Here is a 72,089-nt window from a genome sequence, read left to right on the forward strand (position 1 = left end):
CAAGCATCCCTTTTTTTTTAACCTCCGTTGCAAGATTCCCAGACTAAAAACCAGTACTCAAGAACTGAGTGAACGAATGTTTTGCAAATGACCTCTTCCACGCGTAAACTGCACTATGTTGGGACTCTGTCGGCAAATCTGTCTTCCCATTCCTCTGGTGAGAAGCTTTCAGATGCTTGAACGTATGAGAGTAATTCCAGTCACTGAATGTTGAAGTCAAAGAAGGACGCTGTTTTTTTTTCTTTTTCTGCTTTCCTTACGTTATTTACATTTAAGATCAGCTACAAATCTTGCGCCAGTCGCTAATAATCTTCAACGTTTTCTGCATTTCGTAACTGGTTTCTGACGAAGTCACATCCCGGGCAACTATAAAACTACCATCGTTCCAGACATTAAATGCTTTCAGTGAGGGCAATATGCCATTGGCTACTTAGTCGATACATTCGCGCCGACAGCGGAGAATCTGCTGACGGTGTCTGAAACTAGTGTATCTGGCAGCATACAGAGCGCATGGAGAAGGATCGTCTGATAACGGTAACAATGGAAGGAGCTCTCAATTTAGTGATACGGCCATGTGGCTTTTTCCAGTATCAAGATCGCTGCTGCAAGTGAGGGTCCTGTAGTTAATACTCGTCTGGAAGTCAGAGTACCAACGAAATGGGCACTCTGCAAGGCTATTTGAGGTATATGAAAGTTTTAATTGACTATTTTCAGCAAATGGTGCACTGTTTCTATGAGTCACCTGAACTTCGCGCAATGTTGATGCACCACCCACACAACTGAAAATAAATCTTTTATGAGGGTGAAGATGAAATAACGTTTTCTGCAGTCTCCACAAATGCTGCACTTCACTCTTATCGAGCCATTGTGACTAGTATGGAGTGAAAGACCAGTTACCGCCTCTGTTAGGTATTACCTACGGTACTGGAATAATATCTTTATGAATCCCATTCATCACTATTCAGAAATAACAAAAATCCAGGTTCACTACGACACGAGTAGTTCTTTTCTCTTTCGGTTGCTGCACAGTTATTACACGGATGCTGATATATTAATCTGATATGTGCCATTGAATGTGCAGCAATATAAAGGAGACAATTATTGAACTATATGAAAGGAAAACGTAAATTTTATTCGACATGTAAACGTCACTACAGATGAAACTACCTGGCAGATTAAAACCGTGTGCCGGACCGAAAATAGAACTCGGCGCTTTTGCGTTTCGCAGGCAAGTGTTCTACCGTCTGAGCTACCCAAGAACCACTCACGAGCCGTCCTCACAGCTGTACTTCAGCCATTACCTCCTTCTCCTACCTTCCAAACAGTACAGAAGCTCTCCTGCGAAACTTGCAGAACTAGCACTCCTCCGGGCTGTGGCAAAGCTGTGTCTCCGCAATATCCTTTCTTCCAGGAATGCTAGTTCTGCAAGTTTCACAGAAGAGCTTTTGTAAAGTTTGGAAGGTAGGAGAAGGAGGAAATGGCTGAAGTAAGGCTGTGAGGACGGGTCAGTAGTCATGCTTGGATAGCTCATATGGTAGGGCACTTGCCCGCGCAAGACAAGGGTCCCGAGTTCGAGTTTCGGTCCACCAAACGATTTTAATCTGCCAGGAAGTCTCATATCAGCGCACACTCCGCTGCAGAGTGAAGATTTCATTTTGCTCACTGCAGATATTCGGATTTAGGTTATGACTTGTTCGATATTCCTGCCATCATTGACGATGATGTGGCGAAGACGAGTAGCGAAATTGTGTATGATGCTCTGCAGTACTGTAACATTGATGCTGTCGATGACTTCTTGAATGGCCGGTTTTAGCTTAGCAATATGTCCTTAATATAGCCTCACGAGAAGGAGTCCCATGTGTTCAGATCCGAAGTATGCGGTGGCCAATCGAGGTCCATACCAGTGGCTTCTGGGTACCCCAGAGCGAGAGTGTGCTCTCCAAGGTGCTCCTGCAGAACGTCAAACACTCTCCTGCTTCGATGGGGTCGAGCTCCATCTCGCGTGAACCACATATTGTCTGAATCAGGGTCACTTTGCACAGCGGGGATGAAATCATCTTCCAAAACCTTCACGTACCGTCCGGTAGTCACCGTGCCATCAAGGAATATCGCACCGGATATTCCGTGACTGGACACTGCGTACCACACAGTCACCCGTTGAGGGTGAAGAGACTTCTCGATCGCGAAATGGGCGTTTCAGTCCCCCAAATGCCCCGAGTTTGCCAACTGACGAATCCATCGAAACGAAAGTGGGCTTCGTCGCTAAGGCAAACCGTATAGGGCGTACTAATTCCCATCGTGCCCCGCGGCCAACCATGCGGTTTGAAAGTTCTAACGCAAACCGTTTAGAAATTATGACGATTTTATTTCACATAGTTCAATAATTGTCGTCCTGTAAGTTTAATTTCCTACGAAACGATACACGCTGGGAATGAACCACTTAGTAACATCGAGCTGCTTCACACAGTGGCCATTCGCTTCAGATCCTCGCCCATTCACCCCGTCAACCTCGCCGTAGACTCACTGTAGAAATTTATTTATTGGCTTGGTAAAATGGTTCATTCAGTGTAACAAATATGCCTTCTTCGCCTCATTCCCTTACTTAGCTAGTGATTTTTCCCTAACCACTGCTAAATCGTCGTAGCGTTAGAGCTTAATTTTTTTTTCATTTGCATTTCGAGAGGAAAATATTTCATTTATTTGATTTACTATAGCCTGATCCACATCGTAACAGCTCGCAGTGCATTTCTTCTCAATACCACTTTCTTACTGTCGGAAACATTCCACGAAGTGCATGGCTTTTATGTGGTAAGTTAGATAAGAGATATTGGAGTGGTATGATCTCAAGTGCACTTGTACGCAAGCCTTAATTACTCTCCATCATCAACGAAAAAATGAAACGATCGTATGGCATTTTTGCGCGGGAAATCACATGTGGGGCTGTTCGGCCGCCTAGCCCAAGTCTTTTTAATTCACTCCATTTCGGCGACTTACGTGTCGATGATGATGATGATGAAATGATGAGGACAGCACAACACTTAGGTGGGAACTGAACCCGGTTCCCAGCATACAGTTAGCCGTGCTGAGCACTCAGCTACTGAATTTTTTTAGACAGTCAGTAGTTGAAACAATGTCACTAGCTTATTTATTACAGACGAAAGCGGTTAAAAATTCACTCTCCTGAAAATACCCTGACAGATGAAATCCAACATAGAACCTGTAATATCTAACAATTAATTTAAGTTTTACTGATATCCTTCTCATTTCTTCTGCCTCATAATGTAAATAAGCCCTTTTACGATCCGTACAATACAAAAGGAATGTAATGTAAGCTTATCTTGGTAGTCACACAAAACAAAGAATCCACCGTACTAGAATGAACAACAATATTAAATTCAGTTTACATAGCTTAAAAAAAAGTTTCCTGATCTAAAGATAGCAGATAAAGTTGGAACGAGGGAAATAAAAAAAAAATTAAAGCTTGCTTTTGTTCACAGGATCAACTTAGAATACAGATAATTTTCAAAACAGTAAGTATACAAGTACACTGCTGCCCATTAAAATTGCAACACCACGAAGACGGCATGAAAAAACCGTTCCGTTATCATGAAATGTACTACAAGCTGGGAGAGGCAGAAGATTTGCATTTGAGTGAAACTACGCAGAGATGGTAGAAGTAACGTCATCTACTTTCTGCGTTTTAGGGTTACTTTACGCAGCGGAATCCTCTTTCAAAAACAGCGCTTTAATGTTGCCTGTCTGTGAGAGGATCGTGTTATGCTACGTGTAGGAACAAGAAACAGTTATCAGCTCATGAGGGAATTTGATAGCGCCAGGACTGTGGCCTATTACGGCTGTGGCTTATCATTCTGCTTGCGTTGCTGGGAACCTCATAGCTAGCGTACGAATATGGAATTGATGCGTTCATGGCCTCATCAGCCTTGCACGATCGTACAGCGGCGTTGCGTACTTTCAGTCACAAAATAGGCTCTTTTGTAGCAACAAGAGCACTCACACCGACACGGCTATGACGCCTGGTGCATCGCGGGCTGTGATCCCTCGACGCGGCAGCCGAGAGAGACATCCGTGCGCCCAGCGTCAGCATCACCGCGTGTGAAGCAGAAAGACCATTGCAACATTGCATTCGTAACTTTCACACGAGTCCATGATGATGTAGAGTGTCATTTGACACAAAACACAATTAGCTTTAGTCGATAATTTGGCCAGCAGGACCTACATTTATGAAGTGTTGAGGCTGTAGCTCCGCCTTATCTTCAAGGTACCGGTGACGATATTTTGTAAAATGATAATCGAAGACTGCATGTAGCCTTTGTTGTCCTGACCTAGATCGGTACAGTGGGTGTTCTGTTGTTGCTCTCTATGCACACGTTCTCCACATATACAATCGGAAAACATCTGATCGACAGTCGCCGTCACTCGCCAGCCACCACGACCGATGAACCGCGGCATGGAGTTGAAGCAGCGTGGAACGATGAACCACGAGATGACAAAAGTCATGGGGTAGCTGTTAAGCATACACAGATAGCGTTTGTATCGCATAGCGAAGGCATAAAAGGACAGTGCATTGTCGGAGCTGTCGTTTGTACTCAGGTGGTTCCTGAGCAAAGGTTTCCGCCACGATTATGCCCGCACGATGGGAATTACCAGACTTTGAACGCGGAATGGTAGTTGGAGCTAGACGCATAGGACATTCTACTTCGGAAATCCTTAGGGAATTCAACATTCCGAGATTCGCAGTGTGGAAAGTGTGCCGAAATACCAAGTTTCAGGCATTAACTCTCACCATGTACAAAGCAGCGGCATTTTCGTAGAGCTGTCCGTGCTAACAGGCAAGCAACACTGCGTGAAATAACGGCAGAACAGCGTGGGACGTACGACGAACGTATCAGTTAGAACAGTGCGGCGAAATCTGGCGTTAACGGGCTATGGCAGCAGGCGACCGACTCGAGTATCTTTGCTAACAACACGACATCGCCTGCAGCGCCTCACCTGGGCTCGTGACCACATCGGTTGGATGCTATACGACTGAAAAACCGTCGTTTGGTCAGATGAATCCCGATACCAGGTGGTGAGAGCTGATAGTATCGTTCGAGTATGGCGCAGACCCCACGTAGCCATGGACCCAAGTTGTCAGCAAGGCACCATGCAACTTGATGTTGGCTCTGCAATGGTGTGGGGCTATTTGCAGCCATTCATATACGGCCGACAATGCGCCGTGGCACTGGAAGACAAATGTTTGCGATTTGTTTGAAGAACATTCTGCACAATTGGAGCGAATAATTTGGCCACCTAGATCAATCATTTTTGGGACATACTCTAGTTGTCAGTTCGTTCACGAAATTTTGCACCGGAAAATCTTTCTCAGTTATGGACGGCTGTAGAGGTAACATGGCTCAGTATTTCTGCAGGGGACATCCAATGACTTATTGAGTCCATGCCAACTCGATCTGCTACACTATGCCGTGCGAAAGGATGTCCGACACAATATTACGAGGTATCACGTAGGTTTTGTCACCTCAGTATGCTCTTCTCTGTCATCAGCACGACACGAGGCTCTGTTAATTTGGGGTCGTTGTTGTTCCCATGGCCACAAAAAATGAGTTTGCCCTGAAATCGCCTACAAATTTAACTGTTCTTGTTACTCTAATGTGTAGGCACAATAAGTGAAATTTACTTACATTCCATCCTTTGTGTTGTTGCAAATTTAGTGACCAGCAGTGTACCTTACAAAACTTGAATAAAAGCAAACAATAGCTTTGTCCAACAATGAGATTTTCACTCTGCAGCGGAGTGTGCGCTGATACGAAACTTCCTGGCAGATTAAAACCGTGTTCCCGACCGAGACTCGAACTCGAGACCTTTGCCTTTCGCGGGCAAGTGCTCTACCATCTGAGCTACCTAAGCACGACTCACGCCCGGTACTCACAGCTTTACTTCTGCCAGTATCTCGTCTCCTACCTTCCAAACTTTACAGAAGCTCTCCTGCGAACCTTGCAGAACTAGCATTCCTGAAAGAAAGGATACAGTGGAGACATGGCTTAGCCACAGCCTGGAGCCGAGCGACCGCTACGGTCGCAGGTTCGAATCCTTCCTCGGGCATGGATGTGTGTGATGTCCTTAGGTTAGATAGGTTTAATTATTTCTAAGTTCTAGGCGACTTATGACCTCAGAAGTTAAGACGCATAGTGCTCAGAGCCATTTTCAGACATTTTATTTTCGTGAGTAGATTGTCGAAGTGTCTTATAACTGTCAATTTCACCCATTTCTATGCCAAAGTGTGATTCATGAAAAGGTAGTGCAGATCATTTTTTTCCTTTTACTGTTGTGAATATCTCTGTTATTCTCAAATTTTGATGGATTGTTAATAACAAATTTCGTAATTGAATAAATTAACCGAGAGGCGTTGATATTCCCAGCTGGCTAAAGAGATATTTTCAAGGTGTACATATCTGAATGGCAAACATAATTCTAATTACCATAATCTGGGCAATGAATACTTTTTGCCTTAGCGAGGAGCTACGCCATGATATTACCCAACAAGCCATCAATGAATGACAACATACAAAATACGTTAACTTACTGACTTATACATCTTCGAAGTTGACAATTATTAAGAATTTGAATACACAGTCTTAATGTACCTCAAAAATATTTACTTCGACTTCTTAGCATGTCATCAGATAACTAAGTACTACACTGATAGTCCACTCAGCTTCAACGGGAATTCATAGCTGTACAAAGATTGTAGTACAAAGATATGAGACATCTTATAACTATATCGATACAAAACACAAGCGTAATGTAATACTAAAGAGCCTCAGAACGAATAAGTGATATGTCACAGTAAATTCAAATGCGTATTAAAGCTATATGTCTCTGTAAGTCAAACACTTTGTACAAACGAGTAACGGCACAGGCTACTGAAAAAAGGGGGTGGGAGGAGGCAGGAATAAAGTCAATTGAATATGGGCGTGGAACAGTTATATTAAGCTTATCCAATTTTGAGATAAATAATAACTGGCTTCTGCTACTTTAGTAAGGGTGCGTGATGGAACTTTGGTCATTAAGGAGCAGGTGAGGTTTCTTTGATTGTTTGTTATTGGTCAGATTCCGAGTAATGTTAGTTTTCTGCCTTTAGTTCCTCTGTAGAGAACATCACATTTCACGTTATATGAATGACGTTCGTTCAGAGTATGTTCAGCAAAAACGGGATCTTCCATTTTCAGGCTCAGTCTCCTTTCATGCCCTGTCAGTCTAGTGATTATAGACCTACCTGATTAACCTACATATAATTTGTCACACAGATTGCAGGAAATTATCTTAATTCCACTCTGTTCTAAAGGTGTAATCTTATCTTTACTGTTGAGTAGGAGGTGGGCAACAGTATATATAGCGTCAAAAGCTGGAGTATACATCCTGGATTTTAGTTTCCTGACAAAAACCTGTGAAATTCCTCCATATAAAGCATGTGGTCCATTTGTTATCCTCCATCTCTTCTTTTTATTCACCACAGCATGAGATCACACTGATAACATATGTTATACGTGGGTAGGAGTTCATGGGTTCTTTCCAGCAAACTAAAATCCAGTAGATATACTCCAGTTTTCTACTCTAGAAACACCGTTGCCCGCTTTCTATTCGACAGTAATGATAAGCTTCCATCTTTAGAACAGAATCGAATATAGAGAATTTCCTACAATCTGTGGGGCAAATTGTATCTAGATCAACCAGGTAGGGCTGTAGCTAGTAGACTTACCAAGCATGAAAGGAGGTGCAGATAGAGAAAAAGATTCCGTATTTGCTGAACATGCTCTAAATGAATGGCATTCAAATGATGTGAAATGTTATGTTCTCTGCAGAGTAAATGAATGCAGAAAACTTACATCACTCCAAATTCTGGTCATTAATAAACACCAATCAAGGGATTCTTTCCTGGTCTGGTCCTTAATGAGCACAGTATTATTCTCCCTTACTAAAGGAGTAGCAACCCCAGTTACTATTTATCTCATCATTACTTAATGAACTTCTTATATCTGTTACACACCCACATTCCATAAACTTCTTTCTCCGCCCCCCCCCCTATTTTTTCGGCCTGTTATGACATTGACCAGTTTGTCCAGATGACCGAGTTGCCTGAGTTGTAAATCTTATATCACAGTGTATTCAACATTAAAACTATATGAATGTACTTCTTCAGAGCTCTTTAGGTAATACATTATGCTTATATTTTGTATCGATTTAGGCATAAAATGTCACGTATCCTTGTAAAACACTCTTTGTACAGCTATGAATTGTCACTTAAGTTAAGTGGGAGTCGACTATCTGTTTAGCAATAAGTTATCTGGCGGTGACCTAAGTAGCTGCAAGCCAGTTCTAATGCAACTATAAAATAAATATTATTGTGGGATATTGATACCGTGTATTCAAGTTACTAATATGCCTATGTTTCTCCAAGAACCGACGGAATATTCCATAAATATTGTCGATAATTATTTTTATGACAAAAGTAGCCACACATAAACTCTTTAATAGATCTTGTATGGGGATTTTCCCAACTTAGATTTTCGTCGATGTGCAGACCTAAGAACATACGATTATCTACCCTGTCTGTTACTTCTTGTTGTTAGGGCAGATTAACAGTAGGTACGATGTTTATGGCAGTACAAAACGAATGAACTAAATTTTTACAAAGTTTAAAACTAGGCTATTTGTACGAAACTACTCAGTAATTTTCAAAAAAACGTCATTAAATACTTTTTCAGTTTATGATTATTTTCCCAGCATCAAATTTTTTTATCTGCAGACAAATAAAATGGCACCTCATTAATATAAAGGAAGAACAGTAGTAGTCCAACCATCGTACCGAGATGGATTCCCATTGTAATTCCTCCCTATGCAGATGATGTGGCGTCAGTGTTTACATTACTGAGGCAGCCTAGTGTATCTTTCTGTCTTTTGTTTCTTAAATGAGAGCTAAACCAGGCATTTGCTGAACTAAATCCATACTAATACCAAATGCAGAAGTAACTCTGTCACGTTTGCACGACTAAACCGCTGAACCGATATCCCTGACATTTGGCATAGATACCTTGAACCCTGAGGAAGAAAATAGTATACCTTAAAAGTGCGTAATTCAAGATATTTATTGATTTGAAGAATATTACGCGAAATATAGAACAATAATTACTCTTTGAAAAATGTATTTAGCCGGCCGGAGTGGCCGTGCGGTTCTAGGCACTACAGTCTGGAACCGAGCGACCGCTACGGTCGCAGGTTCGAATCTTGCCTCGGGCATTGATGTGTGTGATGTCCTTAGGTTAGTTAGGTTTAATTATTTCTAAGTTCTAGGCGACTGATGACCTCAGATGTTAAGTCGCATAGTGCTCAGAGCCATTTGAACCAGACAAAAAGGTATTTACTCTTTCACTTTTGAAGTTAATCAAATTTGTGGAAATGCATTTATTGGTTGATATTTTTACGTAACATGATTCAGCGTAATCAGTACAATTCTTATTAAGTACCAATAGTGCTCAGAGCCTCAGAGCTTATTCAGTTCTCAACGTGTTTGGTCCATACTTCCATACCAATAACGCTATTATTAATTGCGAAAGTAACTGTCTAATATGTTTTCGCGACTGTGACGCTGAGCCAATTCCGATAAAATTTGGTGTAGAGATCGCTTGTACCCTCAGAAAGAGCACAGGCTACTTTAAAAAGTTGTATATTTTTTATTATTAACGTTTTCAAATGTGGTATTGAGAATGGCACGCGGACGACGCTGGCGTGATCAGTGACTCGCAGTGTCTGTAGATTATTCCGTGACAGTGCATATCCAATGTCATTGTGTGGGTGGTTTATGATATTGAGTTGCTAAACCATCAGGCTTTGCTGAAGAGTTTTGGTGTAGTTATGACAATAAAATCGGACCGTAAGCTAAAAAACTCTCTTTCTGACTATTACCACCAGCCTCGCAAACATTAAGTCTGATTTGGCACATAGTTCAAGCTGCGAAAGTTACTCGAATACAGCAAACCTCAGAGCAATCGCATGTCCACTGGACTTCGGGTGCGTACCGTAAGAGCTACAAAGACATTATAACAATTACAAGCTCGTCGCATTTTAGACGCTGAGCGTCATGCGTCACTTATAACTTCCAAGATACTTGAAGACTTACAACAATAGCACAGCACTATTTAAAGACTGTACGAGAGAGAGGAGAAAGAAAACTGGCGTTCTACGGATCGGAGCGTGGAATGTCAGATCCCTTAATCGGGCAGGTAGGTTAGAAAATTTGAAAAGGGAAATGGATAGGTTGAAGTTAGATATAGTGGGAATTAGTGAAGTTCGGTGGCAGGAGGAACAAGACTTCTGGTCAGGTGACTACAGGGTTATAAACACAAAATCAAATAGGGGTAATGCAGGAGTAGGTTTAATAATGAATAGGAATATAGGAATGCGGGTAAGCTACTACAAACACCATAGTGAACGCATTATTGTGGCCAAGATAGATACGAAGCCCACGCCTACTACAGTAGTACAAGTTTATATGCCAACTAGCTCTGCAGATGACGAAGAAATTGAAGAAATGTATGATGAAATAAAAGAAATTATTCAGATTGTGAAGGGAGACGAAAATTTAATAATCTTGGGTGACTGGAATTCGAGTGTAGGAAAAGGGAGAGAAGGAAACGTAGTAGGTGAATATGGATTGGGGGACAGAAATGAAAGAGGAAGCCGCCTGGTCGAATTTTGCACAGAGCACAACATAATCATAACTAACACTTGGTTTAAGAATCATGAAAGAAGGTTGTATACATGGAAGAACCCTGGAGATACTAAAAGGTATCAGATAGATTATATAATGGTAAGACAGAGATTTAGGAACCAGGTTTTAAATTGTAAGACATTTCCAGGGGCAGATGTGGGCTCTGACCACAATCTATTGGTTATGACCTGTAGATTAAAACTGAAGAAACTGCAAAAAGGTGGGAATTTAAGGAGATGGGACCTGGATAAACTAAAAGAACCAGAGGTTGTACAGAGATTCAGGGAGAGCATATGGGAGCAATTGACAGGAATGGGGGAAATAAATACAGTAGAAGAAGAATGGGTAGCTTTGAGGGATGAAGTAGTGAAGGCAGCAGAGGATCAAGTAGGTAAAAAGACTAGGGCTAGTAGAAATCCTTGGGTAACAGAAGAAATATTGAATTTAATTGATATAAGGAGAAAATATAAAAATGCAGTAAGTGAAACAGGCAAAAAGGAATACAAACGTCTCAAAAATGAGATCGACAGGAAGTGCAAAATGGCTAAGCAGGGATGGCTAGAGGACAAATGTAAGGATGTAGAGGCCTATCTCACTAGGGGTGAGATAGATACCGCCTACAGGAAAATTAAAGAGGCCTTTGGAGATAAGAGAACGACTTGTATGAATATCAAGAGCTCAGATGGAAACCCAGTTCTAAGCAAAGAAGGGAAAGCAGAAAGGTGGAAGGAGTATATAGAGGGTCTATACAAGGGCGATGTACTTGAGGACAATATTATGGAAATGGAAGAGGATGTAGATGAAGATGAAATGGGAGATATGATACTGCGTGAAGAGTTTGACAGAGCACTGAAAGACCTGAGTCGAAACAAGGCTCCCGGAGTAGACAATATTCCATTGGAACTACTGACGGCCGTGGGAGAGCCAGTCCTGACAAAACTCTACCATCTGGTGAGCAAGATGTATGAAACAGGCGAGATACCCTCAGACTTCAAGAAGAATATAATAATTCCAATCCCAAAGAAAGCAGGTGTTGACAGATGTGAAAATTACCGAACTATCAGCTTAATAAGTCACAGCTGCAAAATACTAACGCGAATTCTTTACAGACGAATGGAAAAACTAGTAGAAGCCAACCTCGGGGAAGATCAGTTTGGATTCCGTAGAAACACTGGAACACGTGAGGCAATACTGACCTTACGACTTATCTTAGAAGAAAGATTAAGGAAAGGCAAACCTACGTTTCTAGCATTTGTAGACTTAGAGAAAGCTTTTGACAATGTTGACTGGAATACTCTCTTTCAAATTCTAAAGGTGGCAGGGGTAAAATCCAGGGAGCGAAAGGCTATTTACAATTTGTACAGAAACCAGATGGCAGTTATAAGAGTCGAGGGACATGAAAGGGAATCAGTGGTTGGGAAGGGAGTAAGACAGGGTTGTAGCCTCTCCCCGATGTTATTCAATCTGTATATTGAGCAAGCAGTAAAGGAAACAAAAGAAAAATTCGGAGTAGGTATTAAAATTCATGGAGAAGAAATAAAAACTTTGAGGTTCGCCGATGACATTGTAATTCTGTCAGAGACAGCAAAGGACTTGGAAGAGCAGTTGAATGGAATGGACAGTGTCTTGAAAGGAGGATATAAGATGAACATCAACAAAAGCAAAACAAGGATAATGGAATGTAGTCTAATTAAGTCGGGTGATGCTGGGGGAATTAGATTAGGAAATGAGGCACTTAAAGTAGTAAAGGAGTTTTGCTATTTGGGGAGCAAAATAACTGATGATGGTCGAAGTAGAGAAGATATAAAATGTAGGCTGGCAATGGCATGGAAAGCGTTTCTGAAGAAGAGAAATTTGTTAACATCGAGTATAGATTTAAGTGTCAGGAAGTCATTTCTGAAAGTATTCGTATGGAGTGTAGCCATGTATGGAAGTGAAACATGGACGATAAATAGTTTGGACAAGAAGAGAATAGAAGCATTCGAAATGTGGTGCTACAGAAGAATGCTGAAGATTAGATGGGTAGATCACATAACTAATGAGGAAGTATTGAATAGGATTGGGGAGAAGAGAAGTTTGTGGCACAACTTGACCAGAAGAAGGGATCGGTTGGTAGGACATGTTCTGAGGCATGAAGGGATCACCAATTTAGTATTGGAGGGCAGCGTGGAGGGTAAAAATCGTAGAGGGAGACCAAGAGATGAATACACTAAGCAGATTCAGAAGGATGTAGGTTGCAGTAGGTACTGGGAGATGAAGAAGCTTGCACAGGATAGAATAGCATGGAGAGCTGCATCAAACCAGTCTCAGGACTGAAGACCACAACAACAACAACAACACGAGAGAGAGAGAGACATCATTACATATCGAAAGTGGGAGGCTTTGGTGCAGCTGAATTTGACTATGAACTATTAATTGACTATGTTAATCATAAAATAGTCATAATAAGGGGATGGACAAAAAATGTAGGCAATATAATGCATTAAAACGGAAGGAAGAAACGGTCGGCATATGATGTTCTGGAGGAAAAATATCACATCCGGTAATAGAGGAACCATAGAAATCCCTAAAAACTCTACTTCTGCACGAGTGTAATGATCAAGGGATTTTAAATATCATTAGAAAATTTAATGCAAGCTTTCATATTCGGCATACAGCAAAATAATAGAAACACCTTCATGATGTACCTAGATATTGGCACTGCATACATTTTTTATACGCTGACATCTTGGAAAATTAATAGCTTATTTACTCACCATCGATAATAACAAAACTACTGATATGTGAGCCAACCACCGGGTTACATCCGGCATTCCACAAAAATTTTGTTTCCTTAATCAAATATTGTGTTTGACACAATGGAATGACTTTGACAACTCGTATAATATCTCAGTTGATGATTTATCATTTTAAATTTTTGTTATGTGCTGAATAAATGTATAAATATCTGACTCAGTATAATGTGTCCATTTGAAATAAAAACAGCTATTGGCTAAGCACCCATTACCACAAAGATGGGTAACAACCCTGGAGTACGTTAACCTCTCAAAAATTATAAAATATGATGAAAGGAGTAACACTGGGCGGTAGTTATACACTACTGGCCATTAAAATTGCTACACCAAGAAGACATGCAGATGATAAACGGGTATTCATTGGACAAATATATTATACTAGAATTGACATGTGATTACATTTTCACGCAATTTTGGTGCGTAGACTCTGAGAAATCAGTACCCAGAACAACCACCTCTGGCCATAATAACGGCCTTGATACGCCTGGGCATTGAGTCAAACAAAGCTTGGATGGCGTGTACAGGTACAGCTACCCATGCAGCTTCAACACGGTACCACAGTTCATCAACAGTAGTGACTGGCGTATTGTGACGAGCCAGTTGCTCGGCCACCATTGACCAGACGTTTTCAATTGGTGAGAGATCTGGAGAATGTGCTGGCCAGGGCAGCAGTCGAATATTTTCTGTATCTAGAAAGGCCCGTACATTACCTGCAACATGTGGTCGTGCACTATCCTGCTGAAATGTAGGGTTTCGCAGGAATCGAATGAAGGGTAGAGCCACGGGTCGTAACACATCTGAAAAGTAACGTCCACTGTTCAAAGTGCTGTCAATGCGAACAAGAGGTGACCGAGAAGTGTAACCAATGGCACCCCATACCGTCACGCCGGGTCATACGCCAGTATGGCTTCCAATGTGCGTTCACCGCGATGTCGCCAAACACGGATGCGACTATCATGATACTGTAAACAGAGCCTGGATTCATCCGAAAAAAATGACGTTTTGCCATTCGTGCACCCAGTTTCATCGTTGAGTACATCATCGCAGGCGCTCCTGTCTGTGATGCAGCGTGAAGGGTAACCGCAGCCATGGTCTCCGAGCTGATAGTCCATGCTGCTGCAAACGTCGTAGAACTGTTCGTGCAGATGGTTGTTGTCTTGCAAACGTCTCCATCTGTTGACTCAGGGATCGAGACGTGGCTGCACGATCCGTTGCAGCCGAGTGGATAAGATGTCTGTCATCTCGACTGCTAGTGATATGAGGCCATTGGGACCTAACACGGCGTTCCGTATTACCCTTCTGAACCCACTGATTCCATATACTGCTAACAGTCATTGGATCTCGACCAACGCGAGCAGCAATGTCGCGATACGATAAACCGCAATCGCGATAGACTGCAATCCGACCTTTATCAAAGTCGGAAACGTGATAAAAGCTAATCATTTGCATATCACAGCATCTTCTTCCTGTCGGTTAAATTTCGCGTCTGTAGCACGTCATCTTCGTGGTGTAGCAATTGTAGTGGCCAGTAGTGTAGAGATCTGGATAATCTGACATTTCATAGAAAGACTTCACAATGGCATATTTCAATCTTGTGGGAAAACACTTGAGTTAATAATGTATAAAATACACTGCTGGCCACCGTAAATGCAACACCCTGAAGGAAGCATCCGAATGAAGTGAAATTTACACCATGGGTTTGCAGCGATGAGATATGCAACTGATTAGAATTTCAGCGCAGACGCACATCACGCGCGCCTGTGGCGCCACCTCATAGCGCCATTTAAGGCTTGGCGATTTCGACGAGTGTACGTTCGGCACGTGTGTTTACCTTGTGGTTGTTTCACAAGACGATCAGTTATGACTCATAGACAACAGCGAACATCGTTTGATCAAGTATCCGAGTTCGACAGAGGAAGGATAGTGGCTTACCGAGATTGTGGATTATCATACAGAGAAATCGCTAGTCGTGCTGGACGAAACCAAACAACTGTAATGCAGATATGTGACCGTTGGATGCAGGAGGGTACGACGGACCGACGTGGTCGATCGCATTCACCTCGGTGCACCACTGCATGTGTTGATAGGCAAATTGTGCGTATGGCAGTGACGGATCGCTCAGTGACATCCCGAAGCATAGCGCAGCACATTGCGTCTGTAACGCATCATCCAGTGTCTGCGCGTACCATTCGGCGCCGTTTACAGCAGAGTGGTCTGTCCGCAAGACGTCCATTGCTTCGTCTACCATTGACGCAGAACCACAGACGTCTCCGTCGCCAATGGTGTGATGACAGACGGATGTGGACGGCAGAATGGAATGACGTTGTCTTTACTGACGAGGCACGCTTCTGTCTGCAGCACCACGATGGTCGCATTCGAGTGTGGAGACACCGTGGAGAGAGGATGCTGGACAGCTGCATTATGCACCGCCACACTGGTCTTGCACCGGGTATTATGGTATGGGGCGGTATTGGATATTACTCTCGCACGCCTCTAGTACGCATGCCGGTACTTTAAATACCCGGCGCTACATATCCGAGGTGCTGGAGCCAGTTGTCCTCCCTTACCTTCAGGGCTCAGCCACAGCCATATTTCAACAGGATAATGCGCGACCACACGTGGCACGCATTGTCCAAAGGTTCTTCGTCAATAACCAGATTGAAGTGCTTCCCTGGCCGGCTCGCTCTCCGTATCTTTCGCCGATAGAAAACATGTGGTCCATGGTTGCTCAACGAGTGATCCAGATTACGTCCCCAGCTGCCACACCAGATGATCTTTGGCAACGTGTGGCAGCTGCTTGGGCTGCTGTACCCCAGGAACACATCCAACGTCTCTTTGACTCAATGCCGAGACGTGTGGCAGCGGTGATCCCCAACAATGGCGGCTACTCTGGTTACCGATTCTGGCAGGAACCACATGTCACAGACGTCTGTAAACGTAATCATTTGATACTTGGTCAACATGTTATCTACAAAATAAATTTTGTTGTGCTACCTCTTGTCTTTCTTGGTGTTGCATTTACGGTGGCCAGCAGTGTAATTGACTGTTACATATTACAGGTCCACAACTTTTCATTATCTTATTGGAGATATTGCCCACCCAATTTAGACTTATGATGATCTTCCATGTTTCAGATGAGTACAGGAGACTAATTTCTAATTCACTAAATATCCTCCGTTTTGCTCCTTCACTATAACATACTGTTTTGGTTTCTCTTCTGAAAGACTTGCACCGATTTTCTCTTCTATTTAAAAAAAGTAATTATTAAAAATATCTGCTACACTTCAGTTGTATGCAACACTTCCATTCCATTTAACATAAATAATGTAATCTTTTATGGCTTTTTTCCCTGTTTCTCTTTTAACAATATTCGATCTCGATTTCAGTTTCTTGACTAATCTGTGAATTTTGCACAAGATTTTCATACTCTCGGATTTTTTACGACTTTTCGCTCCACAAGAATTTGGCTAGGAAACCACTTAGGTATACTGTTTGTGGTCTAAAGATAGTACTAGTAATTTTAAGGCTACTTATAAACCAGCATTGGCCCGCAGAGCTACTCACATGGGGCCTACTTTTCTCTAATTGTATATTTAATCATGTTATTCATATATGTATATATATGTGCGTGTATATATATATATATATATATATATATATATATATATATATATATATATATATATATATGTGTGTATATGTATATATATAGTAAGGTATGGGGTAAGATATATCACAGCATCAAACGCATCAACAAAAAAATCTCTCCAATAACTTCCTCACAGGGGACTCGGAGTGTTATCCCACCTATCCCTGAAGCCAAAACAACGTATAAAAATCAAATTATTGCACCTGTCGTCTCCCAGTCCCATCATACACATTGTCTGCAAACAGTCTGAGCTATGCTTCGTAAGCGTGTGAATTACTACGTAATAAAGGAGAAGCAATAGGTCTACTTTAAGACAAAACACACACACACACACACACACACACACACACACACACACACACACAGCCGATAAACACAGCCAACACACACACAAACAAACAAAAAAGAAAGACAATTGCAGCGTAAAGAAGGAGAACACTCAAATAAACATCACATGCAGTTAAGATATGAGCTCCCACAGTACCTTAAAATGGAAAAATTTTCAGAAGTGTGCCGGGCTATTAATGACGAAACGTAGTTGGTGCAGCACCTAATTATTTAAAGCACTAATGTCATTTTGTTCACTCATTACTTTAACAAAGCATAGTTAACAAGTTTTCCTCTCGACCGCTATTGTAATTGGCATTTTTCTCTAATGATTTGTTAAGATCAAACAGATCTGTACTTTTTTATGGGTAAACTTTACGTATCTGGTTTATGTATTTTATCAGTCGATACTATATCTTTCCGTCTCTTTTCAAGCTCCACGCATCGAATCGGTGCTCTCCATAATACCATGATGCAATCGCTTCTGACGGGGGTTACTTGGAAAAAAAAGGATACTGCAATACAATGTTTCCAATTATACTGGAAATCTAAAGATCAAATTTCCACCTTGGCTCTTCGTACTCTTATTTCGTCGTAAAGCTACACTTGGTTTCCCAAGAAGTATCCAATAATAGGTAGTAAATTTCTATAATGGCAGTGACACAATGTTTCGGGGAATTCTTCAAGAGGGTCACTGTTGACATAAGAGGCTGCTATCGGTATGATTAATCGAAAGCTACGTAAGTACCGCGACGCAGTGACGCAAAGCGCTACCTAGATAAGTGATACTATGAGAGACATCTCTCTCCACAAGTACTCACCGCCTGCAAACCTGCAAAAGACAGTAGAGACGCGCACAACCAACATCACAAGCAGGCTGTGGTCACACGAGACCGAGTAAGCGTGTAGCACGAGCTCATCGCTCCCTCGTAAGCAGGTGAGACAGATGATTAGGCTGTTACGGGTAGTTGGTGTGGTTAGTCCCATCTGAGTTTTCACAATAAAGTGTGGTGCAAATTCTGCGTAACCCGTATAATTTTTTCTGTGTTTTAAATTTGTTTCGTTATAAAGAGAAATATACATAATTTAAATACATACAGGGTGTTTCAAAAAGACCGGTATATTTGAAACGGCAATAAAAACTAAACGAGCAGCGATAGAAATACACCGTTCGTTGCAATATGCTTGGGACAACAGTACATTTTCAGGCGGACAAACTTTCGAAATTACAGTAGTTGCAGTTTTCAACAACAGATGGCGCTGCAAGTGATGTGAAAGATATAGAAGACAACGCAGTCTGTGGGTGCGCCATTCTGTACGTCGTCTTTCTGCTGTAAGCGTGTGTTGTTCACAACGTGCACATGTGCTGTGGACAACATGGTTTATTCCTTAGAACAGAGGATTTTTCTGGTGTTGGAATTCCACCGCCTAGAACACAGTGTTGTTGCAACAAGACGAAGTTTTCAACGCAGGTTTAATGTAACCAAAGGACCGAAAAGCGATACAATAAAGGATCTGTTTGAAAAATTTCAACGGACCGGGAACGTGACGGACGAACGTGCTGGAAAGGTAGGGCGACCGCGTACGGCAACCACAGAGGGCAACGCGCAGCTAGTGCAGCAGGTGATCCAACAGCGGCCTCGGGTTTCCGTTCGCCGTGTTGCAGCTGCGGTCCAAATGACGCCAACGTCCACGTATCGTCTCATACGCCAGAGTTTACACCTCTATCCATACAAAATTCAAACGCAGCAACCCCTCAGCGCCGCTACCATTGCTGCACGAGAGACATTCGCTAACGATATAGTGCACAGTATTGATGACGGCGATATGCATGTGGGCAGCATTTGGTTTACTGACGAAGCTTATTTTTACCTGGACGGCTTCGTCAATAAACAGAATTGGCGCATATGGGGAACCGAAAAGCCCCATGTTGCAGTCCCATCGTCCCTGCATCCTCAAAAAGTACTGGTCTGGGCCGCCATTTCTTCCAAAGGAATCATTGGCCCATTTTTCAGATCCGAAACGATTACTGCATCACGCTATCTGGACATTCTTCGTGAATTTGTGGCGGTACAAACTGCCTTAGACGACACTGCGAACACCTCGTGGTTTATGCAAGGTGGTGCCCGGCCACATCGCACGGCCGACGTCTTTAATTTCCTGAATGAATATTTCGATGATCGTGTGATTGCTTTGGGCTATCCGAAACATACAGGAGGCGGCGTGGATTGGCCTCCCTATTCGCCAGACATGAACCCCTGTGACTTCTTTCTGTGGAGACACTTGAAAGACCTGGTGTACCGCCAGAATCCAGAAACAATTGAACAGCTGAAGCAGTACATCTCATCTTCATGTGAAGCCATTCCGCCAGACACGTTGTCAAAGGTTTCGGGTAATTTCATTCAGAGACTACGCCATATTATTGCTACGCATGGTGGATATGTGGAAAATATCGTACTATGGAGTTTCACAGACCGCAGCGCCATCTGTTGTTGAAAATTGTAACTACTGTAATTTCGAAAGTTTGTCCGCCTGAAAATGTACTGTTGTCCCAAGCATATTGCAACAAACGGTGTACTTCTATCGCTGCTCGTTTAGTTTTTATTGCCGTTTCAAATATACCGGTCATTTTGAAACACCCTGTAGGAAACGGTTTTAACTAAATTTCTATAGCATTTGATGACTCATTAATGGCTGGTACATGGGGGTAGATGATACGCCTGAAGTGATATTCCTGCTCAGTCACTGTTGATTCAGAGCGGAAAGTCGGTTTCGGCGTCTTTTTCGGTTGTAGGAGTTTTGAGTCCAATAACAGTGAAAGAAGACGCTCTGAACTGAAGGTCTTAAGATGCTACAGTTCAGTAATAAAATAGTTGCGTTTTGGAAGGGGTTATCGAAACAATAAAGTGGTTCCTTAACTTAAAACTTAGCGGATTTTATTCAGTGTTTGCTGTCAAACGTAGCTCCTTTGAAATTTATGTTGAACTACATAAGGTTTGATGCTGCTGGTAGAGAAATTAGGATCTGGGCAGTGTTTAGAACTCTGTTTATTATAAAGGCTCCGAACGCTAAAGGCGATAAACCTATATCGCGGTTATCAGCGAGACTGCTGATACCATTCAACTATCAGAGCTTATCTGGCTTGACGGATAGCGTTCGTGCTCTGTCATTCCAAGTGTACCTCCGTCCGCTGTGGCATCAATGAAATGCCACAAATTTGCGTGACGATGCAGTCCCACCAGAGACTTTTGCTGTCGGCCTCAAGGAAGACAGGAACATTGCAAACGGGTTTCTTAAATAATTATTCGTATCTGGAGAACAAATTTTTCTCTGTGACCTTGGTTATATCCCATTAAGAAAATGCTTGAGCATAATATACTACATACTGATGAAATGAAAGATAATATTCTGTCATAGTGTCAGCGTAAGGCCCATGCGAAATCAATGGCCGGCAAAGAGAATGCGAAACAATCCTGGATATAAAAAATCTTATGTGCAATGGAAACTTCATAAAAAACTGTTGTGTGAACTGTTTCGAAATCATGAGTGTTTTGAATCTTCATGAAATGGAAGCTGACTAAAGGTGTGCTTGTTAGATGTGCAACCAGTTCTCTCAGTCAACGCGATGATACGGAAACAAGAACGTACTTAGAAATGCGATCTACTTCTGCCTATTGTCTGTTGTTAGTGTTTACAGGCCCAGCAGCTGAGACAGATGGTAAGATATTTCTGCTGCTTCCATCACACAAGTTCGACAGTGGAACAAGGTTTCACTTTGTGTAGATGCTCAAATGGACACAAACACACCATCCAGGAGAGAGATGAAAGAAGCTGCTATTAACGACAATATAAAAAATTACTATGCAAATGGAGTATGTAATTAGATTGCTGACTGGAGGACTTTGTCCTGTTACGAAATTATGCCAGCTGATGAATGTGATTTATGAACTATCAGCATTGAGTTCAGCTATAGGACTATTGATTATTACTATAATTTTGTGAATGAGAGCGTACCGTGTCAAAAGTGGCTAGATGTTCGAGTAAAGAATACCTATGTAAACGCTGAACAAGTAATAGAACCGTCTGCTCAACACAAACTAAAATCGCTCGCCAAACTGATCATTTTTATAAACGATAAATATTTTCAGTATCCTTAATGGAGACTTGTAATTAACAGTAAAATAAGATTGACATGAAAGTTGGTTACGTTTTGTATCCGGATCTAACAACAATCACTCACTCACTCATTGACGCATCGTAATCAGCGTAAGAAATATGATCAATCACGAGCTGCACTGTGTCCAGAATTGAATTAAGTATCCAGTTTTGGTTCCAAAATCTCTTACCAGTGATATGACACCTCCACGTACTTTAAGCAAACCGCATAAAAGTTAAGAATCACGTACTTATCTTAAAACGACATTCAAATAGGTACTACCTTCACATAACTCACACTTGTACCATGGCCTTTCCATATGTCAGTCGTCGTCTTTCGGAAAACTTTGAAAGCCTACAGAAAAAATGCTTAAATTCAAAATTAAGTGCCTGAAATCAAAGTCCAGTTTAAATGTCAGTACCAGTTATAAGTATCATTTCGTAATAAAATGTAAAGTTTTGTTAACTGACATGTACAATAAGTCTCATATCATATATTCCTCACAAAAAAATCCTTTCTTCCCGAAAATAGTTTTCCTAGAAGACTAACTAAATTGCGTTGTCTTAATATTCTTGACAGGGGAAATGTATCCACGAAAAGTTAAGACAGAGAATATTAATGTCCCTTAAACTGGCCATTTCACTGTTCCATTGTGTTGAGGTTTAGGTCTTACCCCTTAACTGAAAGTCTTACGAACCTGGTTACACAATTAACAGTTTTAAACTAATTAGGTGTAATCAAGCGCTACCTAAGTCTATCGGCATGTACCTCTATTGATTGGCTTTGTATTTGCTACACTTCTTGAAAATTCCAGTGGAGCTCTATGTCTGAGCAGGCATAGAAATTTGTTGTCATACTGAGGAAGGCTGTGACATTTAGCACTCAAAACTATGGTGCCAAGGGTCTCTGCAAGGTTTGTAGATTGTATGATCTTTCCTTTCAGTTAGTAAATAACACCAAGAGCTAGGCCCAAGAAAAGAGTTACGGTGTCTTTAGCCACTGACGTCACACATTCCAATATTTCTTTCTATGACGTGTATTTGGAATGGTCATTAGTGCTGTATATCACTTAAGCTGCGAATTTTCGTAATACGTAAGTATAACTACGGAAAACACAAAATACGATATATTAGATTCAATAACACTTAGATCAACTCGGCTGCTGCTTGGTTACAATGAAAGGGATGCTGTGCTTCTATGAGCCCCAGAAGTAGCAATGTCTCTGGACAAGGTTCCACACAGAGGATCTCTGATGTGGAAGAAAATACGATTTTTGCACCAAAGCAAAATAGCAGTTCAAAGAAACGAAAAATTGTATTATTTTCAAAATAAATATTTTTTTCTATAACAGTACAAAACATAAGCTGGTCTCTCATTGTCACTACTAATCAAAGTTGCAGGTTTAGGTACACCTGGTGTTGACTAGAGTTCAGTCTTTATAGCACAGTGAAGCATCACTTTAAAGACACCTAAATTATTTCTCTAACTGTAGTTCACTTATTGGCCTAAGGTACACTTGGTGATGACTGACTTATGTATTTCACAACTGAAAAATTGTTCAAACGGCTCTGAGCACTATGGGACTAAACTTCTGAGGTCAGCAGTCCCCTAGAACTTAGAACTACTTAAACCTAAGTAACTTAAGGACACCACACACCCGTGCCCGAGGCAGGATAGGAACCTGCGACCGTAGCGGTAGCGTGGTTCCAGACAGAAACGCCTAGAACCGCTCGGCCACACCGTCTGGCTTTACAACTGAATATAATACACATTTATATAGGTAAGAAACAAGGGTTGCTACGTTTTTATCTAGCAGTTTTCAACTATTTCTGAAAGTCACTCATACATTATAGCGACCACATGCTACAGTGTTAATCTTATCTTGCAGTACAGTTAGAATCTTCTACTGATAACGCTTGAAATGCCTGGGCTAGCGGGACAGAGCGGGTTAGGTCGTGGAAAGGGGCCAAAATGGGGTTGTTGCCAGTTGCACTCAACATACAAGCTTTATTTGTCCACACACCATATTACACAACAATGCGAAACACTCAAAACCTTAATCGACCTCCCTTAACTAAGTTTAGATCAGCTGACGGCCACACTCAAAATGCAAGACGCAAAGCCTATGCAAAAACTTAAAATACAAGGTCCTTCTGGAGGTTTGACCCAAAATATTTTCAAAATCTTCAATCTAAACAGGTTGAAGGCCTTAGCACTTTAATTTTAATGGAACTCGGCTGGAGGCCGCCTATTAAGAAATAAGAAGCGTTTCAATCCAATGGTAGAAGGCCTTATCTTAAAACAATGGAAGCAAATTCGGCTGAAGGTCCCATAAAAAACATCACAATCGTATCCCTTAAGGGCAATACAAGAACACTAATTTAAAAGATAATAAATCTCGGCTGAAGGCCACACATCAACACAATAATTTAACCTCTTAAGGCCTTAAAAGATTTGGTGTAAAATTCGGCTGAAGGCCCCTATAAGAACAACAATCTCATGCATTAAGTGCAAGACAAGAACATTAATTCAAGAGATATTAAAACTCGGCTGAAGGCCACACATTAACACAATAATCTAATGGGTTATGGCCTGAAAAGATTTGATGTAAAATTCGGTTGAAGATCCCTATAGCAACACCAATCTCATGCCTTAAGTGCAAGACAAGAACATTAATTCAGGATATATAAAAACTCGGCTGAAGGCCACACATCAACCAAATAACTAAAACTCAAACAGGGAAGTTACCATGTATCAGACACGGAACGGCGCTCAGAAGCTCCAAGGGTCGGCCTAGAATGGTAACACTAACGCCCGTTTAGGCGAGACAGGCATCCTGACCAACAATTTCTTAAGCGGAAGGCAACTCAACTGAGAGACAGGTGACAGACCAATCAACCAAATCAGTTCCGCTCCACGCAGCCAGAAAAACGACCATAAGGTTTCAATAAAACAACACACGGAATCAAACGAAGAAATGTAAACAGTTGAGGCTAAATAGTAAGTTAAGCGAGAACTAAACTTCCATGTCCAAGATCGGTGGGTCACGAACTTCGTAGCACTCGCAAGCAGCACCTCACACTCCAACCGCACGTGCACGCCGCCAGCGGCTCGAGCCCAACTCTGCGCGACGGGGGCTTGCTTGTTGCTCCACGCCAACTGACCAAATGGACTGCTGGTCCATCTGCGGCTGCTGCTCCGTCGCGACTACACTGCTTGTGCGTCTCCAACTCACTGGCTTCCTTCGGATGGACGACGTCCCAGAGACACTGGCTCGGACCCAACCATGCAGAGTGAACACAACCGACATCTCTGCACAGGAAGGAACCGACCCAAATACACGACATCGATGAGACGACCGACCGAACGACCAACCAACGGTCGTCCCCGCTGATACTGGCTGTGCGGACTTCACTGGGACTCCGTGCCCGACTGCACTGGTGCTGCGTCCCAACCGCCCTGCTGGTCCATCTCCAACTGAGCTCCCAACTGAACTCCCGACACACGACGACCCGGAAATACTATCGGTGACTCCAGAGATGGTACGACAGTGCACTTATCGATACGCGCTGCTGCTGCCACTCTTGGGCAAGTACGACAGGAAGATAGTGACCCCAAGTAAATGGAATAAGAAAACGAGACGACAGTACCGTAATTGAAGATGACAAACAATAAATGGCATGAACATGAGCAGTGCACGGCTCAACGCTAATGTATTGTGTTGCACATTGGATAGTTCATAAGACTTCTATCAAATAAAATACTGAATACTAATTTTTAAATCTGAATTTAATAAACATTTATATTAATTGAGAAGTGGGATTGCTATGCTGTCAATTGCAACTACTTTTTAGTGCCACACTAACATTATAGTGACCTCATGCTAGGTTATTAATTTCATCTTGCAATAAAAAACGTTTATCACTTATACTGATAAATCTAACTTATTCTGTCGCACAGTGGATGTTGACATTCAGTACAATTAGACTGTCTTCCACAGGTCAAACACACCATCCATTCTGTAACTATAAATCATAGCTTCTTGTCTAATAGTAGCATGTTCTTTGCCCAAAGAAAACGTAAAAAGTCAAAATCACGTTGTAAAATCGGTAAGATGGTTACCTAGGTCATTGTTGGACCCTGAGTTTGTGATCTGACTTAAAAGTTTGTTAAATATCTTTATGAATTGTCTAGTCCGAGACATTTGCTGTTCATAAACACATTGTTGTTTCGTCTTGGTCTGGTTTAGGGAATCACATCTTCATTTTGTTAAAAATCCGCGCGAAATCTGGTTTACATCCCTTTACATGGAGTTGCTGGAGTACACCCTGCATCTCATCGTGGAAAATTTTCCACACGGGTAACCATGAAATACAGCACACATTTCCTTCTTTTGCATTACAGACTACCCTGTGTGTAATTAGTCTTGGCAGTCCACTAGTTCATAACAGCCACCCTCTGACAGCAACCTGATAAAAGTACAGCTGACAGCTGTGTCATATGAGGAATAACACACATGCTAGTTTGAACGCATCAGCAAGTATCGGTTTGTATGAGACTTACTTGACTGTGCAATACATACCCATCGTGGCACGGTTCCAGTGACATTCATACAACTAGGTGGGGTGGGAGTGGTGGGAGTGTTAGAGAGGGCAGCAAGCATGTGATGAAAGAGAGAATGTGCTAAAATGTGTACAAATACTTATCCAGAAAGACAGCTGAGTCAGACATATTGACATGTTCAAACTAGCATGTGCCTTAGCAAAGGAAGTTTAAGGGAAAGGGAAGTGAGGAAGGGGTTACATGTGAACAATGAACCTTAAGCATATGATTGCCCAACTGCCCTATGATTATATCTAGTACCCATGTCTCTTTTCTCATACGTTGAAATAAGTAACGGTTCATCCTGTCGAAAAAAATATATATTGACTGGTGACAAGGCTTGACACGTGTATGCAAGAGTGGCTTTAAAACTAACGTTAAAATTCAGTTTGATTGTCCATAGAGCTTTTCCCCTGGGGATTGTGTACCTTGAGGAGTCGCACTGTTCTGTGATAGGAGGATCAAAGCATTGTGTTTACTGTGTTGTTGTAACAGCTTCGTCATGTGTGATTTGAAAGATTATATGAATCTTTTAGCGAGTTGTTAGGCTCAGCATGAAACTGGGCAGTCCAGAATTGTGAAGTGCCATTGGTTTCACAAAGTATTTTAAATCCCTGATGGGATGCATCAACGCAGTCACAAGACTGTTGATAAAAAAAATCCCTTTCGCCTACTCCAATCGCTGCCTTTTTTCATTATAGTTGCTTCTATTGTCAATTAAATTCAATAACTCTTGTGTTATCCAATGATTTCTAGGAGGGCATGTCTTACCTATTGGATTCCCTGCTGCCATTATTATTTCGTCTCTGAAAGCCGTCCATTTGTCTCTTATTGCACTCCCTTTCCGTATGTAAGCCAGTTGTTGCCTAACTCAAACTCTCTGGTTCATCTCATTTCTGCAGGTCCCAAACCCTTTATTTCCTCCCTTTATATAGTTTCTTCCATTCAATCTGCAGTTCATGACAGATTATGATCAGAGTCCACATATGCCCCTGAGAACGTCTTACATTTTTGGACCTGGTATCGAAATTCTGTCTTCAATCTGAAACCATCCAGTGTCTCCATATCTGTTCCACGAGTGCAGCTGTCTTACACGATTCCCAGACCAAGTGTTAGCGAATATAAAATTATACTCTGAGGAAAATTCTGATATACAGCTTTCTCATTCATTCTTTCTCCCAATCTATGTGCTCCTCCAGTTTTTCCTTCCATTCCTTTGCCTACTATCGAATCCCAGTCCTCTGGTCCCTCTTAATTTTAAGACCGTTGTTCTTACGCTGTCTTACGTGACTGCGAGCTGCGCACTACTTGATGCAGAGACATTAGAAATTCCTCGTTGATACGCCAGCGAGAGAGAAAATCTTGTTCAGTGTGATGATGGGCATGTTCAAACATAACTCCTTTCTTTTATCTAATCAGGTTTCTACATTGTAACACCCACTTTTAAATTTTGATTGTTAAAATTTGCAGATGAAACTTTGTCCTTTGTTGCCATTAGTAATTAACATGATTAACAATTTACTAAGGGTCAATCCACGGCGATGGCTACGACGTTAACCAATATTATTTCTAATCTGCCCCCATCTGCATTCCATCACAATGACCCACTGCTCATTTAGCAACCACAATCTTACTGACTCTGCACACTCGGTGCTCGACAATCAGTCCTTTACCTCCTTATGACCCATGTAAGTGGATGATTTTCTCTGTTAGGGAACCTCTTACAACAGTGACAAATCTTGTTACATTGATTCTGTACAAAGATACATACCATGATTAATGTCATTCGACAGGGTCACATGAGCACTACTACTGGTTCTATACCATCTATAGCGCTCCAAGTAACCTGTGTGCCTTTTTACGTAAGCTACTTATATTTTGTCACATGAGCTTATTACTTCTTCGTCACTGGTGACGTGCTCTCCACCACCACTAGGAGGTTCCGACCATGAGGACAGCAGTGTTTCTGGCAGCCGCCTGCCTGCTGACGCTGGGTGACAGGTGTCTGGGGGCCAGGATCCTGGCAGTGGTGCCGACCCCATCCATCAGCCACCAGTTGCCATTGAGGACTGTACTGCTGGAACTGGCCAGGCGCGGCCACCAGGTCACGTTCATCACCACCCATCCCATTCAGGTAAGCCAGCTAGCACTCTACGCCTTCATTTTTATGAATATTAAAAAAAGCTTGTGGTTGGGGAAAAGCATCAAATATCCTGTGAGAGAACAATAACTAATTTGATTATTGTAAGGCATTCTGAAACAGATTAAGATTTTTTTTCACGATGATTAATGCTGTGCGACATGAGATGTGGATGATGAGTGAATGGTAGCTACTCATTAGCATTGTATTACATCAATTATATACACTCCTGGAAATTGAAATAAGAACACCGTGAATTCATTGTCCCAGGAAGGGGAAACTTTATTGACACATTCCTGGGGTCAGATACATCACATGATCACACTGACAGAACCACAGGCACATAGACACAGGCAACAGAGCATGCACAATGTCGGCACTAGTACAGTGTATATCCACCTTTCGCAGCAATGCAGGCTGCTATTCTCCCATGGAGACGATCGTAGAGATGCTGGATGTAGTCCTGTGGAACGGCTTGCCATGCCATTTCCACCTGGCGCCTCAGTTGGACCAGCGTTCGTGCTGGACGTGCAGACCGCGTGAGACGACGCTTCATCCAGTCCCAAACATGCTCAATGGGGGACAGATCCGGAGATCTTGCTGGCCAGGGTAGTTGACTTACACCTTCTAGAGCACGTTGGGTGGCACGGGATACATGCGGACGTGCATTGTCCTGTTGAAACAGCAAGTTCCCTTGCCGGTCTAGGAATGGTAGAACGATGGGTTCGATGACGGTTTGGATGTACCGTGCACTATTTAGTGTCCCCTCGACGATCTCCAGTGGTGTACGGCCAGTGTAGGAGATCGCTCCCCACACCATGATGCCGGGTGTTGGCCCTGTGTGCCTCGGTCGTATGCAGTCCTGATTGTGGCGCTCACCTGCACAGCGCCAAACACGCATACGACCATCATTGGCACCAAGGCAGAAGCGACTCTCATCGCTGAAGACGACACGTCTCCATTCGTCCCTCTATTCACGCCTGTCGCGACACCACTGGAGGCGGGCTGCACGATGTTGGGGCGTGAGCGGAAGACGGCCTAACGGTGTGCGGGACCGTAGCCCAGCTTCATGGAGACGGTTGCGAATGGTCCTCGCCGATACCCCAGGAGCAACAGTGTCCCTAATTTGCTGGGAAGTGGCGGTGCGGTCCCCTACGGCACTGTGTAGGATCCTACGGTCTTGGCGTGCATCCGTGCGTCGCTGCGGTCCGGTCCCAGGTCGACGGGCACGTGCACCTTCCGCCGACCACTAGCGACAACATCGATGTACTGTGGAGACCTCACGCCCCACGTGTTGAGCAATTCGGCGGTACGTCCACCCGGCCTCCCGCATGCCCACTATACGCCCTCGCTCAAAGTCCGTCAACTGCACATACGGTTCACGTCCACGCTGTCGCGGCATGCTACCAGTGTTAAAGACTGCGATGGAGCTCCGTATGCCACGGCAAACTGGCTGACACTGACGGCGGCGGTGCACAAATGCTGCGCAGCTAGCGCCATTCGACGGCCAACACCGCGGTTCCTGGTGTGTCCGCTGTGCCGTGCGTGTGATCATTGCTTGTACAGCCCTCTCGCAGTGTCCGGAGCAAGTATGGTGGGTCTGACACACCGGTGTCAATGTGTTCTTTTTTCCATTTCCAGGAGTGTAGGTGCTGTTGATGATTACTGTAACTGAGAATAAACAAACGATCTTCAGGCAACATCACAGGGTGGAATATCAGGGAGTACCAGCATGTGAGTGCATTCGATCAGTGTAGAATGATTCATCTCTGGGAGGCGGGTCTGTCGTTCCATGACATCGCGGCATGATCCTTCAGTAGTGAGGTGTTTGTGGAAACATGGGGAGAAGAGGGCAGTACACAGTGCCGACAGGATGTTGGACGCCTCAAAGTGGCCACAGATCTAGGTGAACGCCATATTGTCCTCTTGGACATAACTGACAGAAGAAATTCATCCTCAGATCTGGCATGACGTAGCATTTCTACGGGGCGGACATGCGCGTGTCGACTGTTGGACGCTGTCTTTTGAGGGATGGACTGGTGGCATGCACGCCATTCTGTCGGCTTTCAATGAGAGTAACCCGTCAGAAGCGCAGACTGCAATGGACAAACGAACGACACTAGCGTGGCGAGTGGCAAAATGTTGTGGTTTTTCGACGTGATCCACTTCATCCTATCCTACAGTGCTGCTTGCCTAAGCGTTCGGCGCCGCTGTAGTGAACGCCATCGGTATTGTGTGCGGCATAGAGGACAAATGCCAAGTGCTTATAACATGCGACCTTCTCTCCTATGTCTTGAGGGCAATCTGAACAGCTACTGCTACATCAGGGATGTTTTACAGCTGAGACCATGCAGCTCCTGCTGACCATACCACATCCCATATTTCAGCAGGACAACGCCCAACCACATTTGGCGAGGAATGTGCAAGACTTTTTCGAAGAATGACGGATACCACTTCCCATTCACGTGATATGTAGACTATCGAACATGTCTTGGAGATGGACGGTCGGTGTTTGTTCAGGTCCTCCTCCAATCAGAGTCGATGCTTTGTGAACACACCTACAATCCGCGTGGTAGAGTATCCAACAGTCCATATTCAGATGCTTATTGATTTCATACCACGACGTCTAGCGGCTCTGCTGCCAGCATTTGGTGGTGATATTCCATATTGAATTTCCAGAGTCACAGTGCATGAGCAGGTCCGTAAATCTTATTAATTTTTTTTGTCATGTCCCTAATGGTGGAATAAATTTCATTGTGATCACATTTCTCGGTCTTGGTGTTTCACTTTCTTCAAAGAGTAGTGTATATAGCAAAAAATATAATTTCATTTGGTAACAATTATCTTTGATCACCAAAACCAGTTTTTACTATAGTAATGTGCTGTAAACAATGTGCACATTCAAGATAGTGGACATAGCACGCATGTTCATACAGTAATAACTATGTTGAATGATTTTGCAAGTACTGCAAATACAGTATCAACATTCATACGCCTTCGCTTTCTTGGATAAATGGACAGTGTGACCCTTTGTCCGAGAATGTTTAATAGTAGAGGTGCTCAGCGCATCACCAAACAGTGGGCGATATTTCTTCATCTGCGCAGTGATACACGATTTACAGTGCAAAGTTATGTGGCAGGTGAAAATCAATGTGCCACTTGTTTTTTTTTTTTTTTTTTTCATAAGTCTTCTGAGCGGTTTGATGCGGCCCGCCACGAATTCCCCTCCTGTGCTAACCTCTTCATCTCACAGCAGCTCTTGCAACTATGTCATCAATTATATACTGGATGTATTTCAAGCTCTGTCATCCTCGACAGTTTTTGCCCTCTACAGCTCCCTCTAGTACCATGGAAGTCATTCCCCCGTGTCTTAACAGATGTCCTATGATACTGTTTCTTCTCCCTATCAGTGTTTTCCACATATTCCTTTCCGCTCCTAATCTGCAAAGAACCTCCTCATTCATTACCTTATCAGTCCACCTATTTCTTCCAAATTTATATCACTGACTCACTTGGTTCGTCAGCGCTCTCTACAGCTCCCTCTAGTACCATGGAAGTCATTCCATCGTGTCTTAACAGATGTCCTATGATACTGTCCCTTCTCCCTATCAGTGTTTTCCACATATTCCTTTCCTCTCCTAATCTGCAAAGAACCTCCTCATTCATTACCTTATCAGTCCACCTATTTCTTCGAAATTTATATCACTGACTCACTTGGTTCGTCAGCGCTCGGCATTTCACGGTGCCCGATTTGAACCAAGCATATTACCAAATTCTCCTAACAGAGGGCCGACCGCGGTGGTCTCGCGGTTCTAGGCGCTCAGTCCGGTGCCGCGCGACTGCTACGGTCGCAGGTTCGAATCCTGTCTCGGGCATGGATGTGTGTGATGTCCTTAGGTTAGTTAGGTTTAAGTAGTTCTAAGTTCTAGGGGACTGATGACCACAGATGTTAAGTCCCATAGTGCTCAGAGCTATTTGAACCAGAGGAAGCCAATGTGACCACTTCATTTACCACGGATTGGAACTTGGAGATTAAGCGGTTGCCTATCAAGTTGTCGACGAGTGCGGCTGTTTTACTTAAGCTCTTGGATTCGGTGTTGGGCGTCATTAAATTCAGATGTGCATAAAATTATATGGATGACTTAGTGGTTTACAGTACATCATTTCCAAATATCACGAACATCATCGTCAGGTCCAGTTGTGTGGCGCATCAGGAGATATCTTTCCTACGGCATCTGCTCTCGGCCAACAGAATGACTTGAACACTCACGAACTCGGGCTATATACCACTTTTAGTCTCCTATAACTAAAAAGGGAATAACGGGGTTCAAGGGAATGGTTAATTTTTTTCTAAAATTCATGCACAAATTCCCAAAACCGACGAGGCTTTTAAATTTGTTACGACGGGAAGGGGAACCGTTGAGACTGACAGAGAGCCAGCAGAGTGCCTTCGATGACTTGAAGACTGCATTAAGTAATGCTCTGGTGTTGACGGGCCTAGATTTAGACAATCCTTTCATCTTTCAAACCAATGCTTCCAATTCAGGGCCAGTGGCAGTATTGTTGCAGGAGCGAGACGGAGAGCACAGGACAGTCACCTGCGGATCCCGTTCGTTGACGCCCACTGAAAGTAAATATTCAGTGTACGAATTGAGGCTCTCGCTATTCTATTTGCCACTGGGAAATTCAAGTTCTATTTAGAGCATCGTGAATTCATTCTTCACACGTAAAGCCATGTCCTCACTTTGGTGTTGGTACAGCTTCATAAAACTGGGTGCATTGCCCATTGGACAGTGCCGTTTTCCAGTTCCAAATTCTCCGTCAGGGATACAAGAGGACAGGGGAACCTGGTGGCGGACGTGGTCGACTGTTTGGGGAAAGAGGGTGAGGGCTCTTGGTGGATTCAGGTGGAGGGGAGGTTGTTAGTTCAGTACTTACCAAGGTGCCAAATTTGTTTGCTGACCCAGGCGAGCAGTAACAGCACGATCTGGAACTGGATTATCAAGCGTGGTTTGGAAACTCGTGAAGATATCCCAGGATATGAGCTGAAAAAAGTGATTTTCTGATCCCACACTAGGAAGGGTGGGCAGTTAGAAGTGCCTCCCCAGGGTGCTGGTACTGGCTCTATCCCAAGATTGAGTTGGTTGTAGGACAGAATGTGGCCATTTACAAAACTATTCACAAGATTAAGCAGTTTTTGACATGGCCATCATTGTATAAGGATATGAGAATAGTTATGGGTCAGTGCAGGGAGTGTAAGGTTGCCAAAATCAATTCTGAAGGATGTACAGGGGTTGCTCCAATCCTCATGGACTGAGCATCCAATGAAGCGTTTATCGATTATGTAGGACCAAAGATGCCTTCACGCAATTTGTCTGGTTCGCACCGAATGGAGAAGTGACTGCAGGTGCTATGACAGGGGGTGCCGGTACTAAACACCTCATAAAAATATTTTCCGTGTTTGAGCTTCCCATCATTGTCATAAGTGACAATGCTCTGGGATCGAAGATTCTCATAAGTGACAATGTTCCAGGATTTGATTAAACACGACAACACCACTCTACTATCACCAGCCATTCTTTGCAGATAGATTTAAAAGGAATGTTACAGATGCACTGAGTATATATCATGCTGAAGACCATGATGATTCCCTGCCATTGTTCAATTTTGCATTTAACTCATCAAGGCATGAAGATCATTAGCCCACCGCAGCATCTCTCAAGTTTCACTATCTGCCGAACTGCCCATTATCTAACCTTTCATCCAATGCCAGCTTGTCGCCTGAGGAGAGCCCCACTGAAGCTATTAGGGGCAACTGGTGTTGGACTAAGGCTTAGATAGAAAGGGCCCACAAAAGAAAAGTGGCATAGTGCAACCATGGCCGACGTCCAGGGAACTTCAAGGTCAACCACTTGCTTTTTGTGAAGAACTTTGGGGAACGAGACAACGGAAGTGAAGCCCCATGTAAGCTGACATCAAGTTTTGTGGGCTCATGGTGCGTCCTCGAGATGATCATCCTTGTCACTCTTTGGATCAGAAATGAGGAGACAGTGCGCTACCAATGGATGCACCTGAGCCAGATGAAAGCTGGTGGTTCCATATAGACTTTTATGGGTGGTGGTGTGGGGGGGGGGGGCGGGGGGTGGGCAGACTGAGCAGTGCTGAGAGCCGATACATTGTGTCCGGCTTACAAGTGGTCTGACCTTTGGCCAGAGAGGGTGCAGATGTGGTACTGAGTCTCTGGTGGCTGCAAACATGCTGTCACTCCATTGTAGTTGAACTGGTGAGCAGGAAAGGAGTGTGCAAGCAAGACGTCAGGTGTGTCTGGTCTCTGATACATGGCCTGGGTCGTGTGTGCTTTGTGTGTTTTAGAAGCAGCTGATTTGGGTGTCTCAGCCAGACTATTGTTGTTGGAAGGTGCTCTGGTCCCCAGTAACACCAGAGCCAAACTTATTCACACTCTTCGGCTCTGAAGTTGATCTGAGGCTTTAGTACCTGTTGATGAGAAATTGTTATGTGTTATTAATGTGTTTTGGTGTTTAACTCAGGGAATTTAAAGTACATTCCTCTCTGTTGAAAATTGACTGCTTATACTGCTGTTCGAAAGCCGATATGAGATTAAAGATTTTAATTGTACTGAAATTTTCCCATTTTATATTTTACAGTTGGTTTAAAGCTAATCTCTGTTCAGTTTAAAGTTTAACTGATCAGTCTTAAGCACGAAATTTGTTTCCTGGTATTTAAATATTCACTATTCAGTTTGAAATGTAACTGGATGTCCTTGTAATTTTAAAGAAAATTACTGATTTGCTTCTTTTCTGAGTTCGTTTTAAAGTTGGCTTCATCTATTAACAAAAGTTGCTCCGTCTTGTAGTATGTAAGGATGATGTTCAATCCCCCACTCGTCCAGTCCTTTAACATCCTATCCTGTATGTGTGCAGGCATCACGCACACTACAATCCCCATGACCTACTGACATGTTTTTACCCACTTGCTCTGATACAACAATTTGCAATCTAAGTGTTACCACAATACAAGTTCTCAGCTTTGTTTGCTTGCATATGACTGCCACAAGAAATTATGGTTGCGTTGTACTGCAAACAGCTTGCAGTCTTCGTCAGCTGCTTGGGCCTTACACCATTCTGTATCAATGGGACCAACTCGAAGCACATTAACTTTCTGACTCAGTGTATCTACATTTATGTGTCCTTCTGGCCAATGAAGCATATTTCAACTGAGATGTATTGGTGATGTATACAACTTGTCAGGTAAATGTGTGCCGCCCCAAACAGCTACCTCACGGAAGGATCCATGCAGGCCTATTTTCGACACGTCACCCTGTGGATGCAGGTAAGACTTGCGGAACATCAACATGCTCTACCGTCAACAGGCACGGCACCTGATGTCCTGGCAGGAATGCTTTGTCGCCACCTGCTGTTCTGGTGGCGGAGCTCCGAAGTTCAGAGTTTCCGCGGCGTCTGTTCCATTCGAGGCCTCAAAAGACGTAGTTGTGCGAGGTGCCGTCGGCAACTGATGTCTTCGGCGCTGTGGCATACTGTTATCGCTCTATTTCCTGGTTCAGTTGAGTGTTCTCGTTAGTGGAAAGATTGTCTAGTTACATTCACGTGGACTTGTAACATACCAACTGTACAGGCTGCCTACCATCTCTTGATTTGTAGTATCTCCTCTCTTGCGAATCTGGTCATTGTTTCAGTGGATTGTAAAAGAGTAACTCATTTTTAGTGATTAATGAGTATTTCACCTAGATTTCTTGTTGAGAAGTTTCCTTCGAGCCTGCTGTGCATATAGGCCTTAGCGGCAAGCCCCACTCAGGATGTTCCTGTTACGAGAAATACGAGGGCGGTTCAGAAAGTAACCTCCGATTGGTCACAGTGCGGGTTGTGGGGGGAGTAGCGACGCCGTCTGTGCGTTCACGCACTCAACAGGTCAGTCGGCATCAAGCCGTGGTCGAGTGAACGTCGTACCTGCGCTAGTTTAGTTTTTGTGGCAGTTTGAAATGTGTGCTGCAATAGAAAACCCCGCCAAATGTGAAGTGCGTGCTGTTATAAGGTTTTTTACAGCCAAAGGATATTCTGCAGCAGCTATTCATCGTGAGCTTTGTGCCGTGTACGGACCAAGAGTTATGAGTGAAGTAGTTGTCCGTGAATGGGTACGTTTATTTAAAAGTGGACGAGAAAACGTTCATGATGAAGAGAGGAGTGGTAGACCATCATTGGTGACTGACGAACTCGTTCTGACAGTTGATGCAAAAGTTCGTAAAAATCGACGTTTCTGAATGTCGGAGTGTTCTACTGGTTTTCCACAGATTTCTAAGACTCTCTTGTACGAGATAGTGACAGCAAGATTGGGTTACCGTAATTTCTGTGCACGATGGGTGCCCAAAATTCTTACCGACCACCACAAAACTCAAAGAATGGCCTCTGCATTAGACTTTCTGTCACATTATGAGGACGAAGGAGAACCATTGTTAAACAGAATCGTGACCGTTGACGAAACCTGGATTAAGTACGTGAACCCTGAGACAAAAGAACACTCAAAGATGTGGGCACATTCAAATTCGCCTACCAAACCAAGAAAAGCCTCGCAAGATTTCTCTGCCAGAAAACTGATGGCAACGGTGTTTTGGGATGCCAAAGGGGTGTTGTTGGTTGAATTCATGGAACGTGGTACGACCATTAATCAAGACGTGTACTGTGAAACAATAAAAAAGTTACGACGGGCTATACAGAACAAACGCCGTGGTATGCTGACTTCCGGTATCGTTTTTTTGCACGATAACGCCCGTCCTCACTCTGCTCGCAGAAAAACGGCGCTTCTTGAGTCCTTCAAGGGGGACGTTATCAACCATCCACCTTACAGCCCAGACCTGGCGCCAAGTGATTATCACCTCTTCATGCATTTGAAGAAATGGCTCAGGTCACAGCGGTTTGATGACGACGAAGAGCTCAAAGATGCAGTCACAGGCTGGCTCCAGGCACAAGCGGGTGATTTTTATGCAGAAGGAATTTCAAAGCTTGTGAAGAGATACGATAAGTGCCTCAATCGCTATGGAGACTATGTAGAAAAATAGTGTAAAGATGTAGTTGTAAGATGTATATATTAAAATATTTTTATTTAACTTGGTGTACTTTTTTAAATCAACCGGAGGTTACTTTCTGAACGGCCCTCGTAGTTCCAAAATTGGTCACAATTATTACAATCGTGTTTACCAAACGAAATTTGATCGCCAGTCGCTAGTATAACTGTGATGTACATGCTCCTCTCTCTCGGTAAGGGACCTCGCTCTAACATGTCTCAAATGAGAGAGCAGCAGGTAGTTGGTTGGTACTCGCTAGGAAATCCAACGTTTTAACTAGGAGAATAGTCTGGCTAGTAAAACTTATTTGGCAGAAAATAAGAGTTGCTTACATTACGCTAAACACTGTGAATAATGGGCCCTTCAGCAACAAATTCAAATGTACCTTTCAGATTAAAGGACCCAGCTTCTTTCTTCCTTCTTAATTATTCTCAGAATTCTCTTGCTGTTAGTAAACAAAGTACTCCGGAATCACCTTATGATTAGAAACCAGATAATCGATTACTCGTCTACATCCCCCCCAAGAAAATGGGAGAGATGTAGAGTAACGACTAATGGCCTCATTCGGCATATTTTATTTTCATTTTAGGAGGCGACATGTAAGGGGACTTCCTACCTGGCACCTCAACCGACGGCAAAAAACGATATTCAGTTTTGTTGGTCACGCATAATCCATCCGTCGCTGTAACACCTTCAGTCACTCTTGAGCTTCTTCCCTGGACAAATGAGTCACATCAGATCCACCGTAATTAGTTGTTGTCGAACAATCACCCGAGAATTTGTAGTGCTGACACAAACGAAACTTTACAGATGGACAATTTGAAATGGAAAACCGCCGTGAATAATTCAAAACTAACGTAGTCCTTTTGACAAAAACAGATCCTAACAACAAGTGAATGAGCAAACCTTTCGCCACCAATACCTGAAAGGGTCAGGGAAAACGCCATTTCTACAGAAAACCCGCAACAACAAAGTCAAATCGAGAGGCTGGACATTAACCGCGATATAAGTTCGCGTGGCGCGGTTATAAGTCAGGGAATTTTCAAACGTACCATTCATAATTTAATAATACTGCTCCCTGAGTCTAATAATGCATAGATGGGCTTGTGATTAAGATTCGCGTACGAAAGGGCAGCGGAATGTCCTTCACCGCTCTGACATTATTGCAAACCTTCGACCGAACGCAGTACAAATTGCTTGCAACCCTTTCGGCACTAGCTGTTCGACTGCACTTCCTCCTCACCGTGAAAATCGCGAGCGAGGTGGCCCGGATCGCCACAGGGATAGCAACATTCCTTTAACGCGACTGGTCGTACGGGATGCGCCACCTTTACCAGCGTCACTGCCGCTAAACTGGACAAATCCCTCCTCGCGCCCATGCCTCATATCAGCATGCGTCACGCCCTCGATGCCAGCCACAAAACGGTCTACGTCGTAAGTGGTGGGCCTCAAAAAATGGTTCAAATGGCTCTGAGCACTATGGGACTTAACATCTGTGGTCTTCAGTCCCTTATAACTTAGACATCACACACGTCTATGCCCGAAGCAGGATTCGAACCCGCGACCGTAGCGGTCTCGCGGTTCCAGGCTGAAACGCCTAGAACCGCTCGGCCACACCTGCCGGCAAAGGAAAGCTTACTCAGAGTGAATCCTGAAACACGTCTGAATGACTTTAAACGTGCAGGAGCCTTTCATAAACGTTCTGGGAGATTTTAGATTGAAAGTCTGCTGATGTTATTCGTTAGCATTCACTGAGTTCTTCTTCGGTTCACTCCTTCTGTAGCACTGCAGACACGAACAAACGGAGACATTCGTATCCAATAATGTTATCAATCTAAAGAAGATACTGAAAATTTATATGGGATGAGAAGTTCCGCCTTATGAAAGACACCTTTTTTTCTTTTGTTTCACCCATACATGTTTCAGCACTTTTGTGCTATCATCAGTGGGTTCTATTTTTATTTTTGACTTACATTATGTTATTGTCCTCTTGTTTTGGTAGCTGTTATGCTACACAATATACAACATGTCATAGTTTTGATGCACGGTAGGTGTGCAGTTCGATTGTCGCTTAGGCACAAAAGTTTGTATCCTTATTTTAGATTCAGACACCTAGCGGCTCGTAAGAAAAACCGATACGTAACATTTGATTTTTCTTAGTTAACAATCGGATTACGTGTTGGGTTCGTATCTCCGTCACAGAACTTCACATCATGCACTTCATCTTTAAATGCATGCACACTTTGTTGCTTCAGAATGGAGGTATATCAAACATCTTTCGTGGTTAGATAACAGGGACGAAAGGGTCTTGATAGGAGTCACGGTTTATTACAAAAATTGTCGTCTTTTATTTTCAAGTTTAGATTTGGTTACTGGTATGGGCCAAAATTTCGGTAATTCATGACTCTTCATGGCTAATCATCAATATGATGTGATTAGATTAGATTAGATTAACTCTTGTTCCATAGATCATGAATACGACATTTCGTAATGATGTGGAACGTGTCATTTTAATGAAAGATTTCTTTAAATACCATGATTCAATTTCTTTACAACAATTTTTTACACTCTCTCTCATTGCTTTTTATTTATCTCTCTCTCTCTCTCTCTCTCTCTCTCTCCCTCTCACAAACACACACACACACACATACACACACACACACACACACACACACACACACACACACACACACACACATTCTTTTTTTTTTTATTTGTATGTTGTGCTCGACTATCGGCGAGGCACGAAAACGCCTGTGAATGACTTTCTTAGTATTGAGTACACTTACGAAAGAAATATAAAAACAACAATGAGAGTTACTGATTTATGATGCTCAGTTTGCAGTCAGTTCTGAGTATTATTAGTAACTTCGCTCCAGTCCCTAAACCTAGTTACAGAAAGCGAATCAGACGCATTACGTATTCCAGGCCGTAGCAGCCGCGACTTGGAGACACCAGCTATGATCACTTCCCAGACCGCTGTAGGATCACATCGGTTCGTCTTCTTCCTGCTGGTACTGTAACTGAGATTTGGCAACAAGGCAACGTATGTTTGGCAACTCTGTGATCGACGAGTTACTTCCTGGTGCGCACGGAATTAAGCCTCAAAGTTCACTTGATTTTACCCGTCATTTCCATTGAATAATCTGATTTATTATCGCTTGAAGGGTAACAAAAGATTGAAAATTTACGGTTTTCAGCCCAGGAAACTCGTTGCAGGTGGAAACCGCAACTAATCTCGACCTTCAAATAGCGGTTTACGAATTCGAGTTCCTATTGCCCTCGTAATAGGAAACTCCACACACCTCCTCGCCAGCTCTGTGGTAACGTGCTGACCTGTGAAAAAGCGTCTGTTACGGTTCGCAGTTCCAGTCTCACTGAGTGTAACGTTTTTATCCCTTCTGTGAAAGAGCTACAAGCAGTCAGATCAAACATCAATAAGGAAATCTCAAGAAAATGCTTTCAGCTCATAGTGCAATGTTGAAAAACTTACAATGCTGCACAACAGGTAAGGCCTCTTTCCGCTGCTGCCAAGCGAATTTTGGGTTTCTAGGGATACGTAACTATATTTATGAATTGCCACATTTGCATACCTCTTGAGTATGACACAGCATACCAATTAAACACAGACCCAATCAAAATCTAAGTGAGTAGTATTTTACTAATTCGTGTCGATAGAGGCATGCTTGTGTACAGATACTTCCGTCGTAAGGTTATCATGGTTAGTTTTATTTCATTTCTTATAATACAGTGCACAATTTTCGTAAGGTTTCCTTTAGTGTTGTTAAAACAATAGTAAACATGAGAGAGAAATTAATCATCAACGATATATGCGAATTCTCTGATGTTACCTATGACAGTCTGACAAAGCACATGCAGTTTATTGATTACATGCATGTAGAAAACTTGTTCTGAGTTAAAACTGTCAAACAAAGTTTGAAGAAGAATGAAATATCACTACCACACGACGGCTAATGTAGAAAATACTTTTCTGACATACTATGGCACGATGCGCTCTCCCTGCACATCTTCGAGATGCATCTGCTGCCTGCTGTCTATTAAACCTGAATACAACAAAATGTCACAGTAGTTAGCCCTTTTTCCACATGCGACTACTTTGGGTTGAGAAGTGAAGGGAATTATGTTCAAAGTTCCATTAGATTGATACCTTCAGCAGAGAGCAGAATTGCGTTTTAAAAAATGTAGCACTGAATGTATTCGAACTCGCGACATCTTATCTATGCTACAAGCTGACACGTAGCTACTTAAGCTCCAGAGCTCGGCAACTATTCCTCCAGAACTTTCGGATTCCACAGCACTGTGAGATTATGCATATGGCCAGGTCTTGACTTCTGAGAGACAAACAGTTACAGCTTTTCTTTTGGACTGAACGACGTTTTCTAGTAACAGATAGCGCAATAGAATAGCTCAAGTGGAAAGGAACACTTCCTATTCAAACTTCTGCATCCTACACTGTTGGCAGTTGTGTGTAGGTGGCAGTTACGTGATTTTATTTCTGTGATTACAAAATAGTCGAATGTATGCACTGCGTAGCCGAGGCAGCTAGTTCATGGCGATTCGGTCAACCAAGTAAATGAATTTACTGAACATGCTGCAAATTACTACAGGGAGCCTGTGTGTCAGAATTCTCATCCAGTGTGGCGCAACTGCGTTACGATAGAAAAATGACTCGCAGAGAAGAGGATTTCGTGGTCTGTTGGACGGATGGTAGGTTGTTATACCTATGGTCTGGGTTCGATTCCCACTTCCGTCAATGATTTTAGATAGGGAGAGACAGATTCCATTCTCTCCTGGCTACACCAAGTGAAGGAGATATAATGCCTGCGTGGTCTGAAAATTCACATTAAAGATGATATTCCTTCTTTACCACGTAGACGGTAGGTTGAACCACACTAAAGTCTGGAGTGGCGACATGTAGAAACTCTATCACCAGTAACCTTTCTTATACTAGTTATTTATTTCAAGTGACGACAAACGCTATGTATGGTCACAGGACACTTATTCCATCTTTTATTTGAGCTTCTGTATGTCGATAAAATTGGTTCTAAACTGGGAATGCAACTCAGACCGCCCTTAACGCGGAGTTTGATCCCTTCGTGGCAATACAGCTCGGCTACAATTTGTTGTTTGTTCAAAACTGCAGATTCCTCAACACCTTCACATATTACGCGTGAATGGGATCGAATCCTGGCCCGGCACTAAAGATTTAATTAGGTATTATCAAGCTCTATCAGGAGAACACCTATCTGCTGGTGGATAACAATTTTGATTTTTAATGTATTTTCATTCGTTGTCAACACTAACGATATCTGACGCTTTTAACTCCCAGTGAGACACAGAACTATTTGCGAGATGACTGTAAGTTCAAGATGCTATTCTGAGCAGCTGGTGGAGAAAAATTCGGTAGCTGACTTCTCTTTGTGTGCAGGCAACAACGATATGTGTGGGGCTCTATTCCCAGTGAGCGCTGAACTCTTCGTCATACACTCCTGGAAATTGAAATAAGAACACCGTGAATTCATTGTCCCAGGAAGGGGAAACTTTATTGACACATTCCTGGGGTCAGATACATCACATGATCACACTGACAGAACCACAGGCACATAGACACAGGCAACAGAGCATGCACAATGTCGCCACTAGTACGGTGTATATCCACCTTCCGCAGCAATGCAGGCTGCTATTCTCCCATGGAGACGATCGTAGAGATGCTGGATGTAGTCCTGTGGAACGGCTTGCCATGCCATTTCCACCTGGCGCCTCAGTTGGACCAGCGTTCGTGCTGGACGTGCAGACCGCGTGAGACGACGCTTCATCCAGTCCCGAACATGCTCAATGGGGGACAGATCCGGAGATCTTGCTGGCCAGGGTAGTTGACTTCCACCTTCTAGAGCACGTTGGGTGGCACGGGATACATGCGGACGTGCATTGTCCTGTTGGAACAGCAAGTTCCCTTGCCGGTCTAGGAATGGTAGAACGATGGGTTCGATGACGGTTTGGATGTACCGTGCACTATTCAGTGTCCCCTCGACGATCACCAGTGATGTACGGCCAGTGTAGGAGATCGCTCCCCACACCATGATGCCGGGTGTTGGCCCTGTGTGCCTCGGTCGTATGCAGTCCTGATTGTGGCGCTCACCTGCACGGCGCCAAACACGCATACGACCATCACTGGCACCAAGGCAGAAGCGACTCTCATCGCTGAAGACGACACGTCTCCATTCGTCCCTCCATTCACGCCTGTCGCGACACCACTGGAGGCGGGCTGCACGATGTTGGGGCGTGAGCGGAAGACGGCCTAACGGTGTGCGGGACCGTAGCCCAACTTCATGAAGACGGTTACGAATGGTCCTCGCCGATACCCCAGGAGCAACAGTGTCCCTAATTTGCTGGGAAGTGGCGGTGCGGTCCCCTACAGCACTGCGTAGGATCCTACGGTCTTGGCGTGCATCCGTGCGTCGCTGCGGTCCGGTCCCAGGTCGACGGGCACGTGCACCTTCCGCCGACCACTGGCGACAACATCGATGTACTGTGGAGACCTCACGCCCCACGTGTTGAGCAATTCGGCGGTACGTCCACCCGGCCTCCCGCATGCCCACTATACGCCCTCGCTCAAAGTCCGTCAACTGCACATACGGTTCACGTCCACGCTGTCGCGGCATGCTACCAGTGTTACAGACTGCGATGGAGCTCCGTATGCCACGGCAAACTGGCTGACACTGACGGCGGCGGTGCACAAATGCTGCGCAGCTAGCGCCATTCGACGGCCAACACCGCGGTTCCTGGTGTGTCCGCTGTGCCGTGCGTGTGATCATTGCTTGTACAGCCCTCTCGCAGTGTCCGGAGCAAGTATGGTGGGTCTGACACACCGGTGTCAATGTGTTCTTTTTTCCATTTCCAGGAGTGTAGGTAGCGCACCGCGCCTAGTACACGTCCAACGTGGCACTATATATAGGCAAAGGGCATGAACAAGGTGCCCCATTCAATCCTCTCAAGCTTCTTAGATTGAAGTTGCATTGGTTCTTGCATTGTGTACAGGTTTGTTAACACACAGATGAACAAAACGTCGGATCGGAAATCTTGTTATTGTATGGGAAGCATGTCGTTACTCAAATCTTTTTCAAAGATACCTGCTTTCAAGATTCTATAAGCCAAAACATAACGAGGGGCTATGCAGTTTATATGTTACGTTATTAAGAAGGAATTAGCAGCCGTGTCGTAATAAGAAACATGCCCTTGAGGAAAAGACATTGTGAACATATTTTGCATCTGTTGGCTGAAAAAGGGAGCTGGCACTGGGACCTCCTCCCCAGGGACGTGTCCATGGCAGCTGGTTTTTTTTTTACAGCCCCAGATTTTCCCATAGTGGCCAAAGTTACAAACAGTTTTTTTCAGAGTAATCGGTTCAGCATTAAAACAAAATTTCGCTTCCATGCGATAATTACAGGGCAGGCCGCTGTTGCCGAGCGGTTCTAGGCGCTTCAGACCGGAACCGCGCTGCTGCTACGGTCGCAGGTTCGAATCCGGCCTCGGCCATGGATGTATGTGATGTCCTTAGGTTACTTAGGTTTAAGTAGTCCTAAGTCTAGGGTACTAATGACCTGAGATGCTAAGTCCCATAGTGCTGAGAGCCATATGATAAGTACAGCTCGCAATCGAAATCTGTGAGCAGCTGGCTTTTAATTGTAGCCACGTGGTACTTTGTTACTGCAGCTGCAACTTTCTTAGGACAGACGCTGATTACATGGAAGTTAATCTCCCTTCAGTGTGAAACTGATTACTGAAGAGAGAGATTGTAGTAACAGTGACATATGCGGTATTAATTAAATGGTTGGCGTTTTTGGAATGTAGATCTGTGTGTTTCTCGAGACTTTTGCACCACATAGTGTAGCTTTATGACTTTCATGTTAAATATTAAAGTCACATGTGAAGCGCATCTGTATATCAGGATGTGAGGGACTTCCTAGGCGGCGCCAGGGACGGCGTGGTTTACTTCAGCCTGGGCTCCAACGTGAGGAGCAGCGCCATTCCTCCAGAGACAGTCCGCGCCTTCCTGGACGCTTTCGCTGGAATCCCGCAGCGCGTGCTCTGGAAATGGGAAGCTGATCGACTGCCGAGTCAACCGAGCAACGTGATGACCGCCAAGTGGCTACCGCAGCAGGACGTGCTGGGTGAGTGTGCGGGAGGACTACAGAGTTGGAACGAGGCAGCTTATTTCTCTGTGCCCGTCATTGGGATTCCTTTCCTAGGAGACCAGGTTTACAATGTTGAAAAGATGGTCGGTTTAGGCGTCGGACGAAGGCTGGATTTAAAAGACGTCACCAAAGACAGCGTTTTCGAAACCGTACAGACAGTTCTGGAAGATAAGAGGTGAGGAAATTTGGTTTTTAGTTCTCCAATATTTTGCAGCATACGAATGTTAATCCCCTTGCAGCTCCATGGTGTCGGCAATGCTAGCACAGTGACCCAATCGCTTGTATGCTCGGAAAAATGGTTCATATTTGTAATGGCAAGGTTCTTCAGACTATTGTAGGTGCTATAATAAAATACAGGAGCAGTTAGTCTCAAATCTTAAATATTGTTAGCGCTGCATGGTGCACAGTGATTTTAATTTGGTATAATCCATGTGACTACAAGTGCCGAATGCAAGAGGTTCTTTATTAGTGAAGACCGCTGTATTTTTTAAAGGAATATTGACACCCTTCCTTTGTGACTGGATTCTAATATATTTGTATTCATTGTACTTCCTGTAATACTGTTAGAAATATCTAGTGAAAGAAAATTTCTGTCGGATTCTTATTTAGATACAAATTTATATTTCCTGATTATTACCAGAAAGTATGGGAAGTCTTTGTCACATTGTTAAAAAAAGGGAAAAGGATGATAACAGTTTAATGTACCAACGAAAACAGTTCATTAAGACAGAGTCCAGGCTCTGTTTGGGGAAGAATGCTAAAGAAAATTCACTGTGACTCTCAAAGGAACCATATCAGCATTCGCCTGGACTCAAAATCTGGATGAGCAGACTGAGATGAACCGTCGTCCTACCGATTGAGAGTGCTAACCACCGGGCCATCACTCTCGATTCGCTTTAATAATAGGATCACCATTTACTTTCAAACATTTACCTTTGGTTAAATTTGTTTCACAGATCCCCCCGTTGTGGCATCCGAGGAACGAGTATGTAACAAAATCCAACAACGAGACGCTGATTTTCCGTTGTGTTACTATTCATCTGAAATTAACTTCTCCTTAACAGCGTTTACATGGAAGCATAAAGGAGCCCTGCTGGCCAGTCCCTAGTGAGAATATTATCAAGTTGCTCTTAGACTCTCTCAGATTGATTGTAGAGTTTGATTGGGATTTGGTATGGTAAATGATCTTAAAGTGTGATTCTACAATGTTAGGGATGTGTCGCACACCGCTATTCATGTGTCCTAATAACAAACTGTTTAAAGCATGTTTTATCATACAAGAACCGATTTCACGTATGAAGTTTAAAACAGAGTACTAAAATAAATGAGTGACTGATTAAAAGAAGATAAATGGTACATTTTTGGGAGCAAATAAATACATATAGGCGACACAATGAGGTATCCAAAATTGTAAAGATTTGAAACTTGCGACTGATATGTCACCCAAAGAATAAGTTCTGTATCTACTGAAAGCTAGAAATCGCTGCCGACTCACTCATCACCGACTGCCGACCGGAATACTGCCGTAAAAGAGCACAGTGGAAAGACCCTCACGTACGTTCTGTCTATTCGAAAGTTTGGAACTCACAGCCCATTACTTATGGTCACAACTTCTTGCAAATTTACGTTAAAGTGACCGCTCTTCAATTGTAAAGATCTTCTGAATATCTACATATACATCGACATGATTACTTTGCAATTCACAATTTAATGGGTGTCTGAGAGTACATCGGACCACCTTCAAGTCACTTCTGTACCGTTCCACTCTCTAAAAGATCGCAGGAAAAAAGAACAGTTAATTCTTTCCGTGCGAGCTTTGATTTCTCTTATTTTATTATGATGAGCATTCCCTGTGTAAGTGGGTGACACAAAAAAAGTTTCAGACTCTGAGAAGAAGGTCGGTGATTTAAATTTCGTGAGAAGGTCATGCCGCTGCGAAAAAAAAAAAACCTTTGTTTTAATGACCGCCGCCACAATTCGTGTATCATATCCGTGGCACTCACTACCCTATTTCCGGACAACACAAAACGAACTGCTCTTATTGAACTTTTTCGATGTCATCCGTCAATCCTATCTGATGCGAATTCCACACCACACAGCAATACTCCAGAAGAGGGCGGACAAACGTAGTGTAAGCAGTCTCTTTAGTAGACCTGTTGCACTTTCTAAGTGTTCTACCAATAAATCCCAGTCTTTGGTTTACTTTATCCACAGCAATATCTATGTAATCGTTCCGGTTTAAGTTATTCGTGATTGTAATTCCTAATTATTTAGGTGAGTTTACTACTTTTAGATCTGTGTGATACATCGTGTAACAGAAATTTAGCGGATTCCTTTTAGTACTCATGTGGATGGGGTTTCAATTTTCACTGTTTGCACTCAACTGCCACTTTTTGCACCGTACAGCTATCTTGTCTAAATCATTTTGCGATTCCTTTTGATCATTTGATTACTTTATAACACGGTAAATGACATCATTTGCAAACAATCTAAAAGGGCCGCACAAATTCTCCCAAATCGCTTATGTGGATCAGGAACAGCAGAGAGATTATAATATTTTCTTGGAGAAAGCCAGATATTACTTCTGTTTCACTCGCTGACTTTCCGTCAGTTAGTACCAACTGTGATCCTTCTGACGGGAAACCCCGAGTCCAGTCCAACAACTGAGGCGATGCCCCATAGAGACGGAATTTAATAAGAAATCGCTTGTGAGGAACGATGTCAAAAGCCTTCTAGAAATCTAAAAATACGGAGTCAGATTGACGTATTCTGTCGATAAGAATCATTCATTCGTGAGCATAAAGAGGTAGTTGTGTTTCAGAAGATCGATATATTCGAAATCCGTGTTGCCTATTTGTCAATAAATCGTTTCTTTCGCTATAATTCATGATATTCGAGCACGGCATATGTTCCAAAACCCTACTACAACTCGACATTAGTAATGAGGGCCTGTAATTCAGCGGATAATTCCTATATTCCTTCTTGGGCATTGGTCTGACTTGTGCTTTTTTTTAGTATTTGTGTACGGATCTTTTTATGAGAGAGCAGATGCACATGGTTACTAAATATGGAGCTATTTTATCAGAATATTCTGAAAGGAACCTGACTGGTATACAGTCTGGACATGAGGGCTGGCCTTTATTCAGTGTTTTAAGCAATTTTACTACAACGAGGATGTTTGCTTCTAAATTATTCATGTTGGCTTCACCGTAGAGCTAAAGCCCTGTCTAGCCATTGTCGAAATGTTGGTTGACAAAAATATAAGCGACAACACAAAAGTAAAGCGCATTAGTAGACCTAGAAGGATGCCACTGTAACGATGGCTGAAAGTTGGTTGCTCCAGTACTTTTTTTTTTTTTTACATTATAATGCGATACGGCACTCAGAAAACGTTTACTGTCACCATTACCATTACAGAAGGTACTGACTGCGTCTTTACGCTGGTGTATTTTACATACGAAAAGAAGTTTTTGGTATTATATTTCAAGAGAGGAAGGTGTCACTCGAATTTGTATCTGACTCTTTTAAATAGAAGTATTATGAGTTCAAATTTTGGTCGGTTTGGATTTTACTATATTCACTCGAGCCACAACAACCTTGTGGTCACTAATCCCTGTATCTGTCATCACGCCCGCTATCAAGGTGGCAGAATTGGAACAGCAAATATTACACTCTTGTTGAGATTTACGAAATGACGTGTGAACTTTAAAAGTGTAACTCACTGCAGAGATGAAATCTGGTATTGCATCCACATGTGAAGACGACACGTGGAGTACTTCCATTGACAAGTAGGCCTACAATTGTAAATTTTCATATACACTGTGTTTAAATGTATCACATATATTGTTCAGGAATGCTTTTTAGAAGAGGATGATAGTTAATAACTAAACTATTATGTAAGTATTACATAAAACCCACAACTTTAGTCAGTGTCATTATTTTTAAATTCTTTATTCCTGTAAGCTATTAACTTACAATCTTCCCTTATTTTATTTTTTAGAAAGTGTATGTAAGTTTTTAATGCAAATACGACTCGAAAGGCAGCATAAGAATCAAAGAAAACATTTTGTATATGTATTACTGAATATCTATCAAGTGCAAGAACCTGAATACCGTTTGGTCTTCAGCTGTCGGACAGTGCCACATATTACTCAAAAAGGTATGAGTAAATGTATGTCCGATTAACTCCATCTATTGAATAGAGGTCCAATTTTCGAAATTCAGTACATTTAATTAGTATGTTTATATTATTCAGTTCAATGTATTTCATCAGGTTCCATAGGATATCGTGACAAAGCTACTTCATCATGAAGCCCCTAGCATGTAGTACAGAAGAAGCTGAAACTATGATTCAGAAATCAAAGAAGATGAATGTAAGAAACCAAGAATAAATATGCACAATAGGACACACAATGAAAAACTGGTGACAAAGCAAAGCTCGAAACTGTTGCAAGGCATACCTGCACAGAATAAGCGGACTGTTGAAAATATGGGTTTGGCACTGAATATCTTGAGTTCCCGTGGAAATACTTTAATGTAGATTCCGCAAAATAGTGCACATCATTCTGTGCATTGGTTAAATAAGTGCTACGCAAATGCCAATCTCTATTACCGTCCAGTTTTTACTGAGTTAGCGTGGCAGTTCCTTCTGATTGAGTCCATGATTATTTATCACAAATTACTTGAGGATGATATGTATATGAAGAGCACAGTTGGATTGTATAATACATTAACCTTATGGCAAGTGCGTCTACTCTTTTCACACAAGCAGGCGCGTGTTGCTAAATTTACAACATGGGCATCTGTCAATAAAAACAAACATGTGCTGAACAAACTATAATATTTGCTAAAAAAAGCAGTTCACAATCACTATCTTCACCATTTATAAGAAAAGATTTGCTCTTTTAGTTCTTCTAATAACAATTCAGCCAGTTATTCTGACGTATGTTCACTTCCATAACACATATCACAGACAGCTTGTTTCTTAGTACGTTGTTTAGAAACAAAGTTATTACATCTATCATTTTAACTGATGTAGATCAATTCTTTTGACATCCACAAAAGATACACCTCCCGCACTTTATTGCTGGAGGTTCAGGTTGCTAAACTTCCGAAAACGATGCATCAGAAAATGATTGAAACGTTCAGTGAGATCGGCTGGCAATGATCCCATCTCAGCTCTAGACACTAGGTGTTCTCTCGTAAGACCTGTTGCTAGCTTCTTGACATAAATAAATCTCCATGAAGTTGTTTCTCGCTTTGCGAAGGAAAATAATATTCGTGAATTTATTCCAGTAATGTTCAAAAAAGGAAACAATCAAAAAAATAGCCAATGTAATTGTTGAAAATGAGTAGAAGGCACACATTTTATCTACGTCAGCTCCACCTTTTGACACATTGTAGTCAGCTGTGATTTCAGGTTTCTGTGCTTCTTCATCAACTGTCGCCGTGTCATGCATTGTAGACAAAAGTAAGACAGCACGATGTTTACAAGGAACGAATGATACTAAGGTCTTATCCTGCATAAATATGAACATCGCACTTCCAATTTCTCTTTTTTGTTTGGGAGAATTTCCGGAGGAATTTCATGTTTGTTCTTCCTCATAGTACAAAAGCAAGTGATTTTCTTCTACAGCAAATATTCGGAAAGGAGGCAGCTTGCGTACCAGTCGTCAGTTATGAGGTTTCTGAAAGAGTTTTCTATAGATGTTAGAAGTCTCTTCACTATATACTCACGAATGTTATACACCCGATATTACCTTTCTAGTTGCATCACGCAGCAAATCTCCAGATTACTGCAATGAAATGTTTTTGCATCAAATATTGCCAACATTGTTATCCCATATTTAACTGGTTTGCTGGGTACGTGCAGAATCCGTCCACAGCGGCCTCTGAAAGGATGAAGCATTTCTTCTATTCTGGTGAATTCACTCAGGCTGTAAGTACTTTGATAGTCAGCTACAAAGGCGTCCGATACTGTACAAACTGCAACCAGCTTACTAGTTTTTCTCCCGTCGTTCCTCGTTTCCATGTCATCAAACCACGCAAGACGTGGAAGAAACAGAAACTCGTCAGCTGTTGAATTTCTGTTCCATCTGCCGCTCAGAGTTCCTGTAAATTAGGATAATGGCCTTTTATTGTCCAAATAAAAAAAAAACTAATCCCAAACACAGGCATTATTTCGTGTCTTTATGTCACTTTATTATCTCTTTTAAGCGAGATTTGATGTTATTGTCGCTCTATTTTTATACGTGTTTGTATTGTTCACGATTTCATCAATAACGTCTACGTCAGTTATTTTCAGAAAAACACTAACTTCATCAGTTATATCTATCACATTTCTCTTTGGAGATGATAGAATTTGCACAATGTTTTTTTTTTTTTTTTTTTTTTTTTTTTTTTTTTTTTTTTTTTTTTTTTTTTTTTTTTAAATTTAACACACTCAGCAAGTGTGTTCCAATAAAGTACTCCCGCACACCTGCTGTCTCTTCGAGATCATCACCATCCTCACCTTCAAGTTCAGATTAATAATCTTTGTCCCCACAAACAATGTTTTCACCATTCAAATCCATTTCGCTTTCCTCCAGGTCTGAAAAGTATGGACTGACGTCATTACCACTTTCTTTGTATAGTGTGAGATCTTTCTCGTCTGATACACCCTTTGAACTGAAATAAAACATCAAAAGAAATCAAATGAATAAATAAATTCAGGTGTCGGTATAACCAAATTAACTTTTACTGTGAACCCATACAAAATAAAAACGAATGAGTGTAGTTAACGTTTTATTACACGTACCTCTACATACTGACTGTTGGAACAAAGCTTGCAAATGTCACACCAGCAGGCAGGAATTGTGTTTTTACATTTGACACCTCGTTGCTGACAATTCAGAAAACAAATTGAGAAAGCTAACCAAGGGAACTGAAGCCGCATTAACAGCGTCGAGGAAACATCACCAGTGGAATATATGCAAGCGGAGGCGCAATGGAGCAAGGTTAAGTAATCTGTTACGCATAAAAACGGCAGTAATTGTAGCTTTTACAACAGCGTGCCAGATGGAGGATCACAGATGGCCTCGGAAGCTCCTGGATTTCACACCTACAGGAAAGAGACCGCCAGGGAGACCCAAGAAGCGCTGGAGGGATGGACTCCTTGAAGATTTAAACCAAGTGTCAATAGATGTGAACGAATGGCGGATAGCAACAATGGGCAGAATACAGTGGAGGAGGAAACTTGTAGATGCGTGCAGTCCACTGGGCCTGATCACGTAGTAGTAGTAGTAGTAGTAGTAGTAGTGCCCGCTCGAGGGATAGCAATGGCCTTCATGAACGTCGTGAGATGCCTCTGAAGATCGTTCTGATCGGACTTTTCTGGTCTCAGAATTTTTGTTGTAACTGCACGGATTTACCGAAAAATGTAATGTAGTGTAAGTGTGCCAAATAAAGAAGCTTTCACGTTTCAGTGTCAGAGGTAGCGTTGACTATAAAGTAAATGTAGCACTAGTCAGTTTTTTATAATATTCTGAAAGCAATACCTTCTAGGAAGTTCATCCTACTATGACTCTATGGAGCAACGTCTCAAAAACCCATTTTTTTGTCGGTATTTTGCGTTTCTGCTCTCTATGAACCATTATATACCCCCAATATCAGTGATAATTTGCTTCACATCACATGTTGATGTTATCATTATGTTATTGACGTAGGCTGACATTACTTGCAAAAAAAAGCAAACATTCACTTAAAAGGATCCACTTGGCAGAACCACTGCTATGGTTATTCGTCCAAATGTGGGGTGTATGCACATGAAGGGGACAGTTGAATCTTATGATTGAATGTCACGAAATGCCTCTGCATATCGTTATGATTGGTCTTTTTGTGGTCTAAGAACATACTTTGCGACTGCACGGATTTGCCGAAAAATGTAATAGTGTAAGTGTGCCAAATAAACAAGCTTTCATGCTTCAGTGTCAGGGCTAGCACTGACTATTTTTAAAATAAATGTAGCACTAGTCACTTTTCGCACAATATCCTTAAAGTAATACATTCAAAAAACTTCTCACCTAACATTGAATCCATTGAGCTACCTCTAAAAAACAATTTTTTTTATGTTTTACATTACCACTCTCTCTGATCCATTTCATATCTGAAATGTCAGTGATCATTCGATTCGAAGCTTGAGTTGATGTCATCATTCTATATGTCGACATTATTTGCAAAAAAAAAAAAAAAAAAAAAAAAAATAGGAATCGTTTTAAACATTCAGTGATTGTATCAGATTAAATATTTTATACAGCTCAGTCTTATTGGGTTATGCTTGTTAGAAGCACTGCTACGATAATTCCTCCAAATGCAACTCCCTTTCCCTGTTGCAGCTACCAGGAGAACATGAAGCACTTCTCTACCATCTATCGGGAGCACCAGAGCACGTCCCTGGAGAGGGCGGTGTGGTGGGTGGAGTACGTGATCCGCCACCAGGGGGCGCCTCACCTGCGCAGCACAGCCCTCGACCTGCACTGGTGGCAGCTGCTGCTGCTCGACGTTATTGCCTTCATACTGGCTGTGGCGGCCGTCGCGGCGTTTCTCCTCTACAAGCTGACTCGATGGCTGATCACGTGGCTCACTCGACCCAGTAAACTAAAGAATCAATGAGACTGTTACAGCCTCATGTGCCTTTATCTTGGCAGTCACCAACACTGTGTGTTTGTCCTGTACAAATTGCCTGAATGTTTATTTGGTGCAATGATGGAAATGTCGAAATCTAGGAATCCTCAGTGCCTTATAATAGTTCATACAGAACATGTTAATTACTTGCATTTGGAAACGGTTTTACTACAAAATTAAGTCATTGCTTTCTGCTGTATAAAGTATATAACTGTGAACCACTGAAACATGTGCGTTGCTCAGTATGAAGACCTTGTGATTAGATATTCGGTTAAGATAGCATAGAGTAATGCCTCGCATACTAAGTCCAAATATATTTCCACTGTCATTAGCTCCTCGTCTCTTCAGGTATCCCATATCACTATCCTTAGAATAGCTATTACGTAAAACAGTTCAAAAAATGGAGCTGTCTACTGTCTAAAACACTGAACAGCCTCTTCCATGTGTAGCATTCTATCACTATGTAATCGACAGTGATGATTTCATTGTATCTACTACCAACATTTGGAATACATTTGACAGCACGAGGGGCATCAAATGCATCACCGCAGCCTCAGCTCTCCCAACATCCGAAAACGCCTAGAAGCTTCAATTGGCTCCCTCTGCGTCAGAAGGAGGTCACCTTGGTATTGTTGAACTTCAGATATTTTGGTAAGTGAAGCAACACATTACAGCAAACTGCTGTTCTAAACTTTGTTATGATCAGTTCCATTCCATCGGCAGTTTTCAACAATAGAAAGCAGCCAGTGCCATGTTTATCCATCGACTCCCTTTCCCATCAACAGTACATAGGTCACTGACTAAACAACGTTTACAAATTATATACTTACAAAAAATTGTTTATAGAAAAGTATTTTATACAAAATTTCATTTATCAGTTGCAGTTAAATGCTTGGTTAATAAAGTGAAAATAGCTCCACTATGTAAACACGAGTTCAGTGAAGTTGTCTTGTCTACCCACATAAGAGAACCGCATAGGAAGTGCTGTGGAAGTATAGTCTGTCTCCAGAGTAAATAGTGAGCAGCGTGTATCGTTGGGGGATGATGGTTTTCACGGAAGAACGATACAACTGCCGTGCAAGATGAAGAAGAATCAATTTCTCCTCTAACAGTATAGAGCAATGTGCACAGATTTACTTCTAATCTGTCCACATGCGTTTCTTCCTTTAACAATATTAGTCACTCACATCTGTTCTCCATTTACTGACAACGAACTTTTTGGAAAATAAACACCCCTGAAGCGTGTCTGCACAGTCTCTTTCTGTGATTCATAAGGCGAGCTGTGGAAGAGTCGTTATAACTCTGTGAAAACGCTGTACTTGTTTACTGCCACGTATTGAGGTAGAGAGGTGACTCTTCAGTTTGTAGACCGATGATTGAGTTGCCTGATACAACAATCCGGCAGATCACCTTCTCTCATGTGACTGTACCCCTCCCTTGTCGCCAGTCTCTCCCAGGCTCTATAACATTACACACATTAAATATTTGTTCTTAACCGACTTCATTTAAGAACAGACATTAATTTTATACCATTAAAACGATATTTTAATAATCTGCGATTTTTACGTCCCTGCAACGTGGAAACTATTAATCCCAGAGAAAAAATAATAAGATCTTTTTGCAGAAAATTCGATGTTGTTAAACTTTTAATTGGAAACATTTTCGCTGGAAACCCCAGTTTTTGAGTTACTGAAAAAGAACAAATGAAAAAGACCCTTAAAAGCCCCACTCTGCCACGTTCGCACAACACTGGTCAGAATTGTTAGTGTGTGGAACATGGCCTTAGCTCCTACCACTGTACAAAAATTTGCTTCTACAAGAATTTTCCCCCATTTGTCATTTTATGGTTCAAATGGCTCTGAGCACTATGGGACTTAACAGCTGTGGTCATCAGTCCCCTAGAACTACTTAAACCTAACTAACCTAAGGACATCACACACATCCATGCCCGAGGCAGGATTCGAACCTGCGACCGTAGCAGTCGCGCGGTTCCGGACTGAGCGCCTAGAACCGCTAGACCACCGCGGCCGGCTGTCATTTTATGTCTTCGTTGACTGAGTTAAAAGGACAATTGTAATATGCTCCAAAGAAAACGATACTGATGGTTGCACGGTTGTTTCCTGTGACATTCATTAGAGGAAGAGGTCGTCACATGTATCAGAGGTTACTTCTCACCCATGTAAACATTCCAACGACGAAAATATCTCTACGACCTGTGTGAGTGGTAAGCTGTTAAAGAGCCGGATATGTCACCTCTCTTTGTTTTCAACTTACTCTCAAACGCAGTGATCGTAAATATGTCTATAAAAGGCAGTCCATATCATTATAGATTTTTAATTTTTCATTTTGTTTACTGGTTTCGGTCTACATAAAATTTTTATAATGGGTTTTGTAAGAGATACATTTAGCCATCTTAGAAATAACGTATTAGGAAATTTAATTCTGACATATAATGATGTGTTACCCAGATGACGTGAGGACCGAGTGTACGGAACTAACTGACTGATAAACTTCACGAACTGCTGAATGACTAGCAAAAGCCAGGGGCTGTAAAAGCAAGCTCCATTCGGTGTTTCCTCAAGTGATCCGTATAAAAAAGTAGCATAATCCGCACGTAGCGTCTGTATAAACAGTAAATCTGATACTACACTGGAATATAACAAACTATTGTTTACAATGTGTGACTCCATTTTAAAAAATTTTAAAAGGTCGATAGCTATAGCCAGAATATTGGAAAGTGCCCTCTGTCGCGTACTTCACCGGGGTAATGGGTTGCCAGCATGCCAACGATCGCTGTGGAACCCAAGTTAGCTTGCACTGTCGTCCAAGATGTAGCATCTCTCGCTGGTGGGTACGTGAAGTAATGAGTACTTTCAAAAACTCGACGTCACGCTGTGTCTAGTCACCTCCTGTCCACTAGTATACGTAGACAGCCCGCTTATTATTATTACCAGAAACCACAGCAGCGCAGTAGGCTGCTGTGCTCGCACTGGCAGTGCAGACGCGACTAGCCGTCTGCCTCCACCCTGCTTGACGTCGTAGTAGTGGCCGCACTGACTTCCACAGGATACATGAAGTAACGCATCACACAGATATTCGCAACGATTTCACAAACACAGTCCTGTGTGGACTCAGAATAAAAGGGTTGCTGTTCATAGCAAAGACAGTCTTGCTTTTCTCCTGCAGGGAGAAACTTGTGTGTGTTTCTGACCTGGCGTACAATTCTGTTGTGTACATAGTTCCGCGTAGTCAGCGCGTACACAACTTTCCCCCAAGAGCGTGCCCCGCTAAGCACAACAGCGCAGGCGCAGTGCTCGTCCGTCTCCGCACTACGAGATGGTGCTGCCATAGAGATGGACCAAATTCTGCTTCCGCCGATCCGTGTATTAATATGTAACACAGCCAATGAGACTGCTGCTAACGCAGAACCTTTTCTCCTCGCGGATCACACTCGCGCAGTGATACATGAACGCGTGAGGTGTTATAACGAGTGTACAGACCTCCGATTAGTCAGTCTGCATTTGTCTGCACCAGTCTGTACCAGTCTGCATTACTCTGTACCAGTCTGTACGAGTTCTACAATTGTCTGTGTGGTGTCACCGCCAGACACCACACTTGCTAGGTGGTAGCTTTAAATCGGCCGCGGTCCAATAGTACATGTCGGACCCGCGTGTCGCCACTGTCAGTGATCGCAGACCGAGCGCCACCACACGGCAGGTCTAGAGAGACGTACTAGCACTCGCCCCAGTTGTACGGACGACGTAGCTAGGGATGCACACTGACGAAGCCTCGCTCATTTGCAGAGCAGATTGTTAGAAAAGCCTTCAGCTAAGTCAATGGCTACGACCTAGCATGGCGCCATTAGTAACATTGCCTGAATCTACAGAGTCTCACTTGTATCGCCAAGAGCGATGTACAACAATGATGGATTAAAGTTAAGTATTCCAGCAGCTACGTACTTTTCTTTATAGTATTCATTACGTATCCTGTTTCAGACCTCACGCCCATCTGCGTGAGCTTAGCGCGTGCCTTTCGGCTACTTCCGAGTGGCGTGGCTGTCTTACTACGCCACAACAGTCTGTACCAGTCTATAGTCAAGTTTCAGTCTGCGCCTAGTAAGATTACCATATTCCTGTACGTAGCCATGAATATAAATGTATAGACACTTTTGTCAAGTATCAGAGATATATGTACCAATACCAAAGGAACTTCAGATTGTCAGTTGTAAATAGCATCCAGAACCAAGATAAGTAATTTTTATGCTTCTTATTATTTAATAAATGTGTGTGAAAATTAATCAAGTTCTGTTTAAAGTTGGTCACTGTCAATCTGCTACTCTAAGTGTGCAAGTGGCATTTCTATCGTCTGACCTAACGGCAGAAGAGAAACATGCCACGATAAGACCACGAGATATATTGCTGACACTCGCTTACTGCTTTAGAGCGACAAGTCAAATAATCTGATGGTGTGTGTACTGAAGGTCTTACAGCACGCACACCACAAATTCTGTTGTTCTCCCTACGCTTTTCGTAGCTGACCTACTTTCCAGAACATAGAAAAATTCTCTTACTGTAGTCCAAACAAGCTATCCCCGCTATACTTGCAACCTATTAGCTGATGACAGCTAGTTCCTTGTTCCATAGGTCGACTTCACAATAAGGGTTTTGATGCTGGAAGATGTCAACCGAACAAAAATAGAACGCCTGCGTATAACTTAAAAACGTATAGGTAAAAAAATAATATTTATATGATTATATGGTCGACATTCGCAATTTTCCTAAACAACTTACTCCATGTAAGAATTCCTCTACAGTGTAGATGGATTTGTTAAGGAGAAAGCCCAGTAACCTTCATTAAAAACACTTTCGGTATGTGTCAAAGGTTTTATTTCCATGGGTAGAGTGTCAAGTTTTTTTACTGCTCGTTTCTGTGCCAAGTGATATTCATCCAAGGGTAGTGCAGATAATTTTTCCTTTTGCTGTTATGATTATCTCTCTTACTCTTCAACTTAGATGGGTTGTTGATAAGGAATTTCATAAGCAAATAAATGGACTGTGAGGTTGTGGTTCATCTCCGCAGTTGCCTAAAGACATACTTGTTCAAATGGCTCTGAGCACTATGGGACTTAACATCTGAGGTCATCAGTCCCCTAGAACTTAGAACTACTTAAACCTAACTAACCTAAGGACATCACACACATCCATGCCCGAGACAGGATTCCAACCTGCGACCGTTGCGGTCTCGCGGTTCCTGACTGTAGCGCCTAGAACCGCTCGGCCACCTGGCCGGCGACATACTTGTAAGCTGTAAATGTGTAAACTGCCAAAGTAATTAAAATTACTTTCTTCTCGGCAATGAACAGTTTTTCTCTAAGCGAAGAGTTACCCCCAAACATTACCCAATAAGATGCTAGTGAATAAAAATATGCAAAATACATTAATTTACTGACATCTGCATCCCCAAAGTTATAAATTATTCTTACAGCAAAAGCAGCTGTTCTTAAACATATTAGAAGATCTATTATGCGGTTTTTCCAGTTTAATCTTTCATCAGTATGCACAGCTAAAAGCATATAATTTTTATCCTGTTTGTTACTTATTGTTGGTGTTGTAGTTTAGCAGGTGGTGGAGTATTTTTGACAGTAGAACACCGAATTAACTGCGTTTTCTCAAGGTTTAAGGTTAGTCCATTTGTGGAAAACCATTTAGTAACTTTGGAAGAACGTCATTAACTACTTTCGCTGTTGATCCTTATTTGCTCAGATTCATAACAGTTGCTGTACCATCCGCAACCAAATAGAAAGGGAAATCATTAACATACAGCATTGGAATTAGCATTATTCTCTGATCATTTGTTAAAGTTATAAAAATCCTTTCCTTCAGTTATTTTTGACGAATACATATTTTTATTTCGCAAAATTATACAGAGTGAGAAGTGGTTATTTATCGGTGAACGTCATGTGTCTAGGTAATGTATTTTATCAGTCGATGAGAGTTTCAGAGTGAACGATCTGTTTCCATCTGTTTTCGGGCTCTACATGTTGAATTGATGGGCTCCATAGCAACATGATGCAATCTCTTTCTAGAAAAAAATGTAAACTGCAATATAATGTTTCCATTCAATCAAATCTGCACATCGCTTCTTCGTATTTGGTTATTTCAACGTAAAGGTACACTTGGTTTTTCAAGAAGTAGCTCAGAATAAGTATTAAATATCTGTTGGGGCAGTGACACCATGTTTCAAGTAATTCTTCGAGGAAGTCACTGTTGTCACAAAAGGCTGCTGTTGGCATGAGTCAAATGAAAGCTACAGTACGTACGTACAAGCGGCGCCGTGATGTAACGCGCTGTCTAGATAAGTGATACTAAGAGCGGCATCTCTGTCTACACGTGCTCGCTACCTTCCCAAGCCAGTGTCGACGCTCGCAGTGAACACCACAAACGTGGACTCAGGGGACCTAGTAAGCGTGTAGCACGAGTTCGTCGCTTCCAGTGAGCAGGTGAGACACCTAATTAGACTCTTACAGGTACTGTGTTTTGTTAGTCCCATTTGAGTTCTGCGTAAACCCTCACTATTTATTTTCTTTATTTTAAATATTCTTCGTGTAAACACAAAACCTACTAAGTTTAGATGTATAGGAGATGATTTTAACTGAATTTCTGTAACGTTCGATTCCTCGTTAATATCTAGTACACGGTGTAAAAAATACACCAGAGGTAACATTCGTGCATAGTCGGTGTTAGTTTGGTGCTGCAATCGAGATTTGGTGTCTTCTTATCAGGCTGAAGTAGTTTTGAGTTTAATAATGGTGAAAGAAGAGACTCTGTTTGGATTGGAGGACTTAAAACGCTATAGGGTCAGTAATAAAATACTTGTCGTGTATGGAAAGGGTTTGTCGGGGTGATAAAGTGATTCCTGGGCTTAAAAGTCAGTGGACTGTCTTCATTGTTTGTTGTTAAACGTAATTCATGTGAAATTTGTACTGAACTACAGAAGGTTTGATGCTGCTGGTGGAGCAGAATCTGCGCAGTGGTTAGAACTCTGCGTAATATCAGTGTTCAGAAGGATAAAGGTGATAAACCCATATCGCGGTTAGCGGCGAGATTGCTGATACTATTTAGTTAGCTGATCTGATACTGGCGTGACGGAGGCTGACCGTGCTCTATCGTACCACGTGTACCTCCGCTGGTTGTGGCATCAATGAAATGCCAAAAATTAGAGTGACGATTCAATCTCGCGCGAGACTTTTGCGGTCGGCATCAAAGAAGCCAGGAACATTTAAAACGTGTTTCTTAAATAATAGCGAGGAAATTTGGAAATCTAATTGTTGCCTGACACTTTGGTTGTACCACAAAACATCATGACAGTGAATGAACAGAACATAATACAAATTGATGAAACGGCGGATAATATTCGGTCATAGTGTCAGTAATAAAGCCTACGCGAAATCATTGACTTGTAAAGTGAATGCATGAAAATTTCCGAATACGGTACCGTATGTGAGCAGGAAGCTTCATAAAACACTGTTACTTGAATTGTTTCGAAATCACGAGTGTTTTGAATCTCATCGGATTGGTCTGGCGCAAAAATGAAACCAACTATAGGTGTTCTTGCTACATATGCAATTAACGTCTTTATGATATAGAAACAAACAGATACTTAGGAACGCGATCTAAATCTTCCAGTGGGCACTATTTATAGCTCCAGTGGTTGTGACAGATGGCCAGCTATTTCTCTTGTTTTCATCGTACATTTTGACTGTGGAGCAAGATATCAGGTTGTGTAGAGACCCAGATGAACGATCAGTTATTTTCCATAAATTCACTGAGTGAGACGATGAACGACAATATAAGAAACTACATTGCAAATGGAATATGTGATTTGATTGCTGATCTGATTGCTATCTTCTGTTGTAAAATTGTGTGAGTAATTGAATGTGCTAAACTAACGTTTATTATTATCTGTATTATTGTTATTACTATGTTGTTAATGAGAGTGTACCGTGTCAGAAGTGAGCTTATGTTCAATTAAGGTATTTCTATGTAAACAGTGAACAAATAATCAAACCCTCTGCTCAACAGAAACTTGATTACATTTTGTATCCAGATCTAGCAACTGAATTACTCACTCTCACTCAGTGATATTTTATAATCAGCGTATGAAATATGGTCAGTCACCATCTGCACTGTGTTCAGGACTGAATAAAGGATCCAGTTCGATTCCAAAATCTCTCATCAGTGATAAAATGCGATACCTCCATGTACTTTAACCACTTAATGCCTGAATAAATTTTTCGATGAAAGATAAAAATCAGACACTGTGGTGCTTTAGAGCTACCCCAAACACTCAGGAGGGTGCAGCACTTATCAGAGGCGTTGGTAGCTTCATGAAGAATCAGCATATACCGTCAAAAATAGTTAACCTGCTAGCTGTTAGTACAGCGTTGTACGATGGAAATTCGCGACAGTCGGCATTACAGGGTTAAGCAAACAGCATAAAAAGTAAGAACCACGCACTTATCACGAAAGTACATTGAAATAGGTACTCCCTTCATATAATTTACTTTTGAGCCGTGACCTTTTCAGATATCAAAATTGAGAGCCTACAGAAAAGAATGCTTAAATGTAAAATTGTCTGAATTCAACGTGCTTCCATTTAAAAGACATTACTAGTAATAAGTCACATTTCGTAATAAATTGTAAAGTTTTAGTAACATGTGTATGATAAGACTGAAATTAAAATTACACAAACAAAAATCCTTTGCTTTCGTAAAATATTTTTCCTAGCAGATTAATTAAATCGCATTTTGTTTATATTATTGACAGGTATGAGGTTATGAAGCATTAGATTTGATAATTGCACGAATATGTATGAAAATTCTAAGCTAAATTAAGGTAGGAAGTATTAATTTCCCTCAGGCTGGTCAGTTCACGGTTGCACATTGTTGAGATTTAGTTCTTATCTGTTAAGTGAAGGTCTTAGTAAGTTTGTTACAGTATTAACTGTTATAAACTGTTATTAACTGAAGTGGGACATGGGGACCATCCCGGTATTCACCTAGCGGGATGTGGGAAACCGCCTAAAAACCACATCCTGCCTTCGTTGTTAATGCGCCGGGCGGATTCGATCTGGGGCCGACGCGAGTCCAGGAAGCAGTGAATTAGCGCTCTCGGCTACCCTGGCGGGTGATGCATGATATTCTACACTAGAAAACTGTAACTGACTAACTTACTGCACGTTTTCGTAATACTTATAACAACGAAAAACATAAAATACTTCGATAACACTTTGATCAACACGGCGGCTGCTTGATTACTACAAAAGGCATTCTGTGGTCCTGTAAGTCACAGAACTACCAGTGTCTTTGGACAAGGTTCCTCACAAAGGCAACTTCTATCTCTGATAGTGGACGAATAATCGATATTTCACCAAAGAGAAACCAGCAGTTTAAAGAAGCTATAAATTGTCAGTATTATTTTCAAAATAAGTATAGCTTATTTTATAACATGCTGATAATTTTAACTTATCCTGACGCACAGTGGATGTTGTCATTCAATACACTTAGATAGTCTCCTACAGGTCAAACACACCATCATTCAGTAGCTATATATCATAGCTTCCTGTCTGATAATGACATGTTCTGTACCCAAGGAACACGTAAAAATTCATGGTCATTTTATAAAATCAGTACGATGGTTCACTACGTCATTTTTCACTCCTGGGTTTGTGATCTGACGTAAGTCTGTTAAACATATTTACTGTATAACTGACTATTCCAAATGACTAGTTATTCACAGTTCCATTGTTGTGTAATGTTCTACACTGAAGCGCCAAAGTAACTAGCATAGGCATGCATATTCAAATACAGAGATATGTGAGCAGGCAGAATACGTCGCTGCGGTCGGCAACGCCCGGCACGGTTGTTAGGTAGGTTTCTACTACCACTATGGCAGGTTATCGAGATTTAAGTCAGTTTGAACGTGGTGGCGGACGAGCGATGGGACACAGCATCTCAGAGGTAGCGATGAAAGGGGATTTTCCCTCACGACAAATTCACGAATGTACCGCGAATATCAGGAATCCGGTAAAACATCAGATCTCCGACATCGCTGCGACCGGAGAAGATCCTGCAAAAACGGGACCTACGACGACTGAAGAGAATCGTTCAACGTGACAGAAGTGCAGCCTTTCCGCAAACTGCTGCATGTTTCAATGCTAGGACATCAACAACCGTTAGCGTGCGAACCATTTAACGAAACATCATCGATATGGGCTTTCGGAACCGAAGGCCCACTCGTGTATCCTTGATGACTGCACGACACAAAGCCTTATGCCTCGGCTGGGCTCGTCAACACCAACATTGGACTGTTGATGCTGAAAACATGTCGCCTGGTCGGACAGTCTCGTCTCAAATTTTATCGAGCGGATGGACGTGTTCGGGTATGGAAACAACCCCATGAGTTGATGGACCGTACATGTCAGCAGAGGACTTTTCAAGTTGGTGGAGGCTCTAGTGGTGTGGGATGTGTACAGTTGAAGTGATATGGGACCCCTGATACGTCTAGATACGCCTCTGACAGGTGACACGTACCCTAGCATCCTGTCTGATCACCTGCAACTGTTCATGCCCATTGCGAATTTCTATGGACTTGGGCAATTCCAGAAGGACAATGTGACACCCCACAAGTCCAAAATTGCTACAGAGTGGCTCTAGTAACACTCTTCTGAGCTTAAACACTTCCGCTGCTCAACAAATTCCCCAGGCATGAACATTATTGAGCGTATCAGGGATGCCTTGCAACGTGGTGTTCAGAAGAGAGCTTCACACCCTCGTACTATTATGGATTTATGGACAGCCATGTAGAATTCATGGTGTCAGTTGCCCTCATCACTACCTCATAGATTAGTCGAGTGCATGCCACGCCTTGTTGCGGTACTTTCGCTTGTTCACGGGGGCCCTACATGTTATTAGGCAGGTTTACCATTTTCTTTGGCTCTTCAGCGTAGAAGTCACTCTTTGGTGTTAGGTAATCATACATCTTTATAGTGTTAAAAATCCTAGCATAACCTTGGTTTACATGCAGTTCCATAATATAATAGTCGAGTACAATGAGTTGCTGCAATACATCAGGCAGCTCATCCTGGACAATTTACAACATAGATAACTATTAAATACACCACACGTTACCTTCTTTAACATTAAAGGCATTAGTCGAGGTGGAACACTGATTACCACAATGGGCTCACGTTCGGGAGGATGACAGTTCAAATCCGTATATGGCCATCCAGATTTAGATTCCTTTTATTTCCCTAAATCGTTACAGGCAAGTGCTGCTACGGTTTCTTTGCAAGGGCACAACCGTTTTCCTTTCTCATCCTTGAAACATTCTGAGGTGACGGGACGTTAAACAATCTTCCTCACTTTTTTTAATATTACGGATCATCTCTTCTTTAATTAGTCTCGGGAATCTGCTAGTCCATTACAGCAACCCTCTGACAGCAATGCGATACATGCATAGTCCACATTCTTTAACGTTAGAAATAACACATGCGAGTCTGTACCCATAAACAAGTCTCAACTTGTCTGAGAGTACATACACATCTTAGCACAGTCCCCTTGATGTCACGTTCATGCAACGAGATAGGAGGGGAAGGTATTAGAGAGGGCATGCATGTGATGCAAGGAAGTCTGTGTTAAAATGTGCACAAATGCTTAGCAATAGCTTGGGTAAGTCGAGAACGGGTTCAAACTATCACATACCCTAGAAGCTCTCTGACTGACGTGTTTCCACGAAAGTGCATGGCTTGTGACTGGTTAGAGGAGGGGAAGGGTAGGGGAGGTTTGAGGGTATAAGAAGCGAGGAAAAGGGGACATGACGTCATAATGCGCTTATCACTGCCCAGGATGTAGTCAACCGAAGCTCAAAAGCAGATTTGATCCCAAATATCCATAGTATTCGTACTGAGAACGTTATGTAACTATGCAATCAATTTACTATGAAACTGTAACATTACCTGAAAGAATTATCAACTCCTTTAAAAATACGAAGTCTTGCTGAAAAGTAATTCCTCCGATTTTGTTATGTGAAAACTCCTAAGCCTTTTTAAATAAAAGAAACTTTATTAACTTTCTAAATCTCTATAGCTGATGTTCACATATTTGCAGACCTCTGCCACTAGGGAGCTGCAAATTGTAGCGTGCAACATGTGGCATAAAGCATGTGACGTGTATGAAGGGTAACTAAGTCAGAGCGTAAGAAACAGCATGCTGTAATGGAGTTTTGAATTCGAAGACTTTATCCACTCGTGGCGATCCTCTCCTTCAACATGAAAACGCTGGATCATACACAAGTGCTGCGACATGCAACAACCCAACGCCTTCGTTCACCATCATCAATCATCCTCCATGCATTTCCGAATCGACCCCATCTGATTTTCATCTGTTTCAACTTAAACAATACTTTCGAGGACTTCAATTTTATATGAAGCGTCGCAAACAGAGATGAGGCTGTGGCTCTGTCAAGGAAGTCGAACACTCTACAGAGACGGTATCAACATAATGGTCTCTAGGTGGGAGAAATGTGTTCATCGCTAGAGTATCTATGTTGAGAAATAAATGTGTAGACATTAAAATTAAAGTTGATGAATGTTAATAACGTTTTGTTTGAAAACTTAAGAGTTTTCACATAAGAAATCGAGGCATTACTTTACAGCACGCCCTTGTACGTTATGTTAAGTGTAAGTCCTACACAGTGTCCCAGTAATCAAGGTCAAATCTGAGTGTCTTTGGGCATGTTTACTTCACAGTGTGCCAGTAAATCAAGGTCAAATCTAAGTGTCTTTGGGCATGTTTCTTTTTTTAAACAAAAAAATAAATAGACTCCTTAAATATCCTCAATGATCCCTTTTTATAGAGTTTTTCTCTTTGTGCTTCAGAACTTAGATGAGCTGAATTAAATATCCCAGTCAATGTTATCTAGGAGTTGGTTCACCCCAAACAAAGAAAACCTTATTGCTAAAAAAAAGGAAAATGGACGTGTTGTAATTTGGTACAGTTAAAAGAATGAACACAAAAAAGCCACATTTCCATGTCAGTCCCGTCATGGACAACAGTTTCTTGTGTGAACCCCTGGTAGAGTTCACTTTCATCACAGCTCTTTCTTTATGCAGCAACAACAGAGCTCGCATGGTAGCGTTGTGCATGTACTGACTGAAGGCTACTAAACGCTTAATTCATGGCGTAGACTTATAACAGAAGTGTGGCGTGTTACAACCACTCTGTTAATGGTCCTAATCCTCTGCAAATAGCGACTGCTAAATCGGAAATCAGCCTTACGAGTACTGTACTGAGGTGGCTGCGAGTTCTAAACAAAGCTGAGTAACTGATGGTTTGGAACTATGGAGTATCTGTAGTGTGTCGTGTTTTGGTGTCTGTCGGCAGAGCGATTTCCATGTTGAACAGTTCAAAGTGGAAGCAGTGTAGTCTGTGTTTGGTAGTGATCCCTACGTCAGCTGCCGCATCATCAGAATACGTATACAACACTTTGGAGTGGTGTGGAAGCAAGAAAGATCCATGTTTGCGAGCGGCATGTGGAGCACCAGAGGAATGGTTGTGCCTGTATCCAGGCGGCCTATCGCAGTACTTGCTATGTAACTCTCTCTTGGTACACGACATCCCTCTCCTGTGGGTGGGCAGGGAGAGGGGGCGAAGCTATTGAAGCCAGATGGCTTTATCAGCGTCCTGCGTCCTTGCTTGCGTGCCTCCGTAATTGGCGTGTTGGTTTGTTACTCTATAGTATTCATCTGAGGTGCCATGGGAAACCAAGAATGTCACCGAGAGGACGTGGCTGGTCAAGTGTTCGCCATTTTACGTCCATACGCTGGTCTGACGTGGAAGGCGTGATGTCTACTTTCATTGGTTCGTCGCAGGCTAGATGCTGCGGGGGCCCGCTGATGGAAGCACTGGCAGGGAAGGCTGCTGGTTCCATGGAAAGGCCCCTTAACCGGGTCGCTGTATGTAGGAGTAGATCTTGTGATTCAGTAAAAGAAAACAGGAGTTCTGCCTGTATGCATGCTAGTGTGGTGTGACCTGATTTGATCTTTGTGGCACATAATGATTCCGTGAGAACATTGATTCTTAAACATAAGAACGCCGAACTGCTCTTTGACTATACCAAGTATGCATGTCTTTTTCCGATGTTTGTACACTGAAAGGACTACCAGATCATAGAGCTGAAAAAAAAATTATTTTGACTGTTGTGAAGGCTTGGCAAGCGGATGAAAGTCTGGATTAAAATTGACGTTGAAGTTCAGTGCGGATGCCAGTGGAGTTCCTCGAGTGGAGATCGTGCATCATGGGGAGTGGCTCTGTACTGTGATAAGAAGATCGATAAAGCACTGTGCTGCTCCAGAAATAAGTACAGCAATGGATTTGGGAAATTTTTGTAAACTTCGTGTAGCTATTGCTGGAAGCCAGTAGTTAAGGGACTGGCACATGGACGGCAGGCGCGGACGATGATGATATTTTGCAAACGATTCTGCGAGATAGGTTGCGACATCGCTCGCTTGCTAGAAGGGACGGGCTAGAGGGCATCGTATACAAATGTGAAGTAGTCAGGGCAGCACAGGGCAGTGACGTGGTTTGAAGAACCCACACGCTGCATTTACAAAAGCGTCCAGGGGGCCGAAGCGGGCTGAGGAAAGCCGACTTTGTAATTATGAAAGAGCACTCGACTTTTCGCCTCCACAGGAACTACATCAGAGGTGTAGGGGAAAGACTTATAAATAAGCGATCCCAAAGGCTCAAATCAGGCAGTCGTGTCACAGATAAAAATTTGGAGAAAGCACCCATGACGACGAGCAAGTAGCATCTGAGAAACTGTCCCGCTAAATCAGTACGTGGGCACGACCGTGCTTCTGATGCCTGAAGCCACGGAAAGTATTGTCGAGGCGGCGCTCACATATTTTTTTTTTTGACATGCAGCCTACATCATTTAATATCTTTGTTAGTATTTTTCCAGTTGTAATTCGGTCTGACGAATCGTTTGTTCTTGACTAAGCCCGAATGGTACTGCTGTAGCATCTACAGTACCTTTGAGTTAAGCACTGCGGCGATAATTACTCGTGTCTTGCCTGAGTTTGAACGTACCTTAATGACGCCCTAGTATACTGTAGGTGCATCCCTCATATTTTTATAAGATCTAGTCTCTCGTTGATTAAGAATTTTCTTATGATTAGGACACTCAGTTTGTTGAAATGTGCGTGAAATCTTATGTGACTTAACCGCTAAGTTCATCAGTCCCTACGCTTACACACTACTTAACCTAAATTATCCTAAGGACAAACACACACACCCATGCCCGAGGGAGGACTCGAACCTCCGCCGGGACCAGCCGAACAGTCCATGACTGCAGCGCCTTAGACCGCTCGGCTACCACTCAGTTTGAAAATACTGTTTGGTCCTAGACAAAACAGGACCTTTAGGGACAGACAAGTTGAGCAGTTAAATTGGAGTTTTTCTGTACTCGTTTGATTGCAAATCAATAAAAGAAATTCGTGGCTTGCAAAATTTCAACTTCAGCGTTAATGACGGCTTTGTAACGTCTGATACCGCTTGTTGCTTCGCAAACAATGTCATCATACTTCTGCAACAGCTGATTCAACTTTCCACTAGAAACGACAGTTTGACTTTGATTTGCTCCCTCGTGAATAGAGAAGAAGAAAGCATTAACGAGGTTCAGTTTTGTGTCGTAAATTGTTTACTGTTGTACATTGTCCTTTCACTGGAGTCTCCAGATAGCTGTAACCCAACTGCGAACATTTACAGTTTCGTAACTTTGGCATTCCTAACTTTCATGACGCATGCAGCTTAACAACTGAAACTGACGACATTATGTCAGTTTCAGAATTTGTCGTTACTACGTTCATTCTAACAGTTCAAAACTTTATGAGCAGCAAATGTGCCATTCACGTGACATTTTGTTCATGAAAGCTCTCGAATTTTCACATGATCTTTATAAACAGTAGTTGATTTTTTACAATTAACCATTGCCGTACGCTTGAGGGTCTGCTGCTTTTGTCGGTTGTGTTCCATTTTGCTCACATCAGCGAAATACACGGTCTTCCTTTTAATAATTACTGCATCTCATTTGTGGCTTACGGCACATCGCGAACAGGATTCTTATTTAGGATGTCTAAAATTTTTTCTACTGTAGTGTGTAAGGCCTGTGTTTTCCGGGTCTGACCCTGCAGGTTGCTTGGCGGTGCCAGCTGTTCACACATAATGAGTAGTTAACACAGTCGCACTGTACTGCTTCAGCAGATACGTGCATTTGTCCTATGCCCAAATAAATGACAAGCAATCTTGTAAAGATGTGTTGGTTGGACTAAACCGGTCCTTTAATTTATTTTCAGGGCAGTGCATGATAAGCACGTCGTGAATAAGAGATTCTGCATAAGATATCTTACATTGACCCCTTTTACAATGAAATTTACGTTCCCATGCCAGTCCCTCTACTTGAGGACTAGTCCCTCTAATTATAGGTTTGATCTGACTTCTCAAAACATTGGAAAAATCAGTGTCTGGCAGCAGCAACATGAACCTGCGAGTCAAAATATTTCGTAAACATTTCTTTAAGATCAGAATTAGAGAGGGTCACTAGTTCACATATCAGCGACAATTTCTGAAGAGGTGGAAGTACAGTGGGGCCTACATACGCTAAAGAAAGGACTGCCGTTGTAAGTCACAAGTTATCTGATGCCTTAGGTAATGCTGCTCCAGAAGGTGCATATGGTTGTTCCTTTTCGATCGAATGCCGAAAAGGTTATTACAGCAGCTTTAATGATACCGGTTGTTGTTGAGCGTCGTTCTTGCTTCCTTCAAGTTTGATCATGTGCGACATCGTGAACTCCTCGGTTGCTGAGAGTTGTTGCAGTGAATTTAGTACGGTCTGAAGGAGGGAATTCTGTTGGGTCTTATCTGAAATAATATGCTGTCACAAAATCAATGAAAATAATCATGCACTTCAAAAGACAATTAAAAATAAAAATTTTGTCCTGCTTAGTTTTTATTTGTATTTTTCTCCAGTACTGCTTCTGTTAATTTGCCCCCCCCCCCCCCATTCTCACCCCCACACACACTGTTTAAGAGAATGGTTTAGGTTTGCATTTACGATATTCTTAATCGTCTTAATCAACGATTTCGAATTTTTCGCATCGCCGAAAGTTGACAATTGGCGAAAAGCGTGAACAATTACCAAAGTGCTTTCTCGTTGCCAAAATGTTTACTGGCTAAAATCATTATCAATTTTTAAAGCTTTTCCTCGTCCTCCAAATGCTGTGTTCGTAGTAAGTGAACGATACGATTAATTTAGCCCACACATGCAATGTAGCAAAAAAGTGTTTCCCTGCTATAGTTCTTTAAACGTGGCTGACAACATGCTTACAGATTAAACACTTGTTTGACAGGGCGTCACAATAACAGAAATGTGGCAGCACAATAAAAAGCAATGGCTAACCTTTATTAAGAATATGTCTCAATATGGTACTTAAATTTGGTACAGTTTGCTTAATGGCATTTGATGTAGTGTACCTAAAACAATGATATCTGAGCAATTCTGTTGTCCCTTGTCTGTCTACGGTATTGTCACCATAGCTGATAG

At 42.4% G+C, this 72,089-nt stretch overlaps 1 protein-coding gene across 1 annotated transcript; it reads left to right on the forward strand.

The window, feature by feature from the left end:
- The first annotated feature begins 28,263 nt into the window (after positions 1-28,263).
- On the forward strand, positions 28,264-54,417 carry LOC124789013 (UDP-glycosyltransferase UGT5-like). The gene is made up of 3 exons (XM_047256300.1): positions 28,264-28,449; positions 45,522-45,943; positions 54,141-54,417. The coding sequence occupies exons 1-3, from the start codon at positions 28,264-28,266 to the stop codon at positions 54,415-54,417; spliced, it is 885 nt and encodes a 294-aa protein (XP_047112256.1).
- Positions 54,418-72,089: the final 17,672 nt, after the last annotated feature.

This window comes from Schistocerca piceifrons, chromosome 3 (assembly GCF_021461385.2).
Source record: "Schistocerca piceifrons isolate TAMUIC-IGC-003096 chromosome 3, iqSchPice1.1, whole genome shotgun sequence".
NCBI classification, from domain to species: Eukaryota; Metazoa; Arthropoda; class Insecta; order Orthoptera; family Acrididae; genus Schistocerca; species Schistocerca piceifrons.

Bases quoted from the DNA above. Each gene is read 5' to 3' on its own strand.
- LOC124789013 (XM_047256300.1), top strand. From the start codon at position 28,264: ATGAGGACAGCAGTGTTTCTGGCAGCCGCCTGCCTGCTGACGCTGGGT. The intron at 28,450-45,521 runs GTAAGCCAGCTA...TCTGTATATCAG, and splicing joins TCACCACCCATCCCATTCAG to GATGTGAGGGACTTCCTAGG. The intron at 45,944-54,140 runs GTGAGGAAATTT...TCCCTGTTGCAG, and splicing joins ACAGTTCTGGAAGATAAGAG to CTACCAGGAGAACATGAAGC.